This window comes from Battus philenor, unplaced genomic scaffold (genome assembly GCF_028537555.1).
Source record: "Battus philenor isolate CCGP_79_NKW_IND1 unplaced genomic scaffold, ilBatPhil1.0.hap1 SCAF_19, whole genome shotgun sequence".
Taxonomy (NCBI): Eukaryota; Metazoa; Arthropoda; class Insecta; order Lepidoptera; family Papilionidae; genus Battus; species Battus philenor.
The window spans coordinates 4,811,705-4,872,652 of NW_027181681.1; the positions used below are offsets into that span (position 1 = coordinate 4,811,705).

At 34.1% G+C, this 60,948-nt stretch overlaps 5 protein-coding genes across 5 annotated transcripts in view; 2 read left to right on the top strand and 3 right to left on the bottom strand.

The window, feature by feature from the left end:
- Positions 1–4,802, bottom strand: part of LOC137921418 (protein PRRC1-like) — a 7,168-nt gene extending 2,366 nt beyond the window's left edge. The window contains exons 1-7 of the mRNA XM_068764174.1: positions 4,712–4,802; positions 4,419–4,553; positions 3,985–4,082; positions 2,858–2,976; positions 1,851–1,997; positions 1,497–1,599; positions 504–674 (exon numbers count right to left, since the gene is read on the bottom strand). Coding sequence (XP_068620275.1) covers positions 504–674; positions 1,497–1,599; positions 1,851–1,997; positions 2,858–2,976; positions 3,985–4,082; positions 4,419–4,553 — 773 coding nt within the window. The 5' untranslated portion in view covers positions 4,712–4,802. The remainder of the gene's footprint in view (positions 1–503; positions 675–1,496; positions 1,600–1,850; positions 1,998–2,857; positions 2,977–3,984; positions 4,083–4,418; positions 4,554–4,711) is intronic.
- A 2,141-nt stretch (positions 4,803–6,943) lies between these two features.
- On the top strand, positions 6,944–17,626 carry Snx1 (sorting nexin 1). Its single transcript, XM_068764198.1, has 10 exons — positions 6,944–7,160; positions 7,581–7,691; positions 9,864–10,107; positions 10,542–10,727; positions 11,283–11,404; positions 12,848–13,054; positions 13,440–13,556; positions 14,715–14,834; positions 16,274–16,426; positions 16,956–17,626. The coding sequence occupies exons 1-10, from the start codon at positions 7,068–7,070 to the stop codon at positions 17,004–17,006; spliced, it is 1,404 nt and encodes a 467-aa protein (XP_068620299.1). The 5' UTR covers positions 6,944–7,067; the 3' UTR covers positions 17,007–17,626.
- Positions 17,627–25,033: 7,407 nt separating this feature from the next.
- Positions 25,034–25,904, top strand: LOC137921550 (uncharacterized). The gene has a single exon (XM_068764347.1). It carries the CDS (start codon positions 25,045–25,047, stop codon positions 25,837–25,839), a length of 795 nt encoding a protein of 264 aa, XP_068620448.1. The 5' UTR covers positions 25,034–25,044; the 3' UTR covers positions 25,840–25,904.
- Positions 25,905–27,782: 1,878 nt separating this feature from the next.
- On the bottom strand, positions 27,783–29,396 carry mRpL13 (mitochondrial ribosomal protein L13). The gene is made up of 3 exons (XM_068764383.1): positions 29,253–29,396; positions 28,905–29,183; positions 27,783–28,094 (listed from the first exon to the last, which is right to left on the bottom strand). Exons 1-3 carry the CDS (start codon positions 29,274–29,276, stop codon positions 27,861–27,863), a joined length of 537 nt encoding a protein of 178 aa, XP_068620484.1. The 5' UTR covers positions 29,277–29,396; the 3' UTR covers positions 27,783–27,860.
- A 720-nt stretch (positions 29,397–30,116) lies between these two features.
- Positions 30,117–60,635, bottom strand: LOC137921652 (adenylate cyclase type 10-like). The gene is made up of 34 exons (XM_068764456.1): positions 60,449–60,635; positions 59,147–59,367; positions 58,128–58,194; positions 56,150–56,221; positions 55,416–55,635; positions 53,713–53,906; positions 53,175–53,248; positions 52,791–52,948; positions 51,708–51,858; positions 50,611–50,712; positions 50,296–50,390; positions 50,073–50,223; positions 49,685–49,823; positions 48,803–48,932; positions 47,054–47,279; positions 46,411–46,543; positions 45,361–45,501; positions 44,094–44,240; positions 40,661–40,764; positions 40,415–40,522; positions 38,893–39,018; positions 38,377–38,425; positions 38,129–38,287; positions 37,373–37,485; positions 36,521–36,696; positions 35,751–35,907; positions 34,676–34,810; positions 34,480–34,601; positions 33,624–33,823; positions 32,473–32,638; positions 32,236–32,383; positions 32,024–32,130; positions 31,769–31,907; positions 30,117–30,314 (listed from the first exon to the last, which is right to left on the bottom strand). The coding sequence occupies exons 1-34, from the start codon at positions 60,633–60,635 to the stop codon at positions 30,162–30,164; spliced, it is 4,770 nt and encodes a 1,589-aa protein (XP_068620557.1). The 3' UTR covers positions 30,117–30,161.
- Between the last annotated feature and the right edge of the window lie 313 nt (positions 60,636–60,948).

Sequence of the window (60,948 nt, forward strand, 5' to 3'; positions counted from 1 at the left end):
TTAAAAAAAAAAAAAAAAAAAAAAAAAAAAAAAAAAAAAAAAAAAAAAAAAAACGTGTGTTGCTGCTGATGACATACAGATCGGAGACGTGGTCACTTGCAACGGGCATCATGAAAAGGTTTAGGTTCACTCAAAGAGCAATGAAGAGTGTTATGCTCGGAGTTTCGATGCGAAATGAAATGAGAAGATTAGCAGAAAAGCCAAGGTCACCGATTTCGCTCGAAAGATTGCTTGTCTGAAGTAACAATGATGGCTGCAGGTACCGAAAGGTTCTCATGTAACGACTACGAGCTGTTTGACGCGGCATGGGTAGGCCTCCCACCAGGTAAATCGACTACTTAGTTAAGGTTGTGGGAAGTCGCGCGGACAACACATGCGGTCATGTGTTGCCCGCGCGACTGACCGGTGTCAATGGACGTTTATAGGCTGAAAAGAAGAAGAATCTGCTCTATCGACAAGTAATTCTGTTTTACTATCTAGTATAAAAGAAGTTAGGTCCGCACCTGTCACTAACAGTCTCCTGCAGGAAGCTCTCAACGGCGATGACAGGCACATTGTTAGTAAGCTCCGCATTCGTTGATCTCACGTGTGCGATACGTTGTTTAGCAGCAGCATACGCAGCTGCATAGCCCACTGGCTGTTCTGCCGTCACGTCGCTTTGAGCAGGGTGACCACTGTTCGTTTAGAATAAAAAAATAGTATATAATAGTTTAATATTAAAAATAATATTTAATCCGGTAATAAAAAAGTATTTAGCGGCAACCGTTGAGCCTCCGGATAGAACTCAGTTAAACAAATAAGGCAACATAAATCATCCATAAATAAAAAAATTACATATATAATATCCAGAGATCGAATGATATAATTTCTGAAGGTTCCTTTTATAAATCAAAATTATATTCAGGATTGTATTCCATAATAGGAAACACTTAAGCGTTACATATATATTCAATTCTATAGTTAGTATATATCGGCGCGAGCATTAATGATGGATTGACGGAACCGAGCGGAAGATGCTCCCTCGTCTCGCCACGCGAAAACCTAAGGCGCGGTACAGCCGTTTTGGTAACACTATAGTACTTCCGAAATAACTATAATAAATTAGTTATTTCACTAGATGGGAATCAAATGAAACACAAGCTTACACAATATTGTAGGTCGGCATACATACCAAGAAAATATTTAAAAAGAACAGCTGTACTTAAAACATGACAAAATTTCTGAACTAAAATATATTGAAACTTATGTAGGCACTTCGGGAAAATATATAAAAACTCTTTTAGAAATTGACAACCAATGAAAAGTGGTATTTAAGGCAGTTTAGTGGGCTAATAGGATATTGATATTCTTATGCGCTGCCACAAACATTTTTAATGCTAATTAAAGTGAACCAGTTGTATATTACATTGATTTATAATTAATAAGGATATTAATTGTGAGTAATATTAACAGTAGTGCTATTATACACATTAAAACATGGAATACAAATTACTCACACAACTGTTGCCTTCCCGAAAATTGATTGGAATGCTTCTCTTACTGGCGAAATCTTCACTTCTTTATCTGACGCAACTACTATATATAGATCGCCACCGGATTCTAACAAAAAAATAAAAAAAAACATGACTTCCTCAAACACGTAATGACATTTTATGGTAAATAATTGCTAACTGAAGAATATAAATACTCTTAACATTTATCCCATCTCAGTGAGTTTAAAAAAATTGGGAACATAATTGAGAATATAGAAGCTATATGTCACTTGTCATTTCCTGGTAACATTCATCAAATTCTTTGTATTATAATAAAATATCAAAAAATAGCAATGGTACTAAAATCTTCCAACTTACTTAAGTACTCTTTCATTTGAGGATCAAGTGTGGTGATCATGGTGTCAACAGAACTTTTAGCTTTCTCTGCCACTCGCTGCAAAATACCACCAGTTGCAACTGCACCCTTCATCCATGTAAAAAGTCCACTGCCTGGCATCACATCCCCTAAAAATGTGTATAGGCTAAATTGTTAAAATACAGATAAAAAAAATAAAAAAGTGGTCTAGGAGAAAATGGTGGGGAAAAAAAGAAATGAGTGAGAGATATTTGATTGAAAAACTGCCCCTGTGAACCCAAGATAAAGAGGTTGTACAAGAGGGAAAAAAATGTGGTAGTTTTATTTCTTAACGTCATATATATTATATGCACTATTTACTGTAAAAGCTATATCTATTATTATAACATTTAATTCAAAACTTGATTAAAGAATTATTCCACCGAATCTGAAAAAGACAGGGTGAAGTTGTTTTCTAGATAACAATACAAATACATTCATATGTATGGTTATTTGCTTAAGTTTTATTTTTAATATATGGGTCATTTGGTTATTTGCTGCCTTTCTAACCAATTAGTAAGCATTAATTGATAATATTTGTATTAAAAGCTAATAATTATAAAGAAAGCCTCACTAAATAACGAAAATTACTCTTTCAAAACAAATTCCATAGTGTATTTAGATACAGACGAAATATACAGTATTTTAGACAACAATAAAAGGAATAATTTAAGTATAGTAAAACAAAACTTAGCTTTAAACTAAGACTGTTTCAGTAAATAATTGTGTGAAGAAAATCAGAAAATCATTTATAAACATTTTAATCACAACATTTTTTGAAAGTTTGGTAGTCCTATATAGAATATAGGTCCTTTTTTAGAATTCCCTGAACATATGCATATTAAAGATATGCTTGTAGAATCATACCGCTTACAATGTATTGAATGACACAAAACTTTGTCAAGAAACACATATTAATAAGTTATAATAACACTAAAAAATTACATTATTCATAAGTAAATTCACATACCAATTTTATCAATTTCTGGAGTTGATGCAGGCAATGATTCCGGAGACTGTGTTGCCTGTGAATCCTCTGGTGATCTAATTGGGAGAGTCGGCTCTCCTTTACTGGGTGGTATTGCAGGACTGAAATAGACATTTTCTCTTCAAATAACATCACAGTCAAGACAGTTAAGTCATACTTATGTTAATATACCAGGCTTTAAGACTAATAACCAATGACATTTTTTTAATGTTTTTGTTCCTTTTTTATCTGCACATGTTTCTTATCTAGCAATAAAAATATTACTACTAATAATATTGAAATTGTATAATAGAAAACATTAATATTTTATTAATGTAGATAAGATGTTACTGTAACTAGTGTTATTATAATTTATAAAGAAAAAATTCTTATATATATAACTTTCTAATAATAGAGATCAAACATTTGAAGAATACCTAATTTTTGAACAATGCATACTTAGATGACAATTTTAATTTAATAAAGAGTATATAAAAGTATTAGTACATTAGTATTAGTAGTATTGCCTTATTGAACTTATCTTCATCAAATGTATTTAATAAAGACATGCTAGAAATTATAATCACAATTACATTACCTTACAAACTCCTTAGCAAGCAAGTTTATTTTTTATAAATTTAACTCTACAATATCAATTTATATATTGTACAAGTTATACTTGGTACTTTTGGATGACTCTAGTAGTCATCATTTCCTATGCAAACCAATAAGTTGGAACCAGCTCTGAGATGCTTGTGCTGTGGCTTTTTCATAAAATAAAATAGTACTGACACAGAATAATATTCATTTTTATTAATTTGCTAGATTAAGTAATGTTTCAAATCACATTGTCAATTAATTTACCAAAACAAAAAAAAAGACATTCTAGGCAAATTCAAGCTATGTACCTTTAACATTATTATTTTCATGAAAACGTTTATGCTAGAACAAAACTTAAGTTTTAAAAATATGGCTCTGTTATAACCATTGTTTTATGCAACACTTTTAAATGACTATTTTCCAATCACTATACTTAGATGAGGCTTGTCATAAAAGATTGTTGGTTCAGAAAGGTCTTAATAATGGGTTAATTTTCATGTAGACATATTTTGCAAGATTTTGTAAAATACCTAAAAGTTTCCTGCTGTTGCAAAGGATCCACATCAACATTTCCACTAACTACTGCAGGCTGCACTGGTTGTGGTACAGGAACAACAACATTGGGCCTCTGAAATATAAATAATTTCAAATTAAGGTTAATCATTTAAGTACTAATGAAAATGTTATACTTTCACAAATAAATCATACTAATCAAATTATTCTAATTCCAGCATTAGTCATATAAAATACAACTAAAACAAGGACGATATTTTTTTTGTATTAAAATGTTTCTACGTGGTCAATTGTCTATTATTTTAATAATAAATAAAGTAACACAAAAAATATTTAGCACAAGTTACTTAAAGCAAATATCAATTTGTGGGAATTCTCCATAAAACAATTAAGATATACAGTAAGATGTAAAACGTCAAATAAAAATTAGAGATTTAAAGAAGTATTTAACAGTAGAAACAGGCGAAGCGGTAACGAAGTTAGGTAGTTCCGTTGGGGGCGCAACACTTGATAACAGATTTCCCGGGACACCTGCAGGAGGCACTGGTGCCGTAGGTATTAACCTCTTTTTCTCCGAATTACTCATCTGTAAATTCATTCAAAAGTTATTACTTAGTAGAAAAACTATATAATATTTAAAATAACAGTTTATTGTCTACATGTACATCATTTTAGTTTCGACTTAATGTATAATTGTTTAAAAGTATATTTAACATGACCTTATAATATTAGTTCCGTACTTACAGTTTTTAAATTCTTATTAAAGTAAAAAACAAGTTTTTACTTTTACTTTGTTGACACGAAGATTTTTTTTATTTTGATTCTGAATGACATTGACAACTAGAGCGAACCCGGTTAAAGAGATGACATGTCATGGTTCGGATACTTGTCACAAACATTTTATGGTGGATGATATGAAGGATTTTTTAAATTGCTTTTTCATTCTCATCCAAAAAAATATTCAATGTAAATTTCTAAATTTAAATATTAATAATAAAATTTTCAGTAATTATTTCCATGTTATGCCATGTCCACGATATACATTTTTGATACCAAGACGACATATTTGATACAATGTTTTCACTCTACCTTCGTAATTCTTGAAAACCCTCTATTCACTAGTTGTTTAACTTCGTGTTAGTGTAAAGGTTTTATTGTTTTATGTATACCCTGCAGATGAATTACAGACCCATCGCACTAATCTATCTTATACCTTATGTCTACAAATTGTTCTTGTGGGTCATTACAAATCGTCTTGCGTGCATCAACCCTGCATGAGGTTTGATTACTTCCTGCCTCCAGATCAAGTTAGTTTCCGTAAAGGCTTTAACACCACTTACATACGCTGCGGTAGATTATACAGAAGACTGAAGAGTATAATTGGCCCCAGTGTTTGGTGTTAGTGAAACATAAGAAAGCCTTAGTTTCGATCGAGACTGGAGCTATGCTGCAACCCTTTCAGTGGTGCTAGATTAACTATCGGTAAATTCAAATGTTGAAGTGCTTTTGAAAACCCTTCCATATCAGGCAGGCTACAGAACCAGAGCTCGAAGCCAATCCATTTGCAGACAAGTGTTATATTTGGAGACGTTATCTCTCCGAAACTGTTCACCGCTTCACTGGAAGTTATCTTCAAGTTTATGGACTTTAACGGGCTCGGCGTCAATATAAACGGCGAGTACATTACTCCCCTTCGGTCGACTTTTGCCGATGATACAGTCGTACTGGCTGAGACCATGGAGAACTTGAATGCAATGATCGATTATCTTAGTAAAGCCACCGGACAAGCAGGCTTTGAAATAAATATGGATAAGATAAAAATGGTGTCAAACATCCATGTCGTGCCTACTCAAGTCGTTATCGAAGGTGCTACGCTTGAAGTTGTAGATGAATATATTATACCTGAGATCGTTCCAGCTTGGAAAGTCCGTCTTCGAGAAAGAGATCACTCGCCGAATCCAACTCGGATGGGCAGCATTCGGGAAGTTCCCAAGCTTCTTCTCGTCAAAAATACCGCAAAGTCTGAAGATGAAGATCTTTGACTAATGTGTGTTGCCGGTGATGACTTACGGATCCGAGACGTGGTCACTTACAACGAGCCTCACAAGAAGGCTCAAGATCACCCAGAGAGCAATGGAAAGGGCTATGCTCGGAGTTTAGCTGCGAGATCGAATCAGACATGAGGAGATCCGCATAAGAATCAAATTCACCGACGTAGCTCGAAGTCTAACTCTTCTGAAGTGGCAGTGGGTGGGGCACATTGATCTTGTAACTGATGGCCGTTAGGGTACGAAAGGTATTCGAGTGGCAACCACACGCCGGTAGACACGGCGGGGGTTGGTCATCCACTAGGTGTACTGACGACTTAATTAAAGTCGCGGGAAGTCGCTGGATGCGGGCAGCGCAGGACTAGTGATCATGGCGATCTATGGAAGAGGCCCATGCCTTGCAGTGTGCGTTCATCGGCTGACAAGAAAGAAAGATTGTTTTATAAAACATACCCTTTCTGTCATGATGGTTGATGATTCATTGATCATGATCATTTCAGCCGTATGAAGTCCACTGCTGGACATAGTCATTTCACCCTACCCGAGCTCTTACTACTTCCATAAAAAGATTGCCTGAGACTTTCAGAGATTGTTTGTAATATATTGTTAAAGACTAGAACATCATTTCTCGGAAAGAATTAGTGAACAGTATTTTTCAATAACTTATCATAAAACTGAATAGATATACGAATTGTTTTTCTTGTTTTGCAGTGTATTAAAACACTTGTACTTTTTTATATGACAAATGTTTTTTTTTTCCTTTTGTTGCTTACCTACGTAAACACATTTAGTATAAAAACTATGCGGTGAATACAATATATAATTGTTAAACCTCGTATAATGCAACAATTATGTTAAAACTATATAAATGACTATTTTTATTTTTTTCGGTGTAAAGATAATTCTACTCTTTTTCTGCGATAGTGACACGAATATCTGTCATTACTGCGAAAGTGACAAGCCATCAAATCACTGAAGTTTTATCTTTTCGAAGCATTGATTTATAAACATCATTTTGTTCTAACATTCTGAAGTAATAACAATAATTAACCATGTCCGAAGGGACCGAAGCACCGCTTTTTAACACCGTTGACATCAACAACGACAACAGTGCCGACGAAGATCTCTTTGCTTCTGCGGTACAGGTATCTTATTAGATTCTTTATAAATCGGCTTTACTTATTTTTTGGCCCCGCAAGATCCGTCGGTGATCGTTGACGCCCCTTTTCATTTCTTTATAATTGTGATTTCGTTTTTAACAAACTATATTACTTAGCTGAATATAGATCAAATGCGTATTATCTAAGTAATCAGTAATTACAGTACAAAGAAAACTTGTTATTTAATTATTTATGCTAGCGAGCCTTGATAACAATGTTAAACATGAAATTAGTCACCTTGAAGAACATTTTTACTGGATGCTATTTTAGATATCTCCATTTAGTTGTGTTTTATTATAAAAGTGTTCCAGCACTTTTGGTTTATTAAATCGCATTTTGCATATCCATAAAAACACAATTACGATTTTTTCCAAATTTAATATGAGATTATCATTTATTTTGCAGGAAGTGAGCCTGGATTCAGAAGTAAATGGTACAAGTGATATTTTAGAAAAAGTCTCAATTAGTGACATCTCCCCCATGGCTGCAGTGGTTGGGAGCCCCATTATGGAAGAGGTATGTTATATTTTAACTATTTATAAAGCTTCGGTTCCTCATTTTTATTACTTAAATGTTATCCAATACAGTGTATTAATGATCTAATCAGACAATTAATAATAATAATTTTTGTCTTTACAATTGTTAGTGCCTATATTAGAAAACTATACTATACTATAACCATGTGTGGTTTTTATTTTTCTGGTGTTTTATCATTGAATTATTAAATAAAATTCAAAATATCTTTATGTATGTGTATGTATTTACTTGCTTTTGATTTATGATTTTTTTATCATTATAAGTAATACAGGCTTGGAATGCTGATGAGGCAAACAGTAAAATGGTTACTTCATAAAAATAACCAGTTAACAACACTAAAAATACTTTAACTAGATACTTATAAATAATATGTATAGACTATTCAAATACCACTGATAGATTTTTATCTTTACAACATAATATTATAACATTAAGAAGATTTGTAAATGGTTAGAGATGTAATACGAGGGCCAAACTGAAAGTTTTTAGAACTGGCAACTTAAAAGCATTATATTAAAAAAATAAGTTTAAATTTTGAAAATAGAACTCTTTACCAATAATATTGAGTATACATTCCATTCATTTGTCATTTGTTTTACGATTTGGCGGCAAATTGAAAATTGTCTGTGCACGTCAGAATGAATTTAAGCCGAGAAAATTTTCGTGCAATGATTTTTTATGACTTTCGATGTCAATATAAGTCAACAAGAAAGTTATGATAGACTTCGATTGGCTTTTCACGATGAAGCCCCATCTCGTGCCACAGTTTACAACTGGTTTAATGAATTCAAACGTGGTCGAACTAATCTCACCGATGATTTGTGTGAGGGACGGCCTTCTACAGCGATGACTGAAGACAATATCAGTGTTGTGCAGCGTATGATAGAGACTGACAAAAGAGTGACCTATTAGCAGATTCGGACAAGTCTAGGCATAGGTATGAGTCAAGTGCACAAAATCCTCCATGAACATTTAGCGGTCAGGAAGCTTTGTACTCGCTGGATACCGCATAATTTGACCGAGGCTCAAAAACTCCGCCGTGTTGATTGGTGCCGAGAAATGATCCAAAAATTTAACGGAGGTGACTCAAATGCTGTGTTCGACATACTAACGGGTGACGAAAGCTGGATTTACTGTTATGATCCGGAAACCAAAAGACAGTCTGCTCAGTGGGTGTTTCCTTCCGAAGAGTTGCCAACTAAAGTGAAGAGAGGTCGAAGTGTTGGAAAAAAGATGGTGGCCTCGTTCTTCGGAAAGACAGGTCATTACGCGACAGTTGTCTTAGAGGATCAGAAAACGGTTAATGCAGAGTGGTACACTAACAACTGTTTGCCACTTGTCTTGGAAAAAGTTCGAGAGAAACGACCTCGCAGCAGGATCCTCCTTCATCACGACAATGCCTCGTCGCACACCGCCAGACAAACGATCGACTATTTGGCGACCTCAGACGTGGAATTACTGGGTCACCCGCCGTATAGCCCCGACCTCGCACCCTGCGATTTTTATTTATTCCCGAAAATAAAAGAAAAACTTCGAGGAAAACATTTTATGGACGCCGAAGAAGCAGTGGCTGCGTTTCAAAACGCCGTCGAAAAGACCCCTAAGGCCGAGTGGGCAAGGTGCTTTTCTCAATGGTTCCATCGAATGCAGCGATGTATTGATGTAAATGGACGCTATTTTGAAAAGTTATAATAAAACTAATAACTTGCTAGAATGCTTAGTTTTTGATTTTCTAAGAACTTTCAGTTTGACCCTCGTAAAATGAATAACAAAAATGTTTTTAATAAAATAAATATGTATGACCCGCTACCCTACCATGGCTAACAGCAAAAACATCACAGAAACAATACAATACCCTACCATGTGACTGTGGGATAACAAACATTTTGACAACATCCTTTTGTCAACTTTGTAATTTAATTAGTAATATAATAAATAAAAATAATAATCTATGTGACAAGCTAATGGCAGTTGCTTTCATTGTAATTGTTTTTATAAATTTGTCATATCTATGTATAGATAGTGTATATTAATCCTTATTTTTCAAGTAAATATCAATTAGAAATCAATGCACTTTTTAAGCATTCATCATAACAAGTATTTAATTGTGGAAAATTTTTATAAAAATTTAATTATTGACGATTTTCACAGATAGCAACAGAGAGCCCGAACAACATCATAATAACAGTGACGGAGCCTCAAAAAATAGGGGAAGGCATGAGCTCATATGTTGCATACCATGTTTTGACCAAAACCAACATGCCTATATTCAGTAGACATGAGTTTACGGTGCTTAGACGTTTTAGTGACTTCTTAGGGCTACATGAGAAGTTAACAGAGAAGTATCTTCGCTCAGGGAGGATAATCCCTCCTGCACCTGAAAAAAGTATTGTGGGTTAGTAAATTTGGTGTTAAATTTCTTTTTAGTATGATATCGCTACTAGCCTGATTTAATAAAGACAAAATAGTGCTGTATGCACCCATATTAGATTAATTTATATAGTGATTTTAAGGTCTAAAAATTCCATACATAAAATTTATATCCATATGAGGTGTGATAGAGTTTAGAAATTAATATGCACACTTTTCAGAGCATTTATTTTAATGGTCAGCTGTTTTAACTGTAAAGTCTGGTTTAACATTATTAAAATACTTCTTACCTGAACATGATTAATACACTTGGAATTTTTTTAATTATAAATACAGCTATGCTAATGTCTAATATAATTTAATGCCATACTTATTCAAACTAGCTTATTAACTTATTTATGGTTATAATTAGCATTTTCCCTGTAGTATATAATCTGATGATAGTAAATCTTATTTCAGGAACAACAAAGCTCAAAATGACTTCTACACCATCAACAGAAAGTGCGAATGGAACCAACTCCTCTGCCAGCCTGCAATCTCAATTTGTTGAAAGACGTCGGGCTGCTCTGGAACGTTTCTTGAATCGAGTTGCTCAACATCCTGTACTATGTATTGACCCTGATTTTAGGGAATTTCTCGAATCTGGTTAGTGGTGTCTTTATTATCTTAGGAGCTGTTCATAAATGTACGTCACCTAAAATTTTAATTATTTTAACTGTTTCACACCATGTTACACTATCTGTTAACCCCTCTGGAAAAATATTGTTACTAAAGCTAGATCCTTAACCCTCACTTGAAATATTATATCACAAAAGCTTGACCTTTCACCCTCCCCTTGAAACATTATGTCACAAAAGCCTCTAAAATATTACATCAATGATATATATACATTTGCAAAAAACACTCTTCATTGTTCAGATGTCCAAAGGTTTCTTAAATTTTCTGAAATATCTATTATTGGATTATCTTGGTGGTGATCATACTATGCGATTAACTCCACTCCTTTCCTTCTTCCCCCTAAATATTTAAAAATGATAAAAATTATTTAATCTGTTAAAGTTCCTTTTATGTGTAGTTTTAGTAATTTGTGATGGTGTTATAATGACATTTATTTAAGATATCATTTTCAGGTTTTTCATTAATTGTTAGAATAAAGTGGAACCTGTATTACTAAAATCGAAATTATTTTTATTCAAATAGATACTGAGCTGCCAAAAGCGACAAGCACTTCTGCTCTTAGCGGTGCAGGCATGCTGCGACTTTTTAACAAAGTGGGCGAAACTGTTAACAAAATCACATACAGAATGGATGAATCTGATCCAGTAAGGCTTAATTTTGAAATACCTTATTTTCTTCCTTGGGTTCTTCTTTTCAGTTGATAGACATCCACTGCACTTTGCTTTTAACATTCCCCCTGCTCTTGAAGTTAATAAGGGGGCGCGATTATTTTACTTAGTTTCATGACTAGGAAATCTACAAAATAAAATCTAAAAAATAAAAGTGATTGGTTATAGTAGTGTAAAAGCTTTAAATAGTTGAATATAAAGATCATTTCCCATCAACCTTATGAACTTACCAAATAGTTAATCTATTTTTTTAATGAGTACAACTTATTCAGGGCAGTAAACAATTTTTAATCTTAATATTTGCTTATCAGAATAATAAAACACTTCTTTTACTATATTATCATCAGTTATTTATTATTTCTTAAACCATTGGGTTTTGGTTAGAGTGTACTATTATTATACATTTATACCTTCAAAGCTTTTACATCTATTTCCAGTCATCTGGTATATAAAAATATTCAGAAACTTACATTTATTATTTTAAAAATTAACGATAAATGAAAAAAATGAAATGCACAATTAGAATATTATGATTATCAGACTAATTAGAACCACCCGATGCTGAATATGAATCATTACAATTAGACTATGTTATTTGTGTTGTGAAATGGAGTTTTCAAAAAAAAAATAGATACAGTTTGAAGCAGTTCATTGATGCTGATGTTCTTTTCTGTTCAAACCGATCAGTCTCGTCACTATAATGTTCAAATAAAGTAGACTTTGTTTGCAAGTCTGATTAAAGCAGTTACCGGAAAACTAATTATGCCGTAAATTTCACAACAGCGCGCCCGCTTGCGGGTTAAACAATATAGCAGGGGTGGTCAAACTCCTTGACAATCAAGCAAGAACACTTAAGCAGAAACAACAAAATGGGGATTATCTTCTTGGTCGCTTCCTTGAGACTAAGGGTCGTAAGACGAAAGTTTCTGCTACCTTCTTGAAATGTCGCTATGGTATATAATTATTGTGTAGTGTCAATGATAATGTCAATGTGTGTGTAATCCCTGAATTAATTAAGAGAATGATTCACTAATTTGTAACGCTTTAAATTTAAAGTCATCTTTATCGTTTCAACCGTAGCACGTCCACTGTTATACAAGCTTCTCTAATAAATTCACAATAAGACTGGTAGCAAAGGACTAGTCACTCATGTAGCTTGAAGAGTTCTTCGTCTGAAGTGAAAGGGGCACATCGTTCATGCAACGGTTCACAAGTGGCGACCACCAGTGAGTTTTGGGGGGTACGCGGGCCCCCCACTAGGTGGACCGACAGAATTAAGTTGGCGGAAAATCGCTGGATGCAAGCAGAGCAAGACCGATCATCGAAGCGATCTTTGAGAAAGGCCAATATATTGTGTCAGGTGTCTATACTCTGATATGATAATGATTGTGTATTAACACTGATGAATACATTTTGTAGTGGTTCGAGGAGCGGTGCGCGCGTGTAGAGGCACTGGAAGGACAACTGCGTCGTCTGTGCGGCGCGTGCGAAGCCCTGGCGGGTGAGCGGAGGGAGCTAGCTGCGCGCTCGCACGAAGCCGCCCGTGCTGCTGCTGCCCTCTCCGCAGCTGACCCTCACCCACCACTTTCCAGAGCCCTATCTCATCTCTCTGACCTGCATGAGAAGGTACTGACTGACCTTTCTGTATTCCTTATAAATTTGCAGACTTCGATTTTTTTGTTTTGAAGGGAAATCAGATTTTCAACTACACCCTTCATCTGAGGGGAGGACAAGGCTTTGCGTGATTCCTACTAGGCAATCAATACACTTGCACGAGTTCACAAATTTATTTATTTATCGACACTGCACTGAATAAGAACTGTGCGGAGATAAATCAGTCATTTACAATAAAAACAAAACAAAATGATAGTGTCAGTGATAATAAAGACCTAGGAGTCAATGACTCTGAAATATAATTTTTATATTAGATGTAGTAAACTTTTGACAATATGAAGTTTGTTTGGCCAAAAACACTTTGGCACATAAATAATTAATGTTTGTATCCTTACAGATAGAACATCTGAGGATGGAGCAATCCAACACAGATTTTTATGTGCTTGCTGAACACATCAAAGACTATTTGGGCTTAATTGGGGCTATCAAAGATGTTTTCCATGAAAGAGTTAAGGTATGGGTAATTATAATCTAACTTGTTCTCTTTAATACCAATAAATGGTAATGTTCGTTGTGGCCGAAAGGTTCTCGAGCAGCGACCATAAGTAGGTCGACGCGGCGTGGATAGACCCTCTCTAGGTAGACCGGCGACATAGTTAAGATCGCGGGAAGACGTTGGATGTGGGCAACGCAAGACCGGTAATCATGGCGATTTTTTAAAGGGAGGCCTACGCCTTAGGGTTGGCGTCTATTGGCTGAAAAGAAGAATAAGTGATAAAACTATCTCCGTTCATTATTTGATATAGACAAATGCTTTTTACCTGCTAGCATTCACAGTTTTCCCGGGTGCTAGGAAACTTCTTCGTTAACTCGCCGAAGTCAGAAGAAACCTGCCTCCAGCCTTTATATAAAATTTTTCATCGGATCAAAAACCAAGACAAAAGTAACAATGCACATGGGCATTCAAGAGGGAACCTTGGAGGAAACCTGTCTCTCGAATAAACATTTAATATTCTGATTTGAGGGATACCCCAAAGAGCCGAACTTTGTTCCGTTTACTATGACATATAGAAATTCGTTGCTACAAATTGTTATTGCTTCCATTTTGTAATCAATATTTTTTTCTTACATATTTACTGAATAACACCAAACCTAAAAGTATCCCATATAAATTCTAGTACATACTTATATATATAAGAAATAAAGTTGTAAATTGCAGGTAATATTCTCTTTCGCTCAGCAAAGGTGCTTTTTGGGATATCATAAAAATCGATTTTTGTACGGGAACTATCGATATTTTCTAGTAGATAATCAAATATAGTTCGAGCGGTCATGCAGAGCTTATTTTATTTACTAACTTACATTTTTTTCTTAAATAGTTTCATATCACATCATTTTCACTTTCTTAGCATATATTACTTATAATCTATGGAAAGTCTTTAGTTACGCATTTGTTTTTTAATGTTTTATACTTATTATAATTCTTTATATGTAAAAATGTATAAAATCCTCCAATACATAAATCTCTCCCATAATTTAGAATTCATTGTGTATATGTTATAGCATATGTATTACTGTTTGGCTACCCCACAAATAAGGGATGGCTTCATCCAAAAGAAACTTCCACTTATAAATACAAAACATAATTTTTACAAAATAATTGTTTTAACAGGTATTTCAAAATTGGCAACACGCTCAGATGCAACTGACTAAGCGAAGAGAAAACAAGGCTAAAGCAGAGCTTGCTAATCGACCCGAGAAAATTGAGCAGGCATCTAATGAAATTATAGAGGTATTATTATTTTTCATATAGTAGCAGCAAAAAAAAAATAGTTTGTTTTTGTATAATCAGCAGAGACCAGAAAGTAGGATTAATATCAAAATTTGACGCACTTTTAGTTAAGAAATTATGAGGATAGGTTTTCAAACCCAAAAAACAGCAACTGTAGTTTTGGCTATCACTCACTCAGGCTTTTGTATCAGCTTCCCATTCCTACCCTGGGATTTTTTCTTAACATAAGTGCATGCCATAATAAACGAAACACTTTAATTTTACAATATTTATCTGAATATCCTAACTCTGATCATTAACGAGAATGAACAAAGTTTACACTGTATCGAACTGATTTCTTAAAAGTTACAACATTTTTCTGTATTCGACAGAATCGTGTATCTTATTTGATTTGTTGTGCATATAGATATTATCTTTAAATAACTTTAAGTTGTTTTCTAAGAAAATAATGAGGCGTTGCAGCGGGCAATAACACAAAGATAAAATGTTAGAATACATGTTTAAGACAAGTTATCTTAAGTGGTGATGTGTTTGATAGAAAGATTTCTTGAACCAAATATCAGTAGAGCGTCATCGTGTTAGCACTTCTCACGTTGAGACGAGTTTATTTCGTAAGTGGACTTCTTAGTGCGTTTTAACAACAAAAACTGCAATATTATTAAAAAAATTACAACATTTTTGAAAATTTACAATATTATTAAAAATAACATTTGTGGCCATCACTTATTTAAAATTATGGATTAGCTTTATTAGTGTCAAATTGGAAAGTACAAAAATTATTTTGATGATACAAAATCATCATCATCTTCTTTGCCATAGCGACGTTCACTGCTGGACATAGGCTACCATCACAGACTTGCAGTATAACATGTTGGAAGTATTCAAGTCATGTTTAATAATGAGGAAGATGAATTAATATTATAGCCATAAAATCTCTACATATAAAAGTTTATGCCATGTAAGTTACATAACCTTGAAAGATTTGATTTCTTCTCTACTGCTAATTATAGATAGCCATTTTTTGAGACGGATATTGTAAAGATTAATGATAGAAATAGAATTACGGATTATTTTATTACTAAAGTAACATCTACATTAAAATATATACAATGTATTTATGTACACAACCATATGTCCAACGGCCTATGTCCAGCAGTGGTCTTATGCCTGAAATGATGAGGATAATGTACATATTAATTACCCCTTCCTTGTTCTTCTATTTCCATACCATGGTTGTCTGAAAGTAATTGCATGAACTGATAAGTGTTTTTTAGTCATTATAATGTACATATTTCTTTTCTTATGTATTGAATAATAAGTTGTAAACTAAATTAAATTTGTTGAATGTATTACTGCATAGTATGTTATTTATTATAAAATACCATTTAATAATGACAATTTTTAACATACATGTAACAATAACGAATTTATTTATTCAGTGGGAGTCCAAGGTAGAAAGAGGGCAGCAAGAGTTTGATTCTATATCGCGTGTGATTAAGAAAGAATTGGAGAGATGGGAAGAGATAAGGGTGACGGAGTTGCGAGCTACCATCTTACGTTATCTCGAGGAACACATGAAGCATCAGGCTCAGGTAAATTGATCATCATTTTAGCATTTAAAACTTTGTCTGCTCATATTACTGTATGTCTAATTTCTTACTTTCCAAAGTAGTCCATGAGAGACTATGGAATATGTCCACAAAAAATTACTTGCTCTCGATAGTGAAGAACTAAAATATTGGCTTGCCTTTACTGATTAATGTAGGTAAATAATATTTTAAGAAGCTCGGTGACAGTTACTTATAAAAACTTGCATGTTCAATATTCAGTACTATATGTAGAAAGTTGGAAAGTATTGTCTCCATTCGCAATGCTTGTTCAGGTGCATTTCCATTTAGCTCGTTAGATATAACCTTCATATTTTTGGCGAGTTTTGGGAATATGGTAAAAATGGTAGAAATCCTCTGAAGAGATCACTGGAATCAGGTAAATTTTGAAATCTCAAATCAAAAATTCAATTATAAATTGTAGTGGGAGGAAAGTTATTTTTTTTTGAGAATAAAGAATAACTAAGAAATATTGTGCAATATCATGTTTGTTGTATAAATGTTCGTTTTCCAGTCGATCCGCTATTGGGATGCGTTCCTGCCTGAAGCACGAGCCATCAAATGAGTAGAGGATTGACGGCGGCTCCGTCTTAACTTCCTCTAGCCCGCGCCAAAAACGACCTTAGCTCTACATTCATGTTATTTTTACATAACACCACTGATGGCATTGTAAATGGTACATAGATATTTAGTAAAAACTATGTGTAATTTAATATATATTACCTGTACTTCATACTACACACATATTATGTATACATAATAATATATTTATATGCTATAATATTAATCTACAGTCATGTGATTTTTAGAACCTTTTGATGTAAAAAGTTTCGTTTAATCAAACCAAAGTGGTGCAATTTATGGTTTTTTTTATATCAAAGTGTATAAACGTTTATTCCAATTTATTCATCTATGTGATATTGTTATCTATGGGCGTAATCATGGCTGTCCTGACGTATTAATGTTGCTATATTTAATTAGATATGAATAAATAATAAATAAATATACAGATAGTTTCTTTTTATGTATCATTTACAATAGACTTTTAAGAATTATAAATCCACTGAATTTTCATATAATAGGCATCACAAAAAGTGTATGTGTGTAACGATTTTCGAAACTTATTAAATATTGTTGCCTTTGTTACGTCTTTATGCAATGAACTTTAATTATGCAAGTATAATATAACAAATGGTTTATTTTGAAAATCTTAATCGATATTTTTAATATATATAAGTTTTTTTTGTAGTGGATATCTATAAATGGAGACAGATTTAATGAATTTGCTTTATGTTCCAAATATAATTTTCATGTAAACATTCCAAATATGGATATAAACAATTATCATTAAAAATAGATGCTATATAATATATGCTATGTTAATGTCTTCTCATGAATAATTTTATAATTATAATTCTTGAGTCTGTCTCCGTTGTAATTGTGCTATGTATCTTTCCATATGTGTTTATAATATGAATAGAATATTAAGTCAAAATAATTTCTTTATACACATTCATTGCATCTAAATAATTTGCAATAATTTTAAGTTTATTCATGTTTTAAAAATAATTATATTAGCTTCGCTTGTGTTGTATATTATTGTCAGATAATGAAGACTTTGTTACATTCGTCTATATTTTAAGCTAAAGTTTTACTATAGAATATTTCGTACTATATGCAATAAATATATTCCAGGTTGAAAGCAGTAACATTCTGTTACAGTCAGAGAATTTGTTTATTTATTTTTTATTTAAATGTGTCTGTTTAAATCAAATTTTCCTTTAGACAATAAATTTAAATTTTAAATAGAGCCAAAATTGTCATTATCTTACATTATATTATAAATCTTTATTATACTTAAGTGAAGAACTGAAAAAGATCTCACCTTGAAGGTAAGCTATTTATTTCCTAAATTATTTCTTTTTTGTTTACAGTTTATAACAATTATAAAATTTCGTTCCTGTATGTTTTAAATAACTATATTTATTATTGGTGATTAGAAAAAGACAAGTATTGAGGCCAAAAGTAGTTAAGAATTTAAATTAAAAATAATGTATCTGACAATCAAAAGATTCTTATTTAAAATGCTACGCTGTTTATATTAAACCGTTAAAATGTCGAATGCCCCTTGGGTAAATTCGTCAAATCTCAAAAATTACACCTAGCGTATTAAAAAAAAAACTACTAAAATAATTGATTCTTTATTTAAAAATGTAATCAAACAATTTAAATATTTCATTCTTTTATTTATAAATATCAAACGGCAGTAATTATTAATATTCAATTTAAAAAAATAATAAAATTAATTCATTAGTAATTATTAATATTCAATTTAAAAAATAATAAAATTAAATCATTAGTAATTAAATAACAGTATAGTAGATATGATTACAAAAATATGGTTTTATGTATATTCGATATATAAAATTATAATAAATATCAAAGCAGTGATTTATTGAGTTCCAAATTCAAGTATCCCAGGTTTATAAGAAAATCAAATTGTGTTCTTTAAACCTAAAACTAAATATAAATATAAGTAAAAATTTAAATCTCTGGCTGTAACAGAATATTGGCGTTAGATATGTCTATATTAGTCAAGTACGTTTTAAAAATCTCGAGTTTAATGTATTCATTATTTTTTATATTGCCAAATATATTTAGCGATAATTCGGTACGTCGGAAGAGATAATTATAGATAAAATATTAAAACGTTGGTTCGCGAATTCTTGGAAATGTAACTTTATTCCGATTATAATAATAATTTTAATTGTGTGTTTTTATTTAAAATCCAGTTTCAGTTTAATAAGTGATGTACAATTTCAGCCATAAGATGTCCACTGCTGTATATGGGCCTCCCCCATATATTTATCAATAGGACTGATGTTTGGAAGCGGGCTGCATCCAACGTCTTCCGACCCCCTAAAGGAAAATAATCATATAGCTGTGATCCCGGATTTAGAACTAAAAGACTATTGGTCGAAAGATGCACATCATTTGTGTGTCTTGTCTCTAAATAAATGTAATAAATAGAATCTAATAATAAATAATAGACGAAAGATCTAATTACATGAAAGTAAACGCCACAAAATTGACACGGACGTCAATGAGAGATGTTTAGTATATTGTAATCTATTCATCTTATAAAAGTATAGGACTCCAAAGATATCTGAAATGAGATGGGGGGATATACCTCAATAGATACGTATGGCAGACGGGTTGGCGATCGCAGTGTGGTATTACGGTACGCAGAGAACGCTGCTGCCCATCCTCTGGAAACTTTGTACCAACCAATCCAACTCAATGGATTTCCACAAATTATGTAATACTGTAACCTGCAAATCGAACCCACGGCTTACGATTGCAAGTCTCAGTCCTTACCGCTGGGCTACCACTGTTCGTAATTGTTATAACACGACATTATATTTGCGCACAGCTGGGACGTACCTACCACGACACTGAACCCGTCTTATTCCTGAACACGTGTTTTACATTACAACAGGATATGACTTGTAATTAAGACAACTTATATGTTTATTTCTATACGTTGACAGTTTTATTCTTATAAATAAAAATTCTACCCCAAATTTACAAAATTATGAATTCGTAGGTAAGGGCAACTGGCATTGCATAGGGTTAGTGCCTGAGTAAAGAAAAGTTTATCTAATGATTGATCGATCGACGGAATGTTTTCGCGAATCTGGCGCTGACGAGTTACGATGACAATAAAATCTTTCAAGCTGTTGCCTGGTCGCGTTTTCCAAAAATTTGTACTTGATATTGTACCTGCCCGGCACACCTAAGTGTATTCACAGCTCTAAGTAATTGGGCATGGTATTTTTGGAAATTAAATTAGTAATAAAATCTGCCGAACACAGACCGTGGAGAGTTCCTCGAAATCTGATCAACAAAGTTTTTTTTTCCTTTAGATAAAGAGAGTATGTCGACCTCTCAGGGAGGATAGCACTACTGAATTTACACATAATATCGTGTTATCGAGATGAAATTGTGTGTGTAATTATGCTTACTTTATTTTACAATAATTAAAATTAATATACTTAGTGTATATTACTGCATTGCGTTCACCTGATGTAATTATAACAAAGGAGGTAAAAGAAAAACAGGCATCGATTTTTTATTCAAAAAAATGTTTAAACAAAACGTACGGTCTATTTACTTATCACGACACGAAATGTAAGTTTTAAGGCTCTTATGAATTCACTTTTACGGTTCAAGAATGTTATTGACGAATTAATGTTTAATTACGAATAAAGATATTATGCGATCGAGAAATTACGTTAACAATAAATTCATGCTGCGATTACCGACACGTGGCGCCGTTCTGTTTAAACCACGTCAGCGATGTTTTTATCTTTTGGAAAACCAACCTATTGTTTAATAAAATCATCATCATCATCATCAATCACCGTAGCTTATTATCTTGTGATAGTACAAACTGTCTAGACGACGTACCTTTGATTCTGATTTTATTAACATTATTATTATTTACATAGGATAATTTAATATGACCACATGTATACGCCATAAGAAGAATACTAGAAAACCCCAATTTAATAGCAACTTACAGGTGGCGCAAAAGTACTGTCATGTCTCTGCTTTCTTTTATTTAACCTCTAGTTATTTTTTTTTTTATTTTAATGTCATCAATCTTACACTTAACAAATAAACTTTTTCAACAGCAGAACTCTTATTTTTTAATTAATTATAAAATGGCTGTCGGTACAAATTATAACATTACTTTTGTACTGCCTATTAGAATCAGATTGTACTCCTCTATAAGACATCCTTCATCGTAAATCTACGAAAGTTGCAAATATGTATCAAACAAAAGTGTTTTCATTTTGTGGTCACTATTGCAATAGTCCTAATACTATAAAGGAATTCTTAACAACATTTGTTTCATGAACTTTTTAACTACAAGTTAATTAAGAAACATTATATGTGATCTCATCAGAAATTATGCGACCCGCAGAAGAACCAATGTGAAAAATATTGTGTGGCGGGTTACTTTTGCTCGTTTACAGCTGATGCATACATGCCTTCGTCCAAACACCGACGTTGTGATTCATGCTGGGCCAGAACTTCGATGTAATTTGTTTTCTAGTAGTTCGCACGCTGGAATGATAAATTTCATAATGCACCTTGAATATTGCTCGTCTGTAGGTCAAAGGCAAAAAGGGGCGGGGCTAAGAAGTCGATGTTTCGCTTGTGGTCGTTGGTTGTAGTCCGAGAAGCGTGATTTCAACGAAGCGTAGATTTGGCTTGATTTTCAATATTCTCAGCTCATCATCGTTGCTTTGGTGGATTGACAGCTTATTTGATTGCTTGATTTCTTCGATGCAAGAGAGTACCACGGCAAAGGTATTTTTTTCCTCGTGTACCTACTTAATGCCTCCTCAGAAATGACTAATAAAGTGTAGTTGTCATATACGTCGCAGGGTATCGCTACCGTTTTGTGTGCGATTGAGAGCCAAAACTAGCTTGGGCTTGGGATCGGTGTAGTTGTCAGGTCGTCACCATAAGTCTTCTCAAATGTTTCACGGCGGCACAAAACGCAAGTAATTCGTGAACGTAACCGCTGTAGCGTCGTTGGGTTGCACTCATTGTTTGAATGATTGCATTGAAAAGAATGCAAGTGGCTTCCAAACATTGTTGATCTTCTGACGCAATAAGGCACCCTTACTGTGGTCGGATACATCGGTTACGATTACAAGCGTTACGCCAGGGACTGAATGAGCCAAGATATAATATGTTTTAAAATGTTTTGGCGGCAATTTTCAATTGCCACTTCCGGCTTGCGTCATCTATTCAATAAGTGTTTTGTCATTTTTCTTGCAATTGTTTTGGACTTATTAAGTTCTGTTTGTCAGCTTCTGTTGATTAGCTTGATGTGGTAAGCAGTCGCGGTAAAAGTTCAACATGCCTAAGAATCTGCGTAGTTCGACGATAGTGTTCGGTTTCAGGTAATTGGATATTGTTGCAATGCGTTCCTCCGTTGGTTTAATACCGTTAGCAGGGACTTCGTAGCTGAGGAAATTTTGAGTGTGATGCCATGTTTCATCACGTCCCAGAACAGTCGCAGCATTTGTTTGTGCTGTTCTTCGTCTTCAGAGAATAACAGAATTTCGTCAATGAAGCAGAAACAATTATTGATGCTGCGTAGAACTTCGAGGCCGAATGTCATATAGTTAAATTCGAATTACTTAAATGGTTTGATGATGGCTATCTTTTGAGCATCTTCTTCGGAGATGCGTGTCCAATAGTAAGCCATTTTGAGATCGAGCATAGAAAACATTTTTATTGTGCAGTTAGTACGTAAAGTCGTGTATACGCGGTATCGGGTAGCGGTCTGGTTGTGTTACTGCTTTGAGTTTTCAGATGCCCAGTTCTAACATGTGCATGAACTCTTCCTTAGCTGCCTTGTATATGTCGGGCGAATAGTGGGAGTCCGATTTTCTATTTATTATGTACTAGGTTGTATTTTGCAGGTTGCTTGAGAGACGGGACGAAGTGCATCTGGATATTGCTTTAAAATGTCGCACAAGGCTTGATCACTTGCAATGACGTGTATTGTTGCGTTGTGCATGGTATTGTTAATTCTATGAATTTGTCTACGAATTGCTTTTTATAATAGTCGACCAACAGCTTTTAGTCACTTAGAAATTCTGCTTCCAGGATTAAAGTCTTGACGTCGGCCACAACGGATGTCCAGTAAAATGAGCGTCTAAGTCCAAAATCGAGTTTCATTTTTTTCTTTCCGTATGTGTTGATAGGCGTAGAGTTAGCAGCGTAAAGTCTATAGCCTCATGCGTGTGCGAACGGTCTCGTTGAGCATTTGCTATTCAAGGCGGCAATCATCCGCCACCAAAAATGATGGCATAGGTTCGAATCGAGACCAGATTGAATGTATAATTATGTTGTGTTTGAAATTAACCCTAGGCTAGTATTATGTTTAGATTTCAGATTTTAATATATATTTTTACATAGTCTTAAAGTCTAACAAATGGCGCGCAAATATACATTGTTATGTAATGCAGGTTAAGAATTTTCTTTCTAGTTTTATATCATAATTTTTCTCTGGCTCCGCATACAGCAGTATAAACAATTGTATTGGAGTAAGATAGAGTTTTAAGTTAAAACTGATAAGTTTTCCTTGTTATTTAACTCTTTCATCGTTTATTTTTTGTATCAAATTGTAATTCAACTATCTCTACGCGAAATTAAGCGTCTCTGACGTCCCTCCTTCAGGCGCGGCACACGACCCGCTATGGATACTTCGAGGTGTTCGATTTTATTATGGATTTATGTAACATTGTACAAGTCAATACCAACTATCCTAATTTCATTGCACTAAAGCAAAAGACGATATCTTATAATTCTATCACCTCAAGTCCGACGAAAAGGCAAACAGGCGTTTAACATGCCGATGAGAAAAATAAGCTGTGTCTATTTAATAACAATCTATACACACTAAACAGAAATAAATGCCCTGCAGTCATTTGAAATACAGAATCGTAATCTTTTGACATATTATCCAAATAAATTATTTCACTACTATGTCTTTAGAACCGATAATTTAAAAAATATATTGATATTTTAATGAAGAACAATAGTTTAATTTTTGAATCTATAAATAAAGAAAAAATTATAATTTAGTTACGCAAATACATAGCCTAGCAGATTGGCAAGTTGCAGTAGCATTGGGCAGGTTACACCAAGCAGAAGAGATGGCCACTGGAGCCTTAAAGTTTTGGAGTGGAGACCAGGTGGACAGACGACCTCGTTAAGGTCGTCAAAAGACACTAGAGCGAGAGCGGTTCTATTGGAAATAAATATTTAGCAGTGGGTGTCCTAAAAATAAGTTGATTAATTTGTATTATATTACTGGCTGGCTGCACTAATTTAAAAAAAAAAACTATCGAGCTAACATATATAACATTTAAATTAATTTTTGATGAATCATTTAAATGTTAGAATTAATAACTTTATCGTAACTATTAATCAGTTTTAATCCCCGACAGCCGATAAATCAAACGCACAAACAAATTTGGCGTAAATTGCGCCGGATGTATAGAAACTTATTGTTCCCTGTTTTAAATGACATCATTATTAATTAATTAAAGAAAAACGATTTATTTAAATCAAATAAAAAAATTAAATTTTACTATCGAGTGCAGTACGCAACAAGTTGTGAAATACTGATAGAATTATTGGGTTGAGAGGATTAAAAGAAAATCAAAATAAACGTGGACAAATCAAGTAGCAGTGGTAAGCCTCATATCACTTGATAAATACGCTTTGATTACCTATATAAGAAGAAACTTTATCATTTGTGATTTGTTCATAATAAAACTAAGGTAAGCTTAGTAACTAAGAACTTAATATCCTTTAATCTCTTTAAACTCTTTAACTCTTTAATAATTATCGGAAAATATTCAGACTTGTTTTTATTACACGAAAACTTATAACAAATAATTTGACATAGGTAATAACCCTAAGACAACCATTGTAGTTAATTCAAAATAATCATCTTTAGTTATAAATATTTAAAACAATGTTGAATATATCTTTTCATTGCAGATCAAATGAAGATTTTCGTAGCACTTGCGCTGTTATCCGTGGTATCGGCTCTTCCGAGGCCCGAGCCTGCCATTGAATTAGAGGCCCAGAATAATGAAGTCGCGGTAAGCCAAGATGATTCTAGTTTCGCTGTAAATTTTGTGGACTCCCCATTGAAACAAGATGAGGCAACTAATGATGGTGATACTGGAGTCGAGTTCAATATGGTGGATGTAGCAGTTAACGAGGAAATGCCTGCTGAAGAAGATGGGATCGCTGTGAACTTCGTGGATTCTCCAGTCGAGGATGGGACCTCTGTGCACGTTGTAGATTCTCCAGTTGAGGACAAGGCAATTGTAAGCCTCGTAGATTCTTTAGTTGAAGATGGAAGAGCTGTGAACTTTGTAGACTCTCCAGTTGCTGAAGAAAAGAGCGCTGTGAACTTCGTAGATTCTCCAGTAGAGGATGAGAACTCTGTGCACGTTGTAGATTCTCCAGCTGAGGATGGGGCAATTAAGAGCTTTGTAGATTCTCCAGTTGAAGATGGGACAGCTGTTCACTTTGTAGATTCTCCAGTTGAGGATGAAAATACTGTACACGTTGTAGATTCTGCAGTTAACGAAATATTTGATGCGCCATACGGATACGCCATTGACTTTGTCCACGCTCCAATTGAACCTGAGATGGCTGATATTATCTTTATCAGCAACGTTTTTGAACCTATCAGCGCTTCGGAGTTAGAGACAGTGAGAGTTGAAGATGTCCCCATTAACAGTATCCCTTACCCATCAAAGATTTATGATAACCCTTTACTCCGCTAATCATACAAGTCTAAATTTTTAATAAATGTATTTCTTAAACTCACCATTTATAATAGTTTTTTAAATAAATTAATAAATTGTATTAATGCCTATATTGTTATGATTTGTAAATAAATTTCAAAAGTACTGAAAAATTATAGCAACTATATTACCTACGTCATTCAGATCATTGTTTTCAAATGTAATAAAATAAATATATACTACACAAAAAGTTTTTAATATATGCAATTAATGACCTATGTCATCTCTAGATGCAACAATTGCAATATAAATTTACAGTTATTCTGGCCATATCACAAACTGTAAAGTTTTTTTAGCAAGAGTAGAAAGTTGCAATCAAAGCGAAAAGAAGAAAAACATAATTAACAGTTTAGTTTTTATGACAATTACAGATTTTATGTACATGCTTTAACAGTTACATTTTTAGAAATGTATTGAGTTCTGTGAGGCATGTACACGTTATTTACAAACAATAGACCAATAGTCTTGATGTTATGCCGAATAAAGGCGTTTTCAGAAATTATCTTTCCAAAATACAAAGCAATTTCACAATTCTACATAGCGTTTGTTGTTATCATATCCGGTTGAAATCGTTGAACTAGATATTGCCGTAAAATTGCTTAGAATTGGTTTATTTTAATTATTTTCAGAAATCAGATAATTAGATATACGATAATTATATATTACCTTTACTTATTATTTTAATAATTAACTTTGGAGGCAGCTATAAGAGGTTACCTATAGACGATTTAACAAAAGAAACTACTTTCATAGTACCTACACAATAAGGTTGTTCTCTGACTCACACAAACGAATATAGATATCCATCTTACTCATTTCATTGATCATTCATCAGATTCCAGGATTTATTTCAAACAAAATTCCTTTTTATATTTAGTCAACACTGCAACTTTAAGTAAATATGTACTTGAATATCCGTTCCTCGTTTACATCAGACCAAAGTTTGAATATCATGTAACAACAACGATGAAGCTTAGATAGAAATGTCTGCCACTGTACTAGCGACGTTTGTTTTTTTTTTTTTTTTTGTTTAATTATGGCTAATTTGTAATAATTATTTGCGTACATCATAATAAAAATGCAAAAATAATCAAATTGCATAGCAACTAGAATCAAATTGAGCTTCTCTATACTGGTAGTCTTTAAGGTATTTGCTAGATAAAGATAAAACGAAAAAAATTTTAAAATTAATATTTTTCAGATTTTTCTGCTACTTCGAATCAGGGTTGACATAAATGGTTAAAGATATGTTCTAAGCAAATGTCTGGATGTTTACATTGTGGAAGTACCATACTGTACTGACAATTAAAAGGTAATAGTAGTAAATGTACATCTCTCTCATTGGTTAGAGACAATAAACTAATGTCATGTTCACATGCTTCTGTAGTTTGGACAGAGGAGTTAACTTAATCTTAGGTCAATTATTCCTTGGATATGGTATATTTTTATAACCAATTTCTATGTAGCTAGATTTTAGATATCTTAGCATTAATTCCTGTTTAATTAGTTACATGGTACCTTTCTCTAAAACTCAGACACAAACAAATTAGCAGAGTGTAATTAAGCAACTGAGGAAACCTTTTAAGTACCTAATAATTTCAAAGGGTATTTTTGAATCTACTTAAATGACATATTCCTTTAAATTTTTTAGAGTAGTGCCATTGAATGTGTGCTATATTAGCTATGTTCGGCAACACAAAAGAGAAGAAAAGGAGCTCCACAATACAGAGATGTAATGGTGACACTTGTACAAAAAGATAAACATCTATAATGAATAAAAAACACTACATAACTTAATTGTAAAACATTTTAGAGAGAACACTACAGAACAGCTTTAAGAAATAAATAGATGAATAATAAAAATGGTGTTAAATTTGAGAAACAGGTAGGTAATATTTATGAGTATTAATATTAAAGACATATTATTTCATTAATTTATAATCAGATAATCTACACTTGTACTAAAACATTCTGTTTCATTAAATCACACTTATATGTACTTATTTCAGTACATAATCATCTGGATACTCCATCAATTTTGGATATTTCTGGACCTCCTCTTCTGGTATGTGATCAAGTCTTGTAGGCACTAGACGAATTTGTCTGATTTGGTTAGAAATATTTTGCTTAACATCCTCTGGTATAATTTCTCCAGGATAAATAAACAACCGTTCCATTGTATGCCGCCTTTGGAGGTTTCCTTTCAAAGCTCTGTAGACAGCTTTTTTGACAATCTGTAAAATTATAAATTAAGTCCACTATTATAATAAACAACAAATTTAATGATGATTTAAAATGACTTCCTATGTATACTTATAATCTAAATTTTTGTACCAATCAAAGTTTGCCCTTTTAAGGCATCCTTGAATCGAAATATGTTTGATTGATTGCGAGTCACAATAACAAGTGACAGTCCATCCCGAGTTCCTCCTCTGGGGGCCCTAGGATTAGGTTGCTCAATGGTGCCAAAAACAACAAGTCTCTTTAAAACATTGTAATTCCATAAAATATGTAATAACTGAACATGAACCAAAACTAAATTTATTTTTCAACCAAGAAAAATAATTGACTCATGATAAATACTTTTAAAGAACTTTCCATGTTGATATGGAATATTACCTATAGAAAATAGGCAGTTCCATTATCTACATCATATCTACCATCAATAGGACATGTTGAAAGTAGCATATTCTAACAACCTTAACTGGGTTTTCTTTCCATCTTGTATGTTGACATGCAATGCTACACTTTCTGATTCAGACAAATTACCACTGCATAATATGTGTGTTCAAATTGCCTTGTTGAAGGACTGATTCAACATTATATTCAACAACTTCAGAAGGTAATTAAAATGACATGTCTTACCATAATAGAGGCCCTTTATTTAAAACCTTGATGCATTGTCTAATGGTTAAAGCACCATTGATTAATTTGACTAATCTGTGACTAAAAGCATTATCTCTTATATGTCATGACAGTATCTATGATAGGTATAGGAATGTTAACAATATAATGATTGTAAATAAGATTTATATTTTTCTTACCATAGTTGGATCCTTACTATGTAGTTCCCATGCTAATGTCCAAGAGGCACCTCGAGGATAGCCAGTGTGGTGGAAATATGCTCGCTGTCTCCATTCGTCTCCTCTTAATGCAATGTCCCGGCTATTAATACACACAACGACATCCCCACAATCATTCATAGGATGATATATTGGTTTGTGCAATCCCATTAAATACTTCTTTATAATATTTGCTGATTCATAAGGATCTTGCCATTTGCAGTCGAAAACGTGCCAAGTACGTGCAAAAGTGGCCCATTGCTGAAATCATACTACTTTTCTCATTTGTTTTAATAACAATTAATTTTGTTATAATCAAAGTAAACGTACCTGGACTCTTTTCACAGCCGACATAATAAGTAACTCTGTCTAGTGTGTTTAGACTAGCTAAAAAATATGTTCTTTCTTTTTAAAATGAAATAAAAACAAACGCAATTAAATGAAAAATATTATAGGTTAGGATTGTCTATTTTGACATATTTTTTTTTTCATTACAATGGCAAAAGTCTTTAAATTTTAGCCAAATGGAATATATTTTTTTAGTGATAACATTTTGTTACGGTCTTGAAATACAATTTATATCCAATAAGTACGTGATAGAATGTTTATATTTAATGAATTTTGTAAGTTCATAAACGAACGTTTGCTAATTTCATTTTATTTTTCTAATAGTTGGAATTTTCACTCAAAACGCATTAGAAAATTAAACAACTGCAAAAAGCAGATTTTTACGAAACACAAGTTTATAAAAAAATATTTATAAAATTTGAAAAATATTATTATTTATTAATAATGTAATCAATATTAATAATCGTTTATATAAATATGCTGTGTGTAATTGTAATATGTGTGTGTGCATGTAATAAGTTATTTTTTATCATAGTCAAAAATATTTTTAAACAATAAAAAGTTAGAATATGGAATTGGAAATAATGATAAATATCTGAAAACAATTTTAAGCCTTAACTAAATTTTTATATTTCATCAATTACATATTTGTTACAAATCTATCGAATTTACAACTAAATAATGAAAATATAAACTGAGTGTTTTTTTGGTCACGCATCATAAGACAATTTTATTATTTTAATTTGAAATGTTATTTACATGATGTAGTGCTTAAGAAACGTTGTTATTTAAATACAAGGAAAAAAGAATAATAATAAAGATAACTATATTTTTATACATTTATTCTTAAAAGAATACATTTAAAATTTAAAAAAAAATAATGAAGTATATTTATTCTGGCCTATCTTTCGGTAAAGGTAGAGTGTACGGTATAATTTGCTCGCCTTTCGTGGTGCTCAATTCTCTATAATCCATTTGATGATCGACATCAATGTGCTCTGACCAATAATTTACCAGAGCTGGTTTCAAAACGCCATTCCAATACTGCAATGAAATATATATAGCTAACATTTTTACTGTTAAGCAATTTCAGAAATAAGTCTATTATATACGAGGGTGAATCAAAAAATTCTTGGAATCAATATTAAAAAATGCAAAGATTTAAATAATAATATTTTATTTTTCTACATAATCTCCCTCCAATGCAATGCATTTAGAATAACGCGTTACTAACTTCCTTATTCCTTGTGAAAAAAAAATATTTTCTTGACTCTCGAAAAAGTCCTCTACGGCAGCTATAACCGCGTCATTATCGTGAAATTTTGTTCCACGAATTTCCTCTTTTAATTTTGGAAATAAGTGAAAATCACTTGGGGCTAAGTCCGGAGAATATGGTGGGTGGTCAAGGAGATTGAAGCCAGCACAGCGGATTGCGTTGAGCGCAACTTCCGATCGATGAGCAGGAGCGTTATCTTGAAGGAACAACACGCCCAACGACAGTTTTCCATGACGTTTTTCTTTAATCGCTTCACGCACTTTCGGGATTAAATTTGCATAATAGGGTCCAGTAATCGTCTGGCCTTTTGGCATGTAATCAATAAAAAGGATTCCTTCACTATCCCAGAACACAGAGGCCATAACTTTGCCAGCGGTAGGAGCAACTCAAAATTTCTTAATGGATGGAGAGGATGGTCGTTTCCAAGACATGCTTTGTCTTTTAGTTTCAGGATCAAAATGGTGGACCCACGTTTCATCCATGGTGACAAGACGACGGCAAAAATTATCCGAATCACGCTGGAACATTTCGAGATTACGCTTGGAAATTTCCAAACGTCGCTTTTTGTTTTCGTCGGTTAACATTCGTGGCACCCATCTTGCAGACACTTTTTTGAACCCCAGTGAATCAATTAAAATGGATTGAACGCTACCAAAAGATATCTTTAGGATCTCAGCTATATGTTTTATAGTCATTCTTCTGTCTTCCAAAACCAGATTCTCAACCTTTTTGACATTCTCTTCTGTAACGGAGGTTGAAGGCCGCCCAGAACGCGGGTCATCTTTACAGCTTGATCTACCTCTTTTAAATTCAGCTACCCAGTACGCAACCGTAGAATAGGGTACAGCATCACCCCCTAATGTCTGCTGAATGTCCAAAAAAATTTCCTTCGTAAACTTTTTTTTTCAAACTGAGATATTTTATCACCGCACGTAACTCACTTTTATCCATAATTTTGACTTTTTAGCAACTTGTTGCACAAAAAAATTTATTACATGCGAACGAACTGACAAAAACAAGTGACAGTCTGCATAAATATAGTGTGATAGACACTCTTTAATTTGAATATCGAACTTGATCCAAAAAGGTTTTATATATATGCACTTCTAAGAACTTTTTGATTCACCCTCGTATATAAGATTGGTTGGACAGGATTATTGATTATAGCATTCAGTTTTGGTCTACTTTTATCTAAATACATGTACAGAGTTGGCATACTAACGTCTCGAGTGTGATTAATCCAAATAAGCAGTGTTGCATTTTGATGCTGAGTACACAGCTCTGTTGCTTTAGACAAATGTTTGAAACCTTGTGTCTTCCTATCTCTAATACAGTTATAGTAAGCTAATAGCAAATAGTATCTAGAAAAAAATTTAAAATATTTTAAAACATATATGTTATTGTTAATATTAACAACATAAAAAAACACATTTAATCAATAGTAACTACTTTAAAAAACCTTATAAATTTTACTAACCTTGGTTGATACATGCGAGCTTGTTTGCAAGCATCATTCAATTGTTGAAAGAGAGACTTAATAATTTTAACATACATTTGCATCTTACCAACATTTCGATTATCTACCTAAAATATTTAAAAAAATGTTAGGAAAGGGACAAATTACACATATCCTTATACAAAAATAAACACGTGCTTGAGCATGTATTAAATAAGTACTAATTTACATACCTCTTGGACCATACTTATCAAAAGTCCTTCAATCAATCTCACTAGAATCATCGCACAGAATTCATGTGTTTCAAATTTCATTGTCAATAATTGCTTAATTTTATCTTCCCACATTATAGATTTCTCCCATATACCCACTCGTATTGTCCTGTATAGTATAAAAAGAAAATATTTATATTTATATATATTTCTTTTCTTACTGCAATGAATCATTTTGTGTTATACAGATAAACATACACTAGCCACATGCAGACGAAAAAGTTCCAAGCAGCTTCAGAGGTCTTGGAGCGAAGTATAGCGTCTCCCTTCTTTAAATAGAATCTTTCGCACGTTTTATACGACTCCACGGAGTACCCCGTATCCAATAAAATCACCATTGCGTAATAATAATACCAAGTCTCAGCTAAAATATTTATTTTTAATGATATACTTTTATGTGCAAAAAAAATTAATTTTAACTAATATAAGTTTGTTTAATTACAAGTTTGTTTTAATTTTAAAGTGATACATAATCAATCAATTAATGGGTATTAAATAAATAATAAATTCCTTGTTATTTTATTTAATTTGATACAAAAACAAGAAGACAATCTGCATTTTTATTTAGAACAATACTCAATTTTTTTTATTCGGATTTGAATATTTAAAAATAGAAGTCATTAACATGAGCTTAAATTGCGTAAAATCAGTAATCTAAAATATTTTGCAGTGGGCGTCTGTCGGCCAACATGAAGTAAAATATATATTATTTATCGCCTTAAAAACATTTTGTTTCCACGGATTGGAGTTGTTAGGATGTAGAGTAGAGTGTAGGGCTCAATTTGAACCAGTTTAAACTCGAAAGATTCCCTCGGAAGCCTTTTGCTCGTATCTTCAATCAAATTTAATTGTAAGTGTACTCTTAGATTTTTCTAAACTTCGACTTGAGTTTTAACATGACTCGGGTCCTAACATTTCTGTTTAGAGATTGCAAGCGTTCATGAAATTTGTTTGAATTGGAAACGAGACTTCTCAGGGAACCAAAAGATAGATCGATATTAACGTTCAAGCAAGCCATAAGTTCAACGAAACTGTTAATACTGCAAAGGCTAATATCTCCCAGCACCAACAAAACAATTACATATTATACGTAACTGCTCTCTGCCGCGATTCTTTTCGAAATCAATGGGAGAGATCTACATTCAGCTTTTGACGCTCGAAGGCTATTGAAGGTTATATTTCCATTTTCACTAAATTAAGTATGTGCGTTTATTCTAAATATACCTACAAAACCAATTCATAAAAATATACATGTTAATTTATATTCATTAAAGAGTCCGTTTTCAAAACAGTGTGCTATATTTAAAAAAAAACTATTCGTTATCTTGAAAGTTAAAAATAAAACTTACAACTTAAATCATAGTGATCGGCCATATAAAAGAACTCTCGCATTATAGACGCCATGTCATGTATTCGTGTCTCCGATAAAAGCAATTTAAGTATCCACAATACGAGTACTTGTCTGGTTGTAAGTTCTGTGATGCTACTCATCATTCGCATCACTGACAGACCTAATTCAATGCTCTCTGACCTCCTGCCGCTTTCCACGCTAAAATATTGCGAAATAAGAAATTTGAGTAATAACAACTTAAAAACATATACCTTTAAAACTTGTATCAACTTTGTCTACTGTAGAATCATAAATTATATATGAGTATTTTTTTAAACCAAGAACTAAAAACAATGATAGAAATATTTTAACAAATCGTTATAATAAGCTCTTACAGTTATCTTAAAGACAGTTATTGATCTTTATGAACCCGCCATTGTTGTAAAGAGAAATGCTGTAATTTTGAACGCTTACACATACATATATATAAAACAGAGAGATTAGTTAAACGGGTAGAAGCTTTAAAGGGGTGAATGTATAGTTCATTTTTAGTAAAATAATATTAATAATACAATTACTATGATACACCATATTCAAAAACTTATGCTTTCAGAAATAATAACAATGATAAAATAGTACGAAAAGGATTACTATATACGTTAACTATCAGTCTTTGCAAACTTGGTACTGCCAGAAGCATTAACCTGGTGCATTCTCAAGAAAAAAAAATATTTACTGTAACATATTTCAGAATGATGACCATATGTAACCTACATATTGTATGGAAATAGGTGTTAAAGTTTTAAAACTATTTCCTGACTATATATATATTTTTTTTATTATTATGCAATTAGTTTTATTTGAGAAATACTAACTGGAAAAGAAATATATTAGTATAAACGTAACCCACAGCTTGAACTTCAGTTACGTCGACCTTGCCAAGTTTGCGATTGCACACATCCATTGCACGTTGTTCGAGCATCTCGCACTTAAAGAACTAGAACGAAAGTACGAATCGTTAATGTGATGAAAACAGTACATTATACTGCCAATACTGTGATAATTTCTTACATTACGTTCCTGTCCATACAACGCTATTAAATTACCGTAACAAATACAGAGTAAGCGGAAATTTGTATCCGTACGTAGAGCGTAATTCATCGCCCACTTTGCAGCTAACATGGCATTGGATTTTTCTTTACGATCCTGGAATTTAACAAAAAATTCTCTTTAATAAGAAGAATATTGTTCTCCCACGCCCAAGCTCTATGAACGCCGTTTAAACGCGCGTTAGAGGTTGGAATTTCCTAAAATCCGCTCTTATCTAACCTCTAACCGGCGAATGAAATAATGTTAAATGAAATTTCAAGAATGCCTCAAGCCCATATCATAGGTTCAAGGTTTCTTAACCCTTTATCCGTACCATTTAGCTTAACGAAACTTAGGTCTAAGATAAAAGCCACAATACGACCCAAAATGTAGACGTCTCTGAGATAGGCACGTATTTTTAGAAATATTGGCGTTTCTATTACTGTTCTTGTAACCCAATACTATATATATTTGATGTTTTTACTAGAGTCAGCAATCGGCTCGCGATGTTTACGTTTGGTCTGACCATCTTTTCACGAACCTGGCTCGTCATATTCATGTTAGGGCCAAAATTTTCATCACTTGTCAGACTCGTTAAAGCACGGCAAAGGACAATACATTTGCATCAACAAATACTCTTTGCATATTTTTTAAACTATACTACCGTAGGAATAGTTCCCGAGAGGCAAACATTTTATATATATATATTGTATAAAATGTTTTCATTATCTGCTAAGAAACAATGAAGGAAAATAACATTTACCATTTGAAATTAGTTTTCTTATATTTATTGTACCATAATCGAAATTAAAAGATAACCGGATCTTTTATTATATTAAATGGCTCAAATATTTATAAATTTTAATTACTATCTTCTATCGTTCCTTTCATGTACAACTGTAAATTTGAACTAGGTTCGCGTGGTTCATTTTAATGACAGCCAATACACTTCCAGCATTACAACACACAAATAAGCATTTATTCTATTGAACGTAAGTTATTATTTATATATTTATTATATAAAGAGATTAGTTTTCCAAGTATGTAAAATACTAACAACAAATAATTTGTGCAGACTTATCAGAGTCCAAGCTATACTCTCGTAGACCATTCCCGATAATCCGGCGTCTCTGGCTACGTAAAACTGTGGCGCGATGTAGAACGCCATCAATTGAGTAAATGACACGCACATATATCGAAAACGCATCGCGTGCCTGTTGACAAAAATATTAGATACTCGCTGTCCCGACAAACTCACTTTTCTAGCAGTAGAAATTATTGTATCAATCTGATGGAATTAAATAACGTATCATTTTTCAAAATTATCACTGTCAAAAATCAATAAATTAAACGTGAAATAAATAAATCATTTTTACAATCTGTGTAAATACAAATGTGCAGCATGTAAACAGTCAAGCGCGCGAAGTTTTAATATACTTTCTGAATTTTTAAGTTTCTACGCAAATTTCTAATTTTTTTCCTCAAGATCCTTCTACAAAATAAAATATCTGGAAACTTAAATGAATGAAATCAGTAGTAATTTTCATCAATAAATTTAACTACATAAAAAGTCTGACCAACAATCGAATATATAAAAAAAAATTATTGAAAAGGGTATAGAACGTTCTTTGGCAGTTGCAATTTAAAAAAATAATAATTTAAAAAGTGCTTTTGGTCTAATACCGAAATGTATTTTATTTTAATTTCTCAAAAAAGAACACAACTATTTAAACTTGAGATTTCTCTGCCCACATCTCTTTCAAAGGCCAACAACGATTGTCAAATTACAACAGGTATATAAAAAAATACACATATTCATAACGTTACTTTGACATTGGAAATGGATCTGAGAAAAGCTTCAACGCCTGTAACAACAATTTGGTTGCTTCATCCAGGTCACCTGATCCCAAGAGGCAATTTCCGCGTCGTGACAGGATTCGTCCCAAACGGAAGTCATTTATCCAACTAATATCGCAATTTGCTTTGGTACAAAACTTTTCACTCTGTGAACAAAATACTTCAGTAGAGCACTGACAACAGGAGATCTCTATCAAATCGTTATGCGTAAAATGTATTACAGTTCATCTCACAACCGGTAAATCTATACAATGGCCTAAACAGAGCCTGTCAAGAGAGGCTACTTGCCCAGTTGCTTCAGCGACTTGCTGCCTCCATTTCGCGTAAGTTTACTAAGGAAAACAGGGATCTTTCAACATTTACTCATTAAAAAATAATGTTTCTGTTGAAGCAGAAAGATAAGTAATAATGTACACATTAATTCTTCTGTTCATCGTTGTTTGAGCCTATATATATATATTACCCACTGTAATGCATTGGCGGAGGCCCAAAGGTATAAAATTGCATCCCGGAAATCGAACCCGCGACTATGATCGCAAGTCTCAGTCCTCTACCGTGGGGCTACCACACCTCATACTGTTATCAATTTTTACAATCCTATTCGTTAATTAAATATTATAAAAAGCAACGCTTCAATTTATTTTTTAACCATATATTTATGATTAACGTTATATACACGTTACAAACAGTGGTTTGTAAATGGAAATTATATAATTTAGTGTTTTAAGAGAGCTACCTACCAGGATTAGAACCCGTTACCAACGATTACTAGTCAAGATTCTATAGCCCAGCTTAATAAAACGATTTAATATGTGTTCTTACATTAATTAAAGTTTCCACATCGAACAATAGTCGAATTGCTTGTGGCATGTTCAAATTGATAACACTTAAATCCGTATATTCCAGGTAAGCTTCGAAAAGTTTTTCATATTCCTCTGAAATTATATTCAGTCTGAATAGCGTGTTAAGTACTATATCTAATGTACTATATCTAAAAAAAATGCAAATTTTATTTTTTTTATTACAAACATACAAATTAACAAAATTGTTTAACCATAGATCTATCATAAACTACATAAAGTTTTTTTCTGTAGGTCTAGAATCATTATCGATCATCCGTTTTAAATTAAAATGTTATTATTAGTATATAATCAGGATTAAGCTTTCTAAATAGTTAACTTAATAAAATATTACACTATAACGAACAATTTATTAGGTACTGTTATAAATATGTCTGGGTACAACAACGTAATATTTTATCATTATCAAAAAGCCCACTGCTGGTTATGCCTCCCCATATATTTTCAATAGAACTGATTGATAACAGTCTGTAATTATAATATACCATTATTTCTCTACAAATCCAACTAGAAGGTAAAACGGATTTTAAGTTTATGTTAGTCTCTCTACTCTTAAAACGTTTTAGGAAAAGTTTAATACATTTGGGTAGCAAATTGTGGGCAAATCGTTTTAATAAATCGCACTGAAATCGTGTATGAAATACCGCCATTGCACAAAAATCCATTTTGAAAACACCATAGTTAGTAAAATTACCTATATGATAGAAATCATTATTACCAGCACCAAAACAATGATCCAAAGCTTGTGAGTATGCCGAGAGAAGAATGGGCAAACATTCACAACTGCTGAAATCGTACGAGAAGAAGAGACGTGCATCACGATTCCTGCCGTATACTCCCGTCAATCGACGAATTCGCCTTGCACTGTCTGCTATTCCTAGATATTAAAATATTTAGTTATAGTCGAGCGGCTTAAGAATAACAAAGCTTATGTATAATTAAAAATGATTAAAAAAAACAAAGTACCTTCCGATTCCGTCAGTATGGTCGTATTAGTGTTCCTGCGTACATTAATCTGAAATTATTCTAAAGTTAATTTTATGAAAAAAGGATCAAAGTTAAAAATACAACAAAAACTTGGTCCTATTCTGGATGCCGCTGCTAACACTTAATACCTAAGGATATGCCGGTGGTCCTTTAGACCGGAATATTTTCAAGTACTTTACATGAAACATGTAGTGCTAACGAAATTTACTGTTGTACAATGAATATATGGCTTGTTGTTGTTGTTTTAAGTTAGCTTTTCTTTGCGACTTGTGAAATTATAGATTTGATGGACTAAGTTTCTAAATACGCTACACAATTGTACATAAAAAATATTAACAATTATATTAACCAACTCTTACTGCTGGAGCCATTTATTCACATAGGATAAGATAAAAAACAGCTTATTTTAAACTCCTGGTAAAACCCGCCGGCTATGATATATTGCAATAATTACAGCGAAACATGTCGCGTCCTCCGTCATAATTATTAAATTACCGTAAGCTCCAAAGAAGGTTCCGTAGACGAAGGTAGAAACAACTCTCCCGCAGTTTTAGTTTCGGCACTAAACCTGGCAATCTGTTCCCGGACACGTTTTAATTCCTCGCTTTCACGTATCAGTCCCTGAAATTAAATAAATATCGAAGTCCTGGTATACGCTGTAAACCAAATCACAGACCGATCTGGAAATTAAATATATAATATGTTATACTAACTTGTAACATTCTATTTATTTATTTGGAATACGACGAACTTTACTATGTCGTGGTTCACCTAATAGATAGTTAAGTCGCGAGAAATCGCTGGATGCGGGCATCGCAAGGTCAATTATCGCTTTGCTCCTTGGGGGAGTCTTATGCCTTGTAGTGAGTGTGGACTACTATCGGATGAAAAGAAAAAAAAATTAGTTATTCAATTTTCAAATAATATATAATAAATTTATTCAAATAGGCATTCAATTCAACAGTTAAATATATAACACGTTAACATTAGTTTCGTATAACATCCTAAATTTTTATAAAAAAAATTATTAAAGAGAAATTATATTAAACAGTTCTTTAAATAAAAAAACTTTAAAAACATGAGCAATTTATGTTGAATTTATTATAAGGGCTATTTTATAATTCAACAAACCGTGAAATTATAAAAAAAAATAGTTTTATATACATAACACTGACATGACTTAATATAAATATAGATAGCATAAAATTGACATAGGTGAAACGTATATTTCTATATATTTCTTTTAATGATGGTCCCCGCTATTGGGAGCCTGTCGTACTTGCCCTGTCTTAGGTCCACAGGGATAACAGTTACAGTAATAATGTATCCACTAAATTTTCATATTTCCATAGTCTTCTTCCTTCTATTTTAACGTCATCCATTCATTGCTCTTTTGTTCATTACAATTTCTTGCATTCCATTTCAATCTTTGTATTCCTTTCATACTTCACCTACACTCACGTCGCCTTCTCTCAACGAATAACTATAGGCAGTACATTTTGTATATTTGATTCACTTTTATTTTTTTGCTTTATTACATAATTTATACTATATAATTTCACAATTCATTCCTATATTTATATATCTAACCTACCCATATAATTTTTAAATTTGTTGGAAACACGTACTAAGCTATAAAACCTTCTAATGTAATAATATTGCCGCGCAATTTAAAGTAACTCACAAAATTATTATTATTTTTTCACAAAAATTATAGTAGATAAACTAATAATTTATTTTACACGCGGATAGAAGTGTTAGTAGTAATAAATGATTTTTGTCTATCTTGATAAAAATAGGTGTAATTAGTCATCATCATCATCATTTCAGCCGCAGGACTTGCCGGTCGGTGATATAAACTCCAGAACCTTGAGATCTCAGCAGCCATTTGCACGCTATATAGCCTGCTCGCTGCTGCACTTTCACTTACAAACTTGCTATCGCTTGCTTTCCTTTGTCTACGGAATTCTTCATTTCTGATTTGATCTCGTCACTATAAGACATTAATACAACTCACATCATTGCACCTTAGTCCTAAAAATTTCACGAAGCAACCACCGCCGCAGGTAATACATCTTCTGGTATATCGTTCTAAATACAGCAACGCCCTTGTATGCATCGTGCGCTGAAATATTAGAAAATATATGTTCTGTTTAGTGTTTTTGATTTAATCCATGAATACAAACCTATTCATAAAATTTATAGTAGGACATATTTACAATTGCTTAATTAAAAAAACATTATTTCCCATTTAAATGTTTACCTTTTGATTCTCGGTAAGTAATTCATAGGTTGTAGTTCGGAAAAGCATATGTTTGAATTTCATGTAACCGCAGAAAGCGTACACCGGTAGATCTTGGCAGTTTGCTGCGGAGAGATTACACATGTGATAAGTACTATATAAACATTTTTATAAAGTTGACAAAATAGAATCGTCTCAAATTCATAATAATATTAACGATAACAAATAAATACAATATATCTATTCATTTATTCATATTATTATTCAACTAGGACCATTTATTGTGAACGTGTTTTTTTAATTAGAATTTGATAGAGCTTCCCTCTAATGGCATGCCTCAACTCAATGCTACTAGGGTTTCATACGCGTCCTGATCTGAGAAGAGCCCACAATAAACTAAGACCGTTTTTTATGGTTACTTTACTGAATACAGTAGTTAGAGCAATGCATTTTGTAGATATATCATCATATTAAATTCCTAAAAAGCTCCTTCACAATTTTTTTTCTTTTAAGTAGTTTTTTAAATTTATTGCAAAATATGCATAATTATAAAACAATAAATACATCGGAACTCATCAGAAATGAGATGAACCCGCGGTACCCAAGGTCGCCGACGTAGCTCGAAGTCGCAAAAAATATCCTCAATACAGTAGTTTTTTTTTATTTTTTAAATCTACATACCACAGACATGAGCATAGTGGTTTTGTTTTATAAGAACAGTTAGTATTACCGTTTTTTTTCGCTCACGCTGCTGCATATTATTTTCTACCTCACTATTTAAAATTAAATTTAACTACCTAACAGAATTTCATTTTTTTTTTCGGTTGTGGAAATCTTCTGGTATACAAGATGCCCTGCCTCTGGGGGGAGGACAGGGGTATGTGGGATTCCTACCCACTAAACCCCCCCCCCCCCCCGGTGGTCGCCCTCTGCGCTAAACGGGGGACCGCGGTATCTCCCGGTCAGGGATCGCCACGCGGTCTTCCCTTGCGCCTTGCTATTTTTCGATAGCCCGTCCCGGGGTATGCGTGGATACGCTACCCCCCCAAACCCTCGTGGTACTATCACGATGGTTCGGGACCACGTCGGACCATCGTCCGCCTCAGAGTCGCCGAAGCTAATGGGAGTTTAGGGCCCCCACCCTAAACTCCCGCGACTCCGAAGGCCCCGTTTATGGTAGGGGAGCACCATTCATCGGAGGGCCGTCGCGAGGCACGTCTCTGCGCTGACGGCGTCGTCTCCGAGCGGGATCTGTCCTCTGCCGATCCCGTTCGGCTGCCTCCTTCTGGACCATGACGGTCTCACAAAAAGAGGCCACGGCCCTCCACGCCGATGACCCACTCAGCATCGCCGACACGATTGCTGGCAAGGAAAGGTCCTGTCCGATCTCGTCCGCCAGAATCCGCCGCTCCGACTGCCACGCCGGGCAGACCGCAAACGTGTGCGAGGCGGAATCCTGGGCGGCTCCTCCGCAGTGGAAGCAGTTCGCCGTCGCTTCGCGACCAATCCTACACAGGTAATCACCAAAGCAACCGTGCCCGGTGATCATCTGCGTAAGCCTGTAGGTGAGCCTTCCGTCTCGTCGCTGCATCCAGGCCTCGAAGACGGGCAGGATCGCTCCAACGACGCGTCTGCGCGCATAGCGCTCTTCCGAGAGCTTAGCGCGCCACGTCGCGAGCGCCCTGCGCCGTTCCTGCCGTCTGACCGCCTCGAGCACACGGTTCGGCTCGCCACCGCCGTCTCGGCGGAGGGTGCGGACTTGGTCGTAGACCCTCGCATCCGACTCCGCTAGAATGTCCAGGGGCGGAAAGCGTGCCAGGACTGTCGCCGCCTCGAACGATATCGTGCGATATCCGCGTACGATCCGTATGGCCATCCTCCGCTGGACGCTGTAGATCTTAGTTCTACAGCGTCGAATCGCCAGCCTTTTTGCCCACACGGGCGCCCCGTACAAGGCTACGGACCGTACGACCCCTGCATAGAGGCGGCGGACTTCCTCCGTGGGTCCCCCGAGATTAGGCAGCAGTCTATGCATGGCACCCGCTATCCTCTCAATCCGGGGGACGAGGCGATCGAAGTGCTCTTCAAAGCCCCAGCGACTGTCCAAAGTGAGGCCGAGGTACTTCATGTACCGCCCCACCGTGACATCGTGCCCACCGACGCGAACGCGCGAGTCGGAAGGTTCCCTCGTTCGAGGCAACCGGTGGAACCATAGCGCCTCGGTCTTGTTTGGCGCTATTTCCAACCCCAGCCCGCGTATTTTAGCGACGACGACTTCCGTCCCAAGCTCGGCGAGCTCCCTGGTCCTCTCGAAGTTGTCTCCGCTGGCGACTATCAGCGTGTCGTCGGCGTAACAAACGACGCTCACGCCGGAGGGGAGACTGACTTGCAGAACCGCATCGTACGCGAGGTTCCACAAGAGTGGTCCTAGGACTGACCCCTGCGGCACCCCGCGCTTGATCTCCCTCCGGTTACTCCTTCCGTTTTGGTCCATGTACACGATGTACCTGTCTTGCAAGTAATCGCCGATGACGCCTCGCAGGCAGGGAGGAACCTCATGCTGGATCAGTCCCTCCCTTATCGCATCCCAGGGCAGTGAGTTGAAAGCGTTGACGATGTCGAGGCTTATCACCAACGCTACACCACCCCGAGACACGGCCTGCTCCGACAAGGACCGAACGCGCATGATCGCGTCGACGGTCGAACGCCCCCGACGGAAGCCAAACTGGCTGTCGGCAAGATCGGGGCCGACGCGAGACAGATGCCCGCCGATACGGGCGGCAAGTATCCTTTCGAACAGCTTGCCGCACTCGTCCAGCAGGCATATGGGACGGTACGCAGAGGGAGATTCTACGGCCCTGCCTTCTTTCCTCAAGAGGACCAATCGTGCCTCCTTCCATCCTCACCCCTACTCCATATTACCACTTTCAGCTTTTACGCTAATATCTATACGGTGGTTACCTATTTTGCCACATCGATGAATCTTGCCATAATATCTTAAGGCTCATCCGTGTAATACACGCAAGAGTTCGTATGATATTATGAATGACAATGATTTTATAAAAGGTCAACTGGTTGCTATTATCAGGTGATTGTGAAACCACTAATTCAAGAACTACGACTATCAATTCAAACATTGTTTGCAATTATAACCCCCAGGCAGTTTAATGCAAAGGCAATTTCGTGCTTTGACCCCAGTAATAAAGTCATCTACTCTTCTAAAATTAAAAAAGTAGAATCAGCTATGTGCTAACTCGGGAGAGGCTTGTTCGTAACACAGTTCCCATGATCATCAATATTTCCGCCATAGAAAGTCCACTCACAAGTTTAGCGTCCAACTTATCCCAGACGACCTTAACTAGGTCGACGTAAGCATCTAGATGGAGGCTGCTGCATACTAATTAAATTATTAGTAACAAAATTATAACTACGGACTTAAAAGGTTTATGCTTACGAGGCGGTCTGGTTCCCAAACAGCCACAATACGGCGGCTTGCAGTCGTAAGGCATAGGTGCAGGATGTACCAGAACCAAAGAGCTGTCACGAGTGAAATCGCCGCCCTCACACTCGAGAACGCGTATAGAGAACAGCTTCGCTACAGCTTTAAAAATATATAGGTTTAAAAAAAATATATTTTTACTAAATTTCTTTACATATTAGTAAATTTTTAACGATAGTGATATCCTTAATCAAATCCATCAATCATATTCACACGTTTTACTTAGTTGTCCTATTCAAAAAACCTTCCATATATATAACATCTGTCTAAACCGACATAGGTCTAAATTTTCCCATAGAATGTGCAGAGCGTACAATGATCTCAAAGCTAAGTCGCCTGGTCTCGACATCTTTGGTACATCACTATGCAAGTTCCGGAAAGAAGAATTGACACATACACTAGATAAAGTCAAATAATGATTTTATTTTTGTTCAATTTTGTAATATGTGGTTTATATGTATACCAACCCGCGATCAAAAAGTAAGTTGAAAATGCTATTTAAAACCGACGATGGTCACGTCTAAAATATCGTAGATTTGTTGCTTGAAAATCATCGATTGACAATTATTAATTATCATTAGAAACCTCTCCGATAGTGTTGGAACATAATTTGGCTCAATCCAAACCATTTTGATGTTTTGTACCTCAATGCGTCAAGTCTCGATTGCTCGGTTTCATACTGCAATTTGATCATCGAGAGATTTTTGCCAAAACCCGACTCATATCACAGCAACTACCGTTTTCGCCTGATTAGGCTCCGTGCGACTTCTGACTCTTGAACGCCATACCGGAAAAGACTATTCCGACTGTTTCGGACACTGGAGAAAGCGTTGACAAAAGTGCGTTTTATCGGAGGGGGATTACTTTGAAGGAGATGAAATGGATTTGAAATAATAAATGAAGTATTTCCATTTTATACACGAATTCACCTTACTTTTTGATCATAATATTATATGCGTATTAAAATTAATCCTTAACCCAATAAAACCTAAGAATTTTAATTATACTATTTTAATGCATCCGCTTCTGGTGCGCTTTTGCAAATAAATAAATGAAATGTACGCGGTAATAGACTATTTACAAAACTTGCATATAGTTTGATTACTCTTATATTAAAATACAATTACCAGATTGATCACGCCTTTTAGTCCTATTTTAGGATAAAATCAGTGACATTAATTAAAAAGTACCAGTTAATATAATATTTTTCTGCGAAAGATACCTTGAGCAACCTTTCGTTGAGAGTCGCTTTGTAATAAATGTAACAGCATTCGTCTAGAGAACACTTCCCCGAGCACCGAACTGCACTTTAAAAGCATTTTCTCGAACGGTGTCAATGAATCATATGTCTTCAAAATTAATACTGAAAGATATCAAATATGACTAATGTGTATAAAAAGGGGAGTATATTTACCATATACCTTAATAAAAATATTAAGATAATTACATTATATTAGATTGTCGCTGTAAATAGGAGTAGGAACTCCTCTGGGAAGCGTTCAAAAAACTACGAAACATCACGTCTAATATCCCTCAGTGCCTAAAGACGAACCAATATGGGTTTTTTGTTTGGGGCAAGAATGTTACAATGCGAGTGTTAACAATTTTATCACTTTTTATTGTTCTCTTTCTCCATTACAAATTCTTTGTCCTTTTTACCTCACAACCGTTACAAAATCTTCTTTCACACGTCGCCTTCCTTTCCTCGTCTACTTTCCTAATTACATTGGTTCTTGTTTCACAGCATGTATTTATTTGTTGACCAATGTGGGTTACCAGTTTTGACTTACGGCGCTAAAATGTGATCTCCCACTTCGGGCCTCGTGGCAGCTGGCACAGTTGCTCAATAGACCATGAAGAAGGCTTTACTAGGATTTTATCTGCGAGATCTAATCAGGAATGAGATGATCCGTAGACGAATTAATGTACCCGACATAGCTCAGCGGATAAGTAAGAAGAAATAGTTGTGGAAATGACTGCATAGCGTGCAGAAGAGTTAACCGATAAGGTCTTGAGTTTCTGGAGTGGAGATCACGGCCAGGCAATCACAGTCCTACGCTGTCCTAACGTCTACGCACAAGTTAGTAAGGGTGTCTGAAGACACAGGATATATATAGATATTTATCATCAATAAGGTTATGTATCAGTCAGTAAGGTTAGCCAAACGTATTAGAAATCTATGGCGAAGGTCTATGCTGAGTAATTAAAGTCCTACGTCTAAAATAATTATGATAATTTTAATATGAATTTTATAATCTAAATTGTAAGTTACCGTCCATTTTAACATCATCTTTTACGTCATCAAATGTGTAAGATTCACTGAGCACCGCCATTTGTATTACGTCATCTTCTTGCATTCCTTCTTGCTTGGTAGCGAAATTTAAATTCAAGCTATAAATACTAGCCTGAAATAGATTGTTCAAAATATTAGCTTTCACATTTTTCAGTATTTCCGAAAAATATAAGATGGTACTTCAAAAAATTCGTAAATATGGCGACGGCATTACACGCTTCGAAGAACGTTGTAAAGTTATTGTTTGGAATAAATGCCAAGAATAATAATTAAAGTCAAAAGTTAGTGATCTGAATTATCATAAAAAATAATGTATATGTGCAACAATTATCATACGTGAAATTATAAATGTTTTTTAAATTTTTCAACCTTTTAGGTGCCACGTACCATATACGGAGGAGCGTAGCCTTTCTAAAATTCGTACACCCCTCTATGTAACCAAAAGATTAAACACGTGTCGAATCCACTTTCAAATTGCCTCCCTATGGGGCGTGGGATATTGGAAAACACTGCGCTAAATTGTGATAAATCGTAAGTTAATATTATCTGTAGCGCACAATTGTCCCTCGCCCGTTAATCTACGCATACTTTGTACGTACCTATTACATTAAATATTATTAACATGTTTATTAAAAATATATATATAGACCTGCGCTCCAAGAGATTCGTCATAGAGAGATAGATCATATTCAGTCCTCTGCAGCAAGGCTGTTGAAGGTATCACCGCTCCACATTCCCGAGCTTCGCTTCGTGTCACTGTTGTTATAGTGAGTTCTCCACGTTGCACTAGCGATATTACAAAGTTCTGGATCCATCCCGGTAGCCCATTACTCGCACTTTCAATTACTCTGTTGATTATGCATTTATTTACCATTTTGATACATTTATAGCGACACATTATGTGCGTCAAAGGTAAGAGGCCAGAAAAAAATTAAAACACTATGCCATAATCAATTCCACACTCAATGATATACATATTATATTACACATATTTAACCTCATTATCGGGTAAAATGAAGTCAGCTGTCATTAGAAATGCTGCTTTAGGTAAAAAATTTATGTAATAAAAATATATTTTTTTTAATTCTTTTTTCATTTGTGGTTATGGTTGTGTGTCGAACACTCCATATTATAATGTTAGAAATGGAGAGTGCTCTTCAATAGCGATTGTTCGACGTGGCTATTGGAAAACAACCTGTCCATAACTAACCGCTAGTTAACAGCACTAACGATGGATACGTCGCCTATAAAAAACGAACGAATGTGTTAGAGAAACAAAGTTTAATAAGCAGTTCCCATGATTTTCCGTTCTACTGACTGGTGGATATTACTCAAAAATATTACTTTATGTTCCCCTTAAAAATAGATGTACTGGCCACTCCCGTATCAATAGTTTTTAGTGTTTAATTATTATTCAGTATTCCTCGTTCGAAATTAAATTCGGAAGCCGACAGTGTAGTCTATATATAAATAGTCTCTGTAATATACACCATAAAGGCCACTGGCAACACAAAACTGTTTTTATTTTCCTCTCCTAGGAAGAAGAAAGAAATATACGAACGAATCGTTTCACACTGTCACAAAAAATGCGTATAGTTGTATCCCAATTGGGTAAAATAAATCATGTATGAAGGTTAAACCTTTACATTGCTTTTACAAATTTTACGTTGGAGCCGTAAAAAAGGCTCGAAAAAACGCCTTCAGCGTTCTGCCACAAATCCCGTGAAAATATAAATGCAACGAACAAACAGTATTTGTCTTAAAAATGTCGTATACTCTTACTTTTCACAGGGATAAAACGAAATTATTAATTGTATGTAATTACAAATCTATACAATCTATTTGTGATCCTGCTATATCTAATAATACTGATCGTACAAACGTAATTACGAATAACATTGCGGTTTTGAAACATGAGACTACAGTTTGCTAAGATTAAGTGAATCTTAGCAAACTGTAGTCTCATGGTCCCGGCGATACTTCCTTATTGCGGAATAACTGATATTCTATTTGTATATCTAATTATCTACATTAGTGCTAACGAAACCGATGTACCACCATGCCTTAGGAATGCGCGTAGCGAGACGAGGAGTTATCGGGAGCTGTTACTTCCGTCCGCTTACGACGCTTGCAGCGGCGACGCTGATGCTCTTTTAACCTCAGCCATCTCATGACGCTTTCCTAAGGTGCGGTACAGCGGTATCGGTAGCACTATATGAACACAAAACACAACAATATGAACACAAAAACAACTTTTATTTATTAACTAAAAGAGTGGATATGTATTGAATTTTTACAAAAGATTGATTTCTGCTATATTTGTATGTACGAGTGTAGTCTTCGTATCTATTACGTAAAAGTTAATAAATACTTCTCCAAGTCAGCCGGTATGGCCTGCACGTCGAGCATTTGACAAACAAGCGCTGCGTGGTACCAACGTCCTATACCAGAGACTTCCACCTTCACTATCATGTTGTTTTCCAAACAGGAATTGGCCACTGCTGTTGACAAAGAGAAATCGTCTTATTACATACACACATGAAAAAATATTCGAGAAGAAAGTTGAGAGAGTCTGTGGAGTTCTCTAGTGTTAATTTAGTTATTAATCCATCTTTCAACACATAATCAAAAGTGCAAATAAATGATTTCATGACACATTGTGGTATCTACATCTACAGTGTGTCCAGTCAGAGATGTTGGAGCCTTAAAAAAGGTTTACCAAGATAATCTTAATTTAGCAATATCTACTTACAGAGCTAACCTTGGGCTTACCCTACATAGACAAATTACCTGACCAGTTAGATTCAACAGTATTCAAGAGTGTTAGAAATGTTTTTAAGTATTTTGGCGTGTTTTCTTTCCTTTACTTAACTACTGGCATAAACATCTATGATTAGGAAACCTCTTCAAATTATTATAACAGCATCACTGTGAGATTTAGAGTAGTACATGATAAGATTTTATTTCTAGCATTATAAAAAACAATACATTTTATTGCATCAAAAATACTCTCCTTAATTTTTGGGATTTCTATTTTAATTTTTCTCAATTGTAATATTTTTTACCTTTACAGTGTAAGCACACGGTACATTAATTTAAAAAAAATGCCATGCGCCATTTTATTGTGATGAGAGAAAAAAAATTAAAGCGTGGTTTATCAAAGTCAATGCTATTAAAGGCTTTTATTCCTTTAAAAAATTAGGATTGCAAAGCGACGCGGAAAATTTTTAAATTTTTATTTTTTCTGTCATACCTGAAATATCACCAATGTTCTTTATAGAAAAAAGCATGAAGATTTTCTTGGTGTCTAGCAGCAATAATATCACTTGCCAAGATTCGTCGTCGGCGTATTGAGCTTCGACAACCGCAACTAGACGAAGGCTCGGTATGTTCTAGAAATCATTGAATAGCCTATGAAATAAAATTAAATAAACAATTGGGATGTTTTTTTTGCGTTGCTGTTTTTTTATTTTAAATATTATTGTCATTAATGTGCATAAATGTAAGATATAACGCGCTCTAAATATATATTTTTTAATATAATTCGTTACTTTTCAATATGTTGCAGATAAAATTATATGTACACTTTATAAATATTCATAAATATTTCAAATAGAAAGATTAATAATTGTGTTACATACTTTTATGAATAAATCCTTAATTATTCTTTTTATATCGAAGACCCCAAGAAAGTCACCGGAATATGAAAACTTTTCAGGCAACGGAAAACGGCAGTCGAATATCTTGTTTATGGCGAAAATTTCAATTGCTCGTAGAGACGTGACGTCCACGCTAGAACGTTACGAAGTACCCTTTATGTATAATATGAATTAAAAATAATGACGATAATATTTAGTGTTTTACCTTAGTCTTATTCGATTTTCTCGACTTTCTCTAGCGGGACGGGTATGACTCGAGAAAATTGTTGCAACAATTTTGCGCACCAAACTGAAGGGAGTCTGCAAATAAACATAAGCTTTTAAATAATGAACTAGTAATGTATCCAGTTCTCTCATCTACTCGACATCACAATATGTGCAATATTTCTTAAATATCAATTCAAATTATATTTTTCAGAATGTGGTAATTTTTTATTAATTTATAATATAACAAATAGGCTTACAGTGAAAATATAAGCTCAAGCACTCGTGAAATCAAAGCGCAAACTTTACTGTGTACCTTGTCATTTTCCTTTAAATAAATTCTGTCGACGAGAACGAACTTCGGTGTTATGTACAGACATTCTTCAAGTAACCTTGTCTTACCAACTTGCTCCGGGCCCTTTAATAAAACCAAAGGCAAAAACTTTCATGGCAAAATTAATTATGTTTACATTTTAACGACGAAGCTATAACAAACGTTAATGGACTTAGTTTTCTGTATTCACAACGTTTTTAATTAATTTACTTATTATTAAAATAAACTTATTTCTCATATTTTAACAACTTTACTAGATATTAATTGCACGTGGCTAGTATGTATAATACATAAACAAAAAATTTAATTCAAGTTAAAAATAGTACTTATGTTTAATATAGTCGTCATTTCAACTGCACAACGTCCACTGTTGGACCTTCCCCATAGGCTACCAATAGAATGGGCTGGAAGCGGGCTGCACCAAGCATCCTAGTGGGTGACCTTAAAAAGGTCATCTGTGTACCTTATTTGTGTTTCCACAATACATCTCATATTTATAAACGTGTTAATCCGGTACACACTCACAGATATATTTTACGTTAAAAATAATATACAGTAGTGTACAATAATATGATAATGACACAAGCGGAGGACTACAAAGTAGACAGACGTTCATTCAAAAACAATTTATGATGGTCTCATAGAATCAGGTACACTTAATTATTTTAAACAGGTCATCAACATCATTTCAGTCGTAGGGCGGCTACTGCTAGATATGGACCTCCCTCATAGATTTTCAAATGGACCTGTTTAAAGCGGCCTCTCTTCCATAATGGTTTTTGAACGTTGTAATGACAAATATTTATGATGGTCACAATGGAGTTTGACATGTCCAAACATGGATAAAATCTAATACTAATATTAAAGATTATAAAAAAAAGATTATTTGTCCAGAATGGATGAATGAACTTTGCTGCGCTTGCTTTAAACATAAGCCACTTCTTTTTTCATAGACTATATTAATTAAAAAAAGTTAACGTCCAATACATAATGGAAGCCTTACAATCTGAACCATTATAGCAGTGAGTTATTCAAAAACCTGTTAAAAATATAAAAATAAAAAAGTTTTATAATATTACTATAAAAGCCATCGCAAACTTATGATCCCGAAATCTGGTGAATTTATAGTTTTGTTGTTCCAGAGCATTGTGGAGGGTCATTTTATACTTTCGCAACTCTTCATTGCGACCTAGTAGCGGATATCGCCAACAACCGATGCGATCCGATCGACTGCAAGAAAAATTGTATTATATACAGGAGTGACGAGTTGTATGTGTGCAAACTTTGGAGGTTAATGCTCATGTCTCAGCAAAAAGCTATTTTCAATATTGGAAAACTTTTACTGTGGCAAACTTTCAGCTCACCAACACCACTGTTGTTCCTCCCGAAGCACATTCAGCAGGGTTCTCTTTAGTACGCACATGATTCCACCGCTCTCACATACGTCTTAGTTTTATTTACTCCAAAAACTATATCCACAAACACGGAATTTTTACTTGTTAACATAAAACAACGAAATTTGAAAGTCGGAGATCAGTTTTTGATAATTTTACATATCCTCAACGCCTCGTAGTTTTTCTCTGTCCTATGAACACTTTTGAAATTCTCTCAAGTCTTTTGCTAATCTTGAAAACATTACAACTTTATATTACAACACGAATTTTCCTAAGTTTTTAATACTTTGTTACTTTTTAGTATTTGCACTTTACTCATGATTTTTACAAATCCTTTTCTTTATCTCCTGGGTTTCGGTACCAGATGTCGCTTCGATGAAAATAACTTTTCACGGTCAAATCACTATATTGCAAAATATTATATTGTTTCTAAGATGTTAATGCTGCTAACCTTTTTTACAGCTTCGTATAATATGAGTTCACAGAGCGGAAGGGTTCATGAACGAAAAATTGGAAAAGAGAACGATTTGTTTATATTAGTCGTAGGGAAGGAAACTCTACCGCGATATAAAACACTAGTGGCCCTATCTGTTATTGCCTAGCTGAACAAATCTAATAAATGTCAACCAAATTTAGAATCCAATTAAACAGAAAGTTAGTAAGAAATAAATATTCTTGTCTAATATCTTAGATACCCAAGATACAGTTCGCGAGAGTGATATTAAAAATACTACGAAAAAAAATATCAATTCGAATTATCAAACTAGCCTTGGTTTGTTGTATTCGTAGATTGGGCCGGGCTTATGAAATCCTTTCAAAGGTCTTTCTTCCATTAATTTAAAATTATCGTGGTCCAATTTGCTCTTTAAAAATGTTTCCTTGTCACATGTCACTTTATCTTTATAGGTCACCATTAATCTCGCAGCCTGCAAGAATATTTACATTCAAATTCTCCATGAAACCATATCTTATTATTAAAAAATCTCGTCGCGACAAAAATGGATATAAATACACATCCCTTAAATATTTCTAAAACCGTTATTTCATTTTAAAATTACTTCAGACTTTTTAAAAATTGAGTGTCATTTTTATAGTATTCCTTTGCAATAAAATTAAAAAAACTTTTTTCGTTATAACAATTGTAATTTATACCTTGTTGACCGCTGACCCTATTACGGTATATTCTCGTCGCAAAACATGACCGACGACTCCGCAGTATGTTGAACCTGATTGTATCAAATGCTAATTATTTAAATTACTGCGATTTACATTTACATAGAACACAGAAAAAAATCAGTACAGAAACTGCGATATTTTTCACCTTGGACCAAAAATACAATAGCGGGGATCATTGATGAAAAAAAAATGCTTCTACAAATTAAAAAATATTTTCTGGGTTACTGGTTACAGGTGTGAAAAGTTTAAAGGGACATATGTATAGCTCATTCGCTATTAATTACCTTGTCCAAAAATTAATGGTTTCAGAAGTAATAAATAACGAATTTAACATATTTTTAGAGTTATCATATTATACAGAGTGGTTGGAAATTGGTGTAAAATCTTAAAACCTTTTTTCTGACAAATGAGCTATACATTCAACCATTTGAAACTTCTACATGCCTATAACCAATCACTGTATAATTTTATTGTACAATTCTACACGACTTTAAAAAAAAGCAACAACATTTACCAGAAGTAACGCCAATACTGACACTGATTACGTTTGGATTTTTAAGACTTTCTTTCAAAGTTAGAGCACACTCGAGGGCTTTTTGAGCCTCGTCCTCATGTTTTAACCCACGAAGACCAAAAACAACCAGAAACATCATGTCCTTGTCGAACATCGAAACCTTATTTACGAGACCACCAGCCTCTATTGTTACACTGAAAGAGAACTATACTTTATAGTAACTGGCCAATTACTAATAATAAATCATGTCTACTTATCTACCAAAAACGTTACGGTAACCTTTTAACGCAAGGAAAGATATTTACTTATTTATGAATGTAATTTAAGTATAATATAATAATATACAATAAATAAACTTTTCTAATTTGGTTTAATTTGTTCCCGCTGAGGCCACCGAACCATTAAAAAAAAAAGAGAATCGAAATAATTTCCTATTGATTTACATTTTTCTAAATAGAACCTAAATATAAGTTTACAACGTTTGTTGTTTTTTAACGTTGTTTTGCAACGTTACACACGCAACTTCAAATACGCGGTATAATTATATTTATTAACTGAAGTGATTGTAATAAATAAATATTTATGACACACACATTGTTGAATTCTTTCTTAGAAAACGTCCGTGCATCAAGTGAAATATAAATACACATGTTATATTGATCGTTTGTCGATTGATGAAAACTGCTACCATTCCATGTAATAAATAAAACAAAGTAGGGCCAAAACACAAAATTACTCATGCACAATATCGAACAACGTAACAAAGGAGAATACCCGTTAAAGACAAGACTGTTTAATTGAAAAACAATGGAGTGTTATTTTTATCGAGTTGTAGTAGCATAGTGGTTGAAGACTAACTCACGATTACAGAACGGTGTTTTAATTTTGAGTAAAGGAGAACTTTGCGTGTATTATTTAGTGTCTGGTCACAATCAGTAAAACATCATCAAATATCAGACTTTTTCAAATCCGCACAGAGAGCGCCTTATGCATGCACATTATGCCGAAGCAGTGAAAAAGAAAATATTTATGGACTTAAAATAGTGTCCAGCCAAGATGTTTGTCTCTGAATATCTTCTTTTTATTATTTTCTTAACAGACCTGTGACAGCCGTAGAGGTATTTACCGATCGTATTTACAGTCTTCCGCCATCTCTTTTTCGCTAGTGGCGCAACAACAATAAAGCTGGACAATTATTTGGTCTCGTCCATATACAGGAACGGGTCAAAAAAGTCCACCTGGTAGTAGCGCCGATCGAGATTGTTTCTATGATTTTACGATGTGGCCCTGGAGGAAGGCGACTGCATTCCGCACCAATAAATCCATTCTGCCCGATCTCAAAATCAAAACCAGGCTTCAACCTACGCCATGCGCTAATTAATGAAAAGTTTTTTTAAAAAAATGGAAGAACAAAACCTCATATAGCTTATGATAACTGAAAAAGTCGGGGGCAAACATCTAAGCATTTCCATTTGTTAGTCGGACAATATTCGCTCGTCTTTCGATACCAAATTTCATAATGAACCTCTCCGATCTCAAGGAGTCAATGTAGACGACAATGAGAAGAAAAGGGAGTAGTGAATACAAAAGGACTTTCACTACAACAACAAGTCTCTCAAAGGCAATATCTTTTATCTATTGAAAGTAATTTCTAAACTATCTGTCGTGTCCAAATATAACTGTAAAGAAAGTGTAAACCTCACCTACAAACACGTTTATAAGCAGCATCTAAGACACTGATCAACATGTCCGGTGTGACGGATTTCGTGATGATATTGATGAAGACTATCAGAACACGCCGCACCTCCGCTAGGAAATTCATCGGCTCGTCGTTGTCTACGGCGCGGAGGATAGGTGTCACCATAAATCGACGAAGGGCTGTGCCCCACGAGCCTCTTATAGCTGCCACCACGGCTGGGCGTACTATCGCAAAAAAAGCATATTGTTAGGAGGTACGCCATAAAGTACTAAATCATCATCACGTCAGCCAGTAGACACCCATTGCAAGGCATATCCCCTCAAAGATCACCATGATGACCGATTACATCGTTCTGTGACATAGTGGTGGCCAACCTACCCACGCCGCGTATACCGGCGCTAGCGTTAAGCAGCTTTAAAGTAAATATTTTTCGACAATCATTATATGATTTATTTTTATCAAAATAATAAAATATACTCTTTTTTCCTTCTTCTCCCTATTTTCAGCCGATAGACGCCCATTGCGTGGCATAGGCCTTCCCCGAAGATCGCCACGATGGCCGGTCTCGCACTGCCCGCATCTAGCAACTTATCGTAACCTACGTCATAACCCACGCCGCATCTACCGGACCGATGTTGCGACTCCTCATTTCTGGTTCAATCTTTCTTGCTTTTATCCTATTCTAATCGAATTGTAAAAATTAAGTTAACTAAACAAAACATTCAAATAATAACTTACACGAATATTCCCTCAAATTCAAACCATAATCTTCAGATCGTTGTTTGGGTTCGGTATAATCAAACGTATCTTCTGTGAAAATATTAATAGTTAATTTAGACTCAGTTGGTTTGTATTTCTCGTAAGAAAGTGTGATATCGTTACCAAAAAAAAAAAACAATATCTACGTCGATGAACATGTCGATGTCATTTACGTAAAAAAATAATAAATTGTGTTGTTAACGAAATACACAACGTAAATTAGGAAATAATAATTATAATGTGGGTAACAGGCATTTTTATTACTATTATTACTGTCTGTTCTTTCTTAATTGTTCATCAATACACATTTTATTTCTGTGTCTATATAAGAAACGGTATATATGTAATTATTAGATGATATAAGCATTTTAGTTTTTTTTTATTCAAATTGTAGGCTTATTATGGAAACCAATTTTGTTTTTAAAATCCTAATATTCCTATAGGCGAGGATTAATTATCAATCACGAGCTTGCGCGCAGGTAGTCCGAAAATAGTTCATTTTGTTAATTTTGTTTATTTTGTTATTAGTAAAGTAATCAAGCCGCCTCCAAAATTACTAAAAGCAAAACTACACCCGAATATCTGAGATTGGAGTATTACGGTAAGGTCTCAAAAATTTATGGAAAAAAAAATCGTCACTGTTAAATGGTAATCATTTTTAACAATACGATAAGGATATAAAGTCGAGTTTCAGCATCCATCAATTCGTTATTTAATTTAAATTAATAATAATAATGGCACAAAAAATGTGCATTATAATAAAAAAGAAATATGTTTTTATACTTGTGTTGAAAAATGTTCCTTCTATTCGCTACGAATCGCTATAATTTTAAAAACAAATATTTGCACACAACGCCGATATTCCTTTGAAAATTATAAAAGGATAGGGATAATACATGCCGTCATCACAGTGTGGGCGCGTATGAAACGAAGCGGACGAGAGTTCGTAATCATAAAATGTTATTCAAGGACTAACAATTGAGGTTAAGCAGAGTTACGGTCAAAAGCCAAATTAAGGCATGAGACACGTGCGACATCAAAAATTTAAGTAAAAAAATAAGACTCGTACGATCTCAGAATTATTAAGCCTGCTGTATGCAGAAAAACTGCCGCAAAATCTGATTTTCTGAAAAATATTTCTTTGCTATCTCGTCATTAATGGTTATGTTTGATTTTTCTAGGCCATCACATTTAACCGAGATTTTTTTTATGAAAATGATAATAGATAATACATGCCAAAAAATCATTTTTACAAATTTAGAACGAGCTCATTGATGTTTTTAAAAATTTACAACAAAAGTCATTCGTGGAAACTAGCAAATTTAGCTTTTTATTTATGAAATTGTAATTTTAAAACCATTTGAAGTTATTAATAATTTAAAGTCAAATTATGCTTTTCCATCCTATTCTTCAGTCTAATTCTATCTAAGCCATGAGACTTTAATATCATGACATATGCTGCTGGCATACGGGGGTAAGCGGCTACTAAAAGGATAATATATGTTGAGCATGCAACGAGGCTTCACCTTCTATCAAGCTTCGGGCATTTAACAGTTTCGAATAAAATATAAGGAATTTAATGTAGAAATCAATGCAGAATTTTATTATAGTCATAAATATATTTCTTTACATATATAAATTCCAACTGTATTTACTGTTCCCTACTACCTACTGCTGTCGCGTCACTGCGCCATTGACGTTCTGGGAGAAGAAAGATCCGTAACAAATAGGGGCAATCCATATCTCTTAAGTGTTTGCGCTCGGTAAACAATCCGAAAAGAGAAAATTGTACGCAAAACAACTAAGCAAAACTTATTAGAATTAATAAGAAAAATATATTTTTATACCGATTAAACATCTACTATTGAACTCGTAGGCAGTCCTGTATTCGACAACTAGAAATCGAGAAACTACGATAATAATTGAAACTTAAATAATTAATTCTGTAAACACTCACCGTTACTAATCGCAACCAACGAATGTAACTTCTCTACTCTCTTCCAAGTTGCACCAATACCAAGCACCTACAAGGATTAATAATTAATCCGTGCTAATCAAAACATTAATAATTGCTTAGAAAACAAAATTAAAATCCTTTCTTGTACTAATAACCCACTTTCTACGAAAACTTAAAAGATCTATTGATACAATTGGACGTAATAGCTATACCGATAACGAACTAATTGAAGAAAACTTAGTGATAGCCAGTATATATTTCATTGTACTGTTAGAGTCCTCAGTTAGTGTTCCAGTGTCTCGGGATAAGCCTAGTTCAGCCAAACTAATCTAAATTTGCCTTTATAAATAAATCCTCAGCCAAAACAAGTGAGCTGGAAAATTAAGTTAAGGTTAAGTTTCTATATTTAGTATAATTCACCATCAACGACAACTACAGTCATAGAAAGCGTATATAAGACTGAATGAAAAACTTCTTCGTTAAAGAACTCTTTCGCTTCAACTCAGAGATTTAATAAAATGATTACATATATTTTTAGTATAATTATAACACTATGACAAATAAATATATTTCTCAACTCTCATTGCACGCCGTTCAGAAATTACTATAACACACAAATCCTTTTGTCACTACTTATTTAATCAAAACTTCACAAATCATTATTGCAACGGGCGTCTTAACGACTAATATAAAACCACCTTGTCTGTAGTTTCTGATAATATTCTTGCCTTAGCCTAGACTCTAACAGCTACATCGAAATTGAGCTTGCGGAACCGGGGTGCGCAAGCTACAATATATTCGACTTATACTTCATATACGTGGTATAAATAATGTAAGTGGATAATACTCTTCGGAGCTCATGTCGTTATGTTGATCCATCGAAATAAGGCCGTTGCATGGATGAAAATCATTACAGCAACCTCCCTGATATGCAGCTGCATCGCAAGCAAGTAGCTGATTGTTCACGTCGGACCACGTGGCGTATAAGTGCGCCCGGTCCATTATTTATATAATTGTACCTTAGTGTGTCGGCCATCTCCACAAGGCTGGGTGCAATACTCGGCCTCGTTAACGTACATCCATGCGCTGGCTGTTGTCAGGACATCTCCGGCAGTGCTCATGTATTCCGCGGTCTTTACATCCCACACGGGCTGGCCAACGATCACGTAGTGTGCCAGAGACGTTTCTCCGCCGCCGATAATAGAGAAATGCGACACACCAGCTGATATTGCCACTTTTACTGAAATATTCATGTATTTATAATGTAGTGAAACGAAACCAGCTCTACCTTCAAAATGATAATATGAAAATAGAGACAATATATCTATATAAAAATCTATATTATAAAGCGATAGACATACAGTAATCCCTTATCAATTTAACACATTTATTTCTTCATACATACCCTATGTCTACTTCATTAGCTATACATTCACTTAATAGTCTGTTCTAATCAATTTTATATCTGTATAAAAAATAATAGCCAAACGTGCGGATGAGTCATAACTGCAATACGGGTCGCCTAATTCAGTTTTGTTGTATTGCTTAAAAAAGGAAATTTCTTTTGGAAAGAAAAAAAATAAAATTGCGATAAAAAAAGTAAAACTTTTTATCTCTCATACATAGCAGAGAAAATTCTGTTTGTAGCTGTCAAGCATTTATAGTCAACAAAAGGTGTATTCGTCGTTTGAAGTTTATTTTACGTATTGGAATAAAAAAGAAATGCGTGATAAATCGTAAAACATACATCAAAAACCTTAACGGTTTATTTGAAGTGTGGTCGTGTACACTCGGTTTAAACTGTTGCAAAATCTATGTGTACCTAAGATTCGAGTTCGACTTTTATCTTTTTCTATTTATTCTAAATTTTTCTGACTATTATTTAAAATATTTATCGTATGCAGTTTTTTTGTACATAGATAGGTAATTTATTGATTATGTTCGATAATTTACTCCCTGTTTACCATAATCAAAAGTATATTTAGGTGTATTATATGTAAATAAAAATGACAAAGATCGAATGAGTGACTTTTCGTAAGGTTCTAGTAAATAAAATTATTAGCACTGTTATCTTATTTATACATAATAATCAAAAAAAATTATTCATAACCTTTACTCTAGAGCAGAAGAGTTGTTTAAATGCATATTATTTTCTTATCGAAATGTACAAATTTAAAGTGTAAGATATATTCTATATGTAATTAGAAAGTTTGAATTTAAATCTTTTAATAGTATTTAATAATAATTACGTCAAATGAATATAACATTCACATTTTTACGTAATTCATGTATTTATAAACAATTTGTAAAATCCCTCAAACCTTTGAGTGGTACACCAACGTCTGTCAAATATCTTCCGTAGTTCTTTTGAATAAGAAGCCCGCAATCAATTGCGTTATGGACAACATCCTGCATGTTGCCAGTGGGGGTTTTCTTCCACATCGATAGAAAGGCGTCGCCGGAGAACTTTAATATGTCACCGTTATGGGTCAAAATTTCCTGGACCATAGCTCCGATGTAAGAATTTAGGACTTGGGTTAGCCTGGAAGGGCCGCCGCGACCCGTTTTAGTATAAGCCTCACATAAATCAGTAAATCCTGTAAAGTATAATCGATGAATGTAATGTACAAAACAAGAAATTAAATGAACTGAATACTAATTTGCATCTGATTAAAACTAATAAAGATTAATCTAGTTTATAAGTCCACATTTTTTGGACTATCGCGCCCTTTTACAAAAAAAATTCAAACAAGTGAAGTTGTGAAGTTGGGTAAAATTTGGAAAAATGGGTAATGGTTAAAAAGGGGACATGGGTAAAAAA

Excerpts from the sequence above, each read along its gene's own strand:
- Snx1 (XM_068764198.1), top strand. The coding sequence starts at position 7,068 with ATGTCCGAAGGGACCGAAGCACCGCTTTTTAACACCGTTGACATCAAC. Across the intron at positions 13,557-14,714 it reads TTTTCCATGAAAGAGTTAAG|GTATTTCAAAATTGGCAACA; the intron begins GTATGGGTAATT and ends TTGTTTTAACAG. Across the intron at positions 16,427-16,955 it reads ACATGAAGCATCAGGCTCAG|TCGATCCGCTATTGGGATGC; the intron begins GTAAATTGATCA and ends TTCGTTTTCCAG.
- LOC137921550 (XM_068764347.1), top strand. The coding sequence starts at position 25,045 with ATGAAGATTTTCGTAGCACTTGCGCTGTTATCCGTGGTATCGGCTCTT.
- mRpL13 (XM_068764383.1), bottom strand. The coding sequence starts at position 29,276 with ATGTCGGCTGTGAAAAGAGTCCAG. Across the intron at positions 29,184-29,252 it reads CGGCTGTGAAAAGAGTCCAG|CAATGGGCCACTTTTGCACG; the intron begins GTACGTTTACTT and ends GTATGATTTCAG. Across the intron at positions 28,095-28,904 it reads ATAGTAAGGATCCAACTATG|ATTGTCAAAAAAGCTGTCTA; the intron begins GTAAGAAAAATA and ends ATAATTTTACAG.
- LOC137921652 (XM_068764456.1), bottom strand. The coding sequence starts at position 60,635 with ATGGTCCAGGAAATTTTGACCCATAACGGTGACATATTAAAGTTCTCC. Across the intron at positions 47,280-48,802 it reads ATACCGGCTGACTTGGAGAA|AGTAATTGAAAGTGCGAGTA; the intron begins GTATTTATTAAC and ends CATAATCAACAG. Across the intron at positions 39,019-40,414 it reads TAGGACTAAGGTGCAATGAT|GGACTGATACGTGAAAGCGA; the intron begins GTGAGTTGTATT and ends ATTTAATTTCAG.